General features: G+C 43.3%; 4 protein-coding genes across 8 annotated transcripts in view; 3 read left to right on the top strand and 1 right to left on the bottom strand.

Moving 5' to 3' along the window:
• Nucleotides 1-4,767, top strand: part of LOC115134164 (ras association domain-containing protein 7-like) — a 66,896-nt gene extending 62,129 nt beyond the window's left edge. For all 5 annotated transcript variants that reach the window (XM_029667864.2, XM_029667862.2, XM_065022471.1 and 2 more), the window contains 3 exons: nucleotides 2,589-2,763; nucleotides 2,838-2,945; nucleotides 4,427-4,767. In XM_029667864.2, the coding sequence (XP_029523724.1) occupies nucleotides 2,589-2,763; nucleotides 2,838-2,945; nucleotides 4,427-4,458 (315 nt within the window). In that variant the 3' untranslated portion in view covers nucleotides 4,459-4,767. The remainder of the gene's footprint in view (nucleotides 1-2,588; nucleotides 2,764-2,837; nucleotides 2,946-4,426) is intronic.
• Nucleotides 4,768-25,802: 21,035 nt separating this feature from the next.
• LOC115134163 (PHD and RING finger domain-containing protein 1) lies at nucleotides 25,803-43,728 on the top strand. The gene is given in 19 exon segments (XM_029667857.2): nucleotides 25,803-26,896; nucleotides 27,656-27,772; nucleotides 27,913-28,100; nucleotides 28,370-28,453; nucleotides 28,771-28,904; nucleotides 29,157-29,248; nucleotides 29,380-29,555; nucleotides 30,023-30,158; nucleotides 30,246-30,364; nucleotides 30,464-30,657; nucleotides 30,854-30,982; nucleotides 31,077-31,231; nucleotides 31,449-33,354; nucleotides 33,474-33,912; nucleotides 33,914-34,793; nucleotides 35,013-35,089; nucleotides 35,903-36,091; nucleotides 40,260-40,388; nucleotides 41,124-43,728. Coding segments are annotated over 19 exon segments (5,397 nt in total). The 5' UTR covers nucleotides 25,803-26,808; the 3' UTR covers nucleotides 41,289-43,728.
• A 4,287-nt stretch (nucleotides 43,729-48,015) lies between these two features.
• LOC115134162 (interferon regulatory factor 3) lies at nucleotides 48,016-52,917 on the bottom strand. Its single transcript, XM_029667856.2, has 10 exons — nucleotides 52,809-52,917; nucleotides 52,291-52,447; nucleotides 51,858-52,029; nucleotides 51,615-51,718; nucleotides 51,403-51,454; nucleotides 51,103-51,252; nucleotides 50,727-50,932; nucleotides 50,250-50,451; nucleotides 49,912-50,027; nucleotides 48,016-49,678 (listed from the first exon to the last, which is right to left on the bottom strand). The coding sequence occupies exons 1-10, from the start codon at nucleotides 52,844-52,846 to the stop codon at nucleotides 49,508-49,510; spliced, it is 1,368 nt and encodes a 455-aa protein (XP_029523716.1). The 5' UTR covers nucleotides 52,847-52,917; the 3' UTR covers nucleotides 48,016-49,507.
• Nucleotides 52,918-65,094: 12,177 nt separating this feature from the next.
• LOC115134727 (achaete-scute homolog 1b-like) lies at nucleotides 65,095-66,863 on the top strand. Its single transcript, XM_029668916.2, has one exon. The coding sequence runs from the start codon at nucleotides 65,348-65,350 to the stop codon at nucleotides 65,957-65,959; it is 612 nt and encodes a 203-aa protein (XP_029524776.1). The 5' UTR covers nucleotides 65,095-65,347; the 3' UTR covers nucleotides 65,960-66,863.
• Nucleotides 66,864-72,089: the final 5,226 nt, after the last annotated feature.

Genomic DNA, 72,089 nt, shown 5'->3' with positions numbered 1-72,089 from the left:
TCTCCTCTAGAGCAGTGATGTTTTGGGGCTGTTGCTGGGCAACACAGACTTTCAACTCCCTCCAAAGATTTTCTATGGGGTTGAGATCTGGAGACTGGCTAGGCCACTCCAGGACCTTGAAATACTTCTTACGAAGCCACTCCTTCGTTGCCCGGGCGGTGTGTTTGGGATCATTGTCATGCTGAAAGACCCAGCCACGTTTCATCTTCAATGCCTTTGCTGATGGAAGGGCACTCAAAATCTCACGATACATGGCCCCATTCATTCTTTCCTTTACACGGATCAGTCGTCCTGGTCCCTTTGCAGAAAAACAGCCCCAAAGCATGATGTTTCCACCCCCATGCTTCACAGTAGGTATGGTGTTCTTTGGATGCAACTCAGCATTCTTTGTCCTCCAAACACGACGAGTTGAGTTTTTACCAAAAAGTTATATTTTGGTTTCATCTGACCATATGACATTCTCTCAATCTTCTTCCGGATCATCCAAATGCTCTCTAGCAAACTTCAGACGGGCCTGGACATGTACTGGCTTAAGCAGGGGGACACGTCTGGCACTGCAGGATTTGAGTCCCTGGCGGCATAGTGTGTTACTGATGGTAGGCTTTGTTACTTTGGTCCCAGCTCTCTGCAGGTCATTCACTAGGTCCCCCCGTGTGGTTCTGGGATTTTTGCTCACCGTTCTTGTGATCATTTTGACCCCACGGGGTGAGATCTTGCGTGGAGCCCCAGATCGAGGGAGATTATCAGTGGTCTTGTATGTCTTCCATTTCCTAATAATTGCTCCCACAGTTGATTTCTTCAAACCAAGCTGCTTACCTATTGCAGATTCAGTCTTCCCAGCCTGGCCTGGTGCAGGTCTACAATTTTGTGTCTGGTGTCCTTTGACAGCTCTTTGGTCTTGGCCATAGTGGAGTTTGGAGTGTGACTGTTTGAGGTTGTGGACAGGTGTCTTTTATACTGATAACAAGTTCAAACAGATGCCATTAATACAGGTAACGAGTGGAGGACAGAGGAGCCTCTTAAAGAAGAAGTTACAGGTCTGTGAGAGCCAGAAATCTAGCTTGTCTGTAGGTGACCAAATACTTATTTTCCACTATAATTTGCAAATAAATTCATAAAAAATCCGACAATGTGATTTTCTGGATTTTTTCATTTTGTCTGTCATAGTTGAAGTGTACCTATGATGGAAATTACAGGCCTCTCGCATCTTTTTAAGTGGGAGAACTTGCACAATTGGTGGCTGACTAAATACTTTTTTGCACCACTGTAACAGCATGGGGATGAGGTAGTTGGATGGGCTGTTTACAGATGGGCTATGTACACGTGCAGTGATCTGTGAGCTGCTCTGACAGCTGGTGCTTGAAGTTAGTGAGGGAGATATCGGTCTCCAGCTTCAGTGATTTTTGCAGTTCTCTCCAGTCATTGCCAGCAGAGAACTGGAAGGAAAGGTGGTCAAAGGAGGAATTGGCTTTGGGGGTGACCAGTGAAATATACCTGCTGGAGCACGTGCTACAGGTGGGTGCTGCTATGGTGACCAGTGAGCTGAGATAAGGCAGGGGCTTTACCTAGCAAAGACTTATAGATGACCTGGAGCCAGTGGGTTTGGCGACGGATACGAAGCGAGGGCCAGCCAACGAGAGCATACAGGTTGCAGTGGTGGGTAGTATATGTGGCTTTGGTGACAAAACGGATGGCACTGTGATGGACTGCATCCAATTTGCTGAGTAGAGTGTTGAGGGTATTTTGTAAATGACATCGCCGAAGTCGAGGATAGTCAGTTTTACAAGGGTATGTTTGGCAGCATGAGTGAAGGAGGCTTTGTTGCGAAGCTGATTCTAGATTCAATTTTGTATTGGAGATGTTTAATGCGAGTCTGGATGGAGAGTTTACAGTCTAACCAGACACCTAGGTATTTGTAGTTGTCCACATATTCTAAGTCAGAAATTCAAACTGATGGGTGTCTATGGTCAAAACATACTTTACTGATCGTTACAAGCTTATGAATTGTATGGTCAGGATTGTTAGACTTTTGCAGCTAGCAGTGGCTTTCTAGATGTGTACAGTAGGTGGCTGGCTGGCTGTTCATTAATGATGATAAGCATCTGACCTCTGAGATGCATGCTGTGGATGTTGCTGTACTCTTGTGGCGGGAATATGAATTACAGCCTTTGAAATCCCAACATCAGCCAGTCTGTGTTTGTTCTAATGATTAAGTAACCTAAGTAACCTTGCAAATTACATTTCATGTCTTCCAGTTGGCTGTATATCTGTGGTTGTTTTATATTCCAGCTTGCATATTTGGGAGGTAGTCCTAGAAAACAAAGGAGGTGATTCATGCAATAGAAACATCTCACCATTTCTTTAATCATATGTATCTAAATCCAAATATTATTGAACCTGTCCGATGTACATTTCAGTGTCAAACACATATCTAATGGTGTATAATAATAATAGAATGAGATAAACGAAGAGAATGAGAAGAGATCTATTAATTGAAGCCCAAACCTAACTTTAGACCTATCCAACACCTATGCCTATAGAATCATCAACTGTGTCCCCCACCCCCCTCTCTCTGTGTTCCTCCCCAGGAGAAGCAGGAGGAGTTGGAGGAGCTGAACAAGGAGTTGAGGCAGTGTAACTTGCAGCAGTTCATCCAGCAGGCGGGAGTCCTGCCAACACACACACATTCACGCACAGACCTCAGCGACCAGCTGGACCAGCTAGAACTGGCTCATATGCTACAGGAAAGATACAGAAATGGAGGTACAGACACACACTCTCTCTCTCAATCTCGCACAGAAGATTGCTCCTCCTTAACCTCCGTCTCTCTCCACCAGGCCTGGGCCTGCTCCCCTCAGAGTCACCACCCCGGCCCACAGCCAAGCAGTTCCTGGGACACCCCCGCAACCTGCAGAACCCGCTGGTGTCCAGCCTCCACCCAGAGGGTGTGTATGTGTGACACTATCTGCCACTACCCCGCCCTGTCCCACTCCGGCCTTCCCATGCCTTAGCTTGACTTTTTGGGCCATGCCTGGCGACCACACCCATCTGTTCTGGTACTAAGGGTGGAGGTCCAAGCATGGATCCCCCATCCCCCTACCAGCCCCCCCAGGTTTCCCTTAACCTTTTGCTGTCCTCTGACTGCCCCTTACGCCGCTAATGTTATTTGGTTATCTGATCATTCTGGTTATCTGTTATATTGGTCCATCTACAATCATTCTCTCTTCTCTCTCTGTTTCTTTCCACCCGCTCCCCTTTTCCCTTACTTTCCGATTCTCTCTCTCAACCCCACTCTTTCTCTTTCGGTCAGTCTCTCTCCCTCCGTTTCTGTCATTATCTTTCTCTGTTTCTGTCAGTCTCTCTCTGTTTCTGCCAGTCGTTCTCTGTTTCTCTGTGTTGTGGACTAACAGTAGCTCTGCCTCCTACTGCTCCCTCTACTCCAGCTGGACTGTAACACTCAGGCGGGTGGTGCAGCTGTGAGTTATTCCTGACCCCCCCCCCCCCAGTATGTCCCCACCTCCCCTCTCTCCCCCCCAGTCAGTCCAGTGACGCAGGGTGTCTGTCCACCCGCAGAACAACAGGCCTGTTCTCCACACACAACAGAAACACACTATTACACTGTAACCACTCTATTTCTGTTTAAAAGAGTGGGCCTCATTTAAATGCAGACGTTTTATTGGAAAAAAATCCAATTTGTGCTGCTTACAATCGATAAATGTGGCTCAATGACTGACCACTCTGACTGTAGTGTAAAATACAATTGTGTTTGGTTGTACCAGAGAGCCTTTTTCTGTCTCTGTTTGGGGGATTACTTCCCTATTGCCTTGTATGTTGGTGACCTTTGACTTCCAAAGAGAAAGAGAGAGCCTGACCTTAGTGCTGTAAGATGTATTGCACAGTCCCTTCTCTCTTCTGTGTGAGGTCATGGGCCCTGTTTGAATACTTAAAACATGCATCCTTCACATTAGTTCTGATATTTCATATTAGTCATTTCTTCTAAGGACAGAGAATGGAACAATGCATTTCAGAAGTATTGAAACATGGCCATGGCCTAGTATGTGTGATGTTGGGTTTATTTGTGTGTGTGTGTGTGTGTGTGTGTGTGCTCGTGCTCCCTCCTGGTTGCTGGGGTATTTTGGCGGTTTCTCTGGCTTTAGTGGGGAAATAGAGGTAGCATGCTTGAGGTAGAAGTTGCCTCACCACAGATCCTTGATCAGATGCCCCTAATCCAATCCATTAGGTGGTTAAATAAGAACTGACCCTGAATCAGTGGTTAGGGCCAACTTCTGCCCACTCCCAGGGAATGATTTACAATTATCTACCAAGCTCTCCCTCCACCTTAACAAGAAAATTGTTTTCAAGAAAAGTGTTTTCGAAACCAAATGAAAGGAGACATCATCCCAACTTATTTTTGTGTGTCTTGCAGTCGTGACATCCAGAGAGTCGTCATGGAGATAAAACAAGGAACGGCAGGGCCAAGGAGTTGTTCACTGTTTACTTAATGTCACCAACACATTCTATTTAACCCCTGTCTGTCTTTATACCTACTGTCTGTTATTATTATTATCATCCAGATTACCACATATACTATATACATACTGTGTATATACTAGCACATAAATATATTTATAGCATTTTGCTACTGTACACTGCAAAGTACCTATGTATGAAATGTAAAATGATTTAGGAAAACCTTTACCTGGAGAATTATTACTTTGTTTGTGTATTTAAATATAATAAAATATTGTGCACTGTGTGTTAGATAAACTTCCTGTTGTTTTGATTGAATGAAACCGTTAAATCCTCCCCAAGACCACATCATAGTTGCATAATATATACTTGCATCTACAGGCCTGGTTAAGTGATGCAATAAGATATGGCAAGGATGGGCCACTGTTGGGAATGTCCAACTCTGAATATTTCACATGCTAGTGCATAACGCTGACTCAAAACTCCAGTCACCCTTTCTATGAGGCACTGTTTAATGATGTAGAACGCGCATGCCCCGCCCACTTGAGGATCTCTTTCAGCCATCGATTTCCTGTGATTGAGGGGTGCAAAAATCTACTTGTCACTTAAATCTCGCTGGATTGATTACTTTCATTTGACTCCTGCGGCTCTTTCATACTTTTGCTTGTGCCTCTCGTTTTCCCCCGTTAACGTTACAAGCGTTTGTAATGACCTGTCAAACACACTAATGGCTGAAATGCGCTCAATGGAATATATTGTATTTCCGTTGAATCTATAAGAACTCTAAAGCTTCGTTGGGGATTTAATGAACCCTCTCGACACTTAAATCACAAGAAAGAGAAGGAAGGAAAATGTATTTTGATGGGTTTTTAATTCCACAAAAAATAAACAAAGTAATAATTTAAAACAGTTGACATTTTTACAAATTAGATGCGCTAAAATGAAAACAACTTCCGAAAATGAATACTCGGATTATAGTGATATTATGTTTGATCTCGCAAACAATGTAAAGTACTGTATGTTTAGATATATGTAATCTAGAACCAAGCATGTAGATTTTTAATCCGAGGGTATCCTGCTATTGACACTAGTGGCTTCCTTACCAATTGAACATAGACACTGCCCTGGCCTTGTTTCGGAAGCATACAGTCCGTCCACATTCGAAGTTCGCAAACACATTCAATGAGGTCCAGGGTTATGGTGCAACAAAAATATTTATTCTTATTAAATCTAACATCAAAAAATGATTATCCTATCAATTTAAAGTCTAGATTACTTGACATGAAAAATACATAATATGGCCTGTTTGTATGCATGTATGGCCAAACGACTATACTGCTCCCGCGTCTAGCTAGGACACTCTCCACCAAAGTCCCAACTTCCTGCCTTTACTTTATCACTAACACATTTACCACAGTACAATGAGTGGACAAGAGGGGGAGACAAACAAAATTTCGCTAATAACAAAGGAATATATCTCAATCAGGTAAATATAAAAATCATAAAGGTTAATACCTAATATTTCATCATATACATTAATATTTAATATATTTACACACGTACATGGAGCTCTGTATGTTCTGTATACAAATATGTCGAAATTGTCTCTAACAGACACACTTGTTGAATTATGAAAGAGAACATGACAACAACAGTAATTAATGAGGCAGTTTAGACAGCCCAGGTGAGTGTTGGTAGGTTAGACGGAGCAGGTGAGTGCTGGTAGGATAGATAGAGTAGGTGTTTGGTGGTTGCAGCCCTGTTATGTTAATATTCATATATGCAAATACACATGTTGTATTTATGCAAATTATGCATATTTTAACACAAAATATAAACAAATAGCTGATGCAATATCAAAATGTATAAACTCGCCAGCCAGTTTATTATGTACACCACCCCGTTCCCGAATATGGATTGCTCCTACAGACAGTAAGTCACTTGGCAGGCAGACAGTCATTGAGGCATTCAGTTACTGTTCGATTGAACGTTAGAATGGGCGAAATGAGTTACCTAAGCGACTTTGAGCTTGGAATGATAGTCGTTGCCAGGCGTGACAGGTCCGGTATCTCAGAAATGGCCGGCCTCCTGGGCTTTTCACACCCCACAGTATCTAGGGTTAACCGAGAATGGTGCGACAAACAAAAAAACATCTAGTCTACAGCAGCCCTGTGGACAACAAAAACAGCTTGTTGATGAGAGGTCGAAGGAGAATGGCAAGAATCGTGCAAGCTAACAGGTGGGTCACAAACTGACAAATAACAGCGCTGTACAAAAGTGGTGTGCAGAACGGCATCTTGAACTGCACAACTCATCAATCCAATCACCAACACTGGACAATTGAGGAGCGGAGAAACATTGCCTGGAACATGACAGTGAGTTCAGTTTACTTGAGTGGCCTGCTGACCTCAACTGAATAGAGCATCTTTGGGCTGAGATGAAATAGGCTGTTCTCAGCATGAATGTACCGCCGTCCGATCTGCAGCAACTGTGTGATGCCATCGTGTCAGCATAGACCAACATCGCTGTGGAACGTTTCCGACACCTTATAGAAGTCCAAAAATAATTTGGGCTGTTGTGGAGGAAAAGGGGGGTCCGACCCAGTACTACACCGAACAAAAATATAAATGCATTTCTCTCAAAATGTTTGCACAAATTTGTTTATATCCCTGTTAGTGAGCATTTCTCCATTGCCAAGATAATCCATCCACCTGACAGGTGTGGCATATCAAGAAGCTGATTAAACAGCATGATCATTACACATGTGCCCCTTGTCCTGGGGACAATAATAAGCCACTTTAAAATGTGCAGTTTTGTCACACAACATAATGCCACAGATGTCTCAAGTTTTGAGGGAGCGTGCAATTGGCAGAGGATTTAATGTTAATTTCTCTACCATAAGCCGCCTGAAACGTGGTTTTAGAGAACTTGACAGTACTTCCAACCGGCCTCACAACTGCAGACCACGTGTATGGCGTCATGTGGGCGAGTTGTTTGCTGATGTCAACGTTGTGAACAGAGTGCCCCGTGGTGGTGGGGTTATGGTATGGGCAGGCATATGATACGGAAAACAAACACAATTGCATTTTATCGATGGCAATTTGAATGCACAGAAATACCTTGACGAAATCCTGAGGCCAATTTTTTTAAGGTGTCAGTGACCAGCAGATGTATGCTGTTTTCCCAATCATATGAAATCCATAGATTAGCACCTAATTTATTTATTTCAATTGACTGATTTCCTCATGAACTGTAACTCAGAAAAATATTTGAAATTGTTTCATTTATAATTTTGTTCAGTATGGATGGGTGTACCTAATAAACTGGCCACTGAGTGTAGATGAGTGCATAAAAAAGTGATATATGGCATTGAATTGAATACCTGTATTCCCACCAAAATCCAAGAACTCCATTCATTATTTGTCTGTGCCAGTTTTATTATATTTTTATTTCACCTTTATTTAACCAGGTAGGCTAGTTGAGAACACGTTCTCATTTGCAACTGCGACCTGGCCAAGATAAAGCAAAGCAGTTCGACACATACAACAACACAGAGTGGAATAAACAAACATACAGTCAATAATACGGTAGGAACATGTTATGTGCTATAAATCACTCAATATCTGATCAATTATAACAATTACAAAATGTTGGAGTATCTTCATCCATTGTCCAACTTGCATTTATTAGAGTTGTTTTTAAAAACGTTTAACAATTTGGATGACCATTGCTAGTTTAATGAATTTCACATTTATGATAGATATTCATACATTTTATAAAGGCTGCTATATAGAGCTGTTTTTAATGGTTATGGCAACACTTCCAATACACTGTGAGTGACAGAAAGCACATTAAATACATTATACACATAATGTTGCTCATACAATCTGTTACCAAAATGTCTCCCTTGGTGGGGAGAGAGGTAGAGAACACATACAGTACATGTGACCTAGCACCAGCTGCTATGAAGTCTACTATGCTATGCTGACGTGTCCTCTCACACGATAGCTGAACATGCACATTTAACGCACACTAACTCTCTACTCAAGTGCTTCTTCATGCCGTATACTCAACACTTCCCATACTCTAGTCCAGGCCCCTGCTCTTACCTCAAACCACAGTGACTTGCCGTGGTATTTGAACATGGAAAATAAAATGCAAACATGACAGAGTGCAGAACTAGGACCGTACAATCATTTTTAAAATTCAATTAGCAGACACTCTTATCCAGAGCGACTTAACAGGAGCAACTATGGTTAAGTGCCTTGCTCAAGGACACATCAACAGATTTTTCACCTAGTCGGCTCGGAGATTCAAACCAGCAACCTTTCGGGTACTGGCCCAACACTCTTAACCGTTAGGCTACCGACCGCCCTGATAGTGTATTTAGCTAAGTAGATAGTGATGAAAAGTCAAATGTCTATTCAGTTTGCCTTTCTGTAATGAAGCTTGTTAGTGATATCACTACTGCAGTAAGTGATATCATAAACAGTGAGCTGACCCCGACTCTGGACTCTATTCACGTTACACAGTCCTCCTCTCTGAACCCATGTCAGATGACCCAGTCCCACCCTTCTCCCTCTCTGTGTATATCTGTGAGAATCAACATGATGGCTGTCTGACGGAGTGAGTCCCATGAACCACCACAATGCTGAAACAAACTCTGCTTAGCTGCTCCACAGCCCTGTAAATATTTGTCCTTGCTGCCACATAAAGAGATTCCTCTTCCCTTTACATATTGTATCTGCACCTCTATATTTATCTACTTTTTCCACCCTTCAATAGTTGTCTAATGACTTTGCCTAAGTCGGCATTTCTCTACATTCCTGTTTTAACTCTCACCTCTATGGGTTGAGGGAGTAGCTGAGGTACATATGTTTGTCAGAGCTACTTGAAAAGACTAGACAGTTCTGATATTAAGATGAATTATGTGGAATTGGATTATGGTGACAAGATCAGGACACGTCTGGCTTGGCTGGAGATAGATAAGCCCCAGAATCCCTGCAGTTCCCATAGTCTGGAGAGACAGGGAGAGGGAGGGGAGAGAGAGAAGTGAGGGAAAGAAAGCAGAGAGGGGGGGACAGTTCTCTGACCTGGTATGACATGGGAAGCTCTCTCTCACACACACTGAGCTGTTGCAGGGTCACACTGATATGAGCATGCAGCAGAAGTGGAATACTAAATGCAGATGTCGTGTCATCAGTCTCATGGAAACTTCCATTTCCTATCAGGGATTATCACACTGGAAGGCTTTCTAGTTCAGGAGCAGTTCAATCACATCCAGTTAGTCTCTAATCTTTTGAAATGTCCCCCACTCACATACAGAACAGTCACACAGGCACTACCTCTCTTTCACGCACACACACAATCTCCCCCACTCAAAAGCTAAACTTAAGGACAGCTATCTCACAAACAGGAGAACATTAACAGATTATGATGGGTTTGCAGGGTGTCTATCTGATGAGGGCATTATGTTTGCTCGCAGATACCATACCACTCAATATGGATCCTCTCTCACTGAATCTGTTGAGACTGGTTCAGCAAGAGGTAAGGCAAACTTTTGCCTTTTGGATATGGAAACTGACCTTAACCAGACAGAACCATATGTATATCATATGTATCTACGCAGGACGTGGGTTGGAAGTCATGGCATTGAATAGCACCCTGTTCTTATCACTAAAAAGTGAGGGACCCCTGTCCAAAAACAACCCTAGCCCCTAACCATTTGTGTAGATCAGGAATAATTGGATAAGCAATATGCTGGTAGCTCCACTTTGCCATATGCTTACACCTACCCAATAATTTCAGATGTACAGAACACATGTGCCTGGGTCTAAAAGGAGGGGGGCCAGAGGCTGTTTATGGCCGGAGCCTGAATGCTATGGATATAGCCCTGCTGCCTGCCTGCCTGTTGATAGGATGGTGCCGTAAGTATCTGCACGTTCACAGTTAGACATACACCACTTACTTATCTATCTACTGGGTGTCACTCAGAGTAATCCATGAGGCAATAAACTAAACACTGAAACCACACAATGGAAAGAAATATACTTGATGCCACATGATTTCAATAGAAAGTTTACTTTTTTTCATAGGGTAACATTGTCAAGTCACATTGTCATTGGTTTGGAACAGAGTATATATACATTGATACAAGTTATGGACTATATTTGTGCTAATTAACGAAATACACACAGAAGTAAACTAAGGCAATGCCAGAGAAACACTCACCACCAGCAGCCTAGAGTCCCAGTAGATGGCATGCCAGGTCTATAGGACGGCAGCTCCAAAGTAGGTCTAATGTAAAGGCCTCTGACTGTATAGCCTGGAGATATTGTACTACATACAGTAGTACTCAGAAAGGCCACGGGGAGGGCAGTAATGCTGAAGCAAATAATTATTCCCACATAACAGGTGTCAGATAGCACGAGAGGTTGCATTTGTAAAGTGTGTCTGGACAGGGCCTTTCCCGCGGCGGCAGTAGAGAAGTCTCCCCAAAACCAGGTTAGCCGCTGTCACACGCACAGTGGTATTGGGATAGGCGCAATGTACGTTAGTCAGTGGCTAACCTGATTTCAGATTCATAAAATAAATCCTACCAAATGATAACTGAGGGGGGAAAAATATGGTATGTATTATACAGTAACAACACAATAATAGCATAAAAACAATAATAATCATCATCTTATTTGATATCAACATGGCATGCAAATATAGGATACAATTCATTGTGGCTACAGGAATGGTTTTACAGCGCAAGTTGCGTAAATAGTGTGCATTCAAATACTGAAAATAACTTTTGGATTCTAAACTATGTGCAATCTCAGTTGGTTTGGCAGGCTCCTCCTTGCCATATTCATCTACATTTTCGATACATTTCGGTTGTAAAATATTTAGCATGGTTCTCATTTATCCTATCAGTCAAATTACAATATGATCAACAACAAGGGAAGTAATTCTACAACATAGGCCTAACACATCATCAAATTCAACGTTGCATCGAGCTACTTCAAAAACATTTGGAAAATATTCTCAGGAAATTATTACATTTCACCAGATAAAGATACAGAAGTCTACTCACCAATCTCCCACATTTTCCTTTTGAATAGATAATGTGTAAGAGAAAATAACTCCAAATAGCTCTGAAGAGTGCCACGCGTTCATACATTCACTGTAACTGTTTTCTCAAAAATATGTCAAATATTTCATTAAAGTTAGGTGCATTTAAAGAATAGCAGTTTAGGCCACACTAACCCAGAAGTTCAGTTCAGTTCACTTGCGCTACCCCAAAACTACCCATTCCCCTGCATCTCTGCAACCTGACCTGCATATGCAAAGCATACATATATTGGCGTCTTGTAAAGCCTGTGGACACTATTCCTACTGTACAGCCCGCCCAATAAACACAACCATCGAATTACAGCGTCCAATTGGTGTACTTAACACCACCAATGGGTTTAGTGGATTTCCTTGAGTTATGGTTGGGGTGCGGCGCGTTCGTTTCTGCACGTCTCAGGCTATATTAGGAATAAACCATTTTCGCGTCATCAATTTCCTTCCATCGGCAATATTAATCAGAAAGGCGGTTACGACAAGATTCTCCCCGTCTAAATCGGGCAAACTGTAATGCAACATTGGTCGTCGGAGTCAAGGGGCGTGCATTTAACCCGTTTTGAGAAAAAGCGCTCTACCCGTACTACTGAAAGTGGTTGAACTCTGCTCGCTTGTGTACAGTGTTGCCATGAAGCGAGTGTGGTTGTGCACGTACTAAGGATGCTGCTTCATTACAGTAGTGGAAATCAGAGCGAGAGAGCGCGAATGCACAGACTGTATGACTAATGACGTAGTGCAATCATACAGTATTCAAGGCGCATTACCGATCATCTTGAATTATTTAGATGTCCTGCAAGATGCAAAATTCAATTTTGGATACAATTGCCTAACACTCAAGATCATTATTTTATACACGTTTAACACATTTTAAACAAATACAAAAACATTTTGCTGAGAAATTATCTATAATTAAACTGTCTTCGAGTGCGAACGTCGTCCTATTCCTATTGACAATTCTTCATAACCATTTCCCCCCCCAATTTGAGCTTGCATATTCCCACGTTTCCTCTAACTACTGAAAGGTGTTATGTTCAGGTTCAACAACATTTACCCTTTTTGAACCGGAACAGGTCGATCAACAGTTTGGCAAAGCAATAGAATCGTGTCTGGTCAGAAAATGCCAGACCATACCATTTATTTGATTGGATACAATCGGATACAGTGTGGACAAATTCTACCACGATACAAAACAACAATAAAGCATACATTTCTTACAATATATTATGTAACAGGTCCACCCAGGTACTGTATGTCATTTCAATATCAACCAGCAGAGAGCAAGAAAGCAACATAGTATGTAGGCCAATGCCTATTATCAGTGGAATGATCAGGGCAGGATTACAAATGGACAGGGCAAGTGCCCTAGGCTCCCATGGTATGCACAATTTTCTCTCAGCCTCATGGCAAAATGTGTAGAATAGCAGAAAATGTGCTATAAAACTGCACATTTTTCTCTGTCCCATGGCCAAATGTGTAGAATTGCAGGAAATTAGCTCACAGCCTCATGACAAAATGTGTAGAATAGCATTATAAAACTGCAAATTTGTCTCTCTGCCCTGTGGCAAAATGTTTTGAAATGCAGGAAGTTAGGGACAGATTGCAATTTATAGGGGGGAGGGGTGGTCCAATGTAGGGGAGGGTTGTGTGTTTTTTTGTTGGGCACAGGGGAGGGCAGTGCATTTCCCCCCCTGGTTTACATCTGCTAGTTGCATGTATTACTATGTAATTTATTTCAACCTAGCCAAATTTCCTCATCTGCTCACATGCGCCTCCCCTATATCAAGGTGTTTTGGTACTTCTCTTATGCACTATGCTTCTCCATTTGCTAACTTTTATTATAAACTGGGTGGTTCGATCCCTGAATGCTGAATGGCTGAAAGGTGTGGTATATGAGACCGTATACCACGGGTATGACAAAACATTTATTTCTTCTGCTCTAATCATGTTGGTAACCAGTTTATAATAGCAATAAGGCACCTCTGGGGTTTGTGGTATATTGCAAATATATCACAGCTAAGGGCTGTGTCTAGGCAATGAGTGTTTTGTCGTGCCTAAGAACAGACCTTAGCCGTGGTATATTGGCCATATACTGTACCACACCCCCTCGGGCCTTATTGCATTACTAGACCACAGGTCGGTATAATCTACCAGTCCAGTGGTCCATCCTGCCTTTTATCCACCATTCATATTGACAATAGTGCTAGGTGGATCTTTTGTCCATATTTGCAATAGGCTAACTAGCAATCATACCACACATAAAATCATTCAAAGCTGCATCAATTTTCAGTATGAATCGACAAGAACAAATAGGAATAGCTGATAGGCAATGGAGATGCCACGTTCATCATTGCACATGAAAGAACAGTGAAGACATGAAGCACAGCTCAAAAAGCTCCCCTATTGATCTAGTTTAAGAACAATAACATTATCCTACCTAGACTAGTCTACAACACCACAATGCAATTAATCATTTATTATTGTTTTCAATCAAGTGCTGTAGTGAAAATGTCATTTGAATAATGGTGCAAAAGCCCTGTGATTTGAATGTTTCATTCAAAAGTGTCTCTCTGGGGCTAGGCCTAAGCTTGTCTTCGTTTATATAGGCTATATCCATTTTTTAAAAATGTTAATATCATACCGTGGACACCTAAGCCTATAGGCCTATGCATGCAATGCCCTGATGCATTTAGTGCTCAGATGTTGAGGTGGACAATTATTGTTTAAGGAAAGTTGTCTAAAAACTGTATACAAAAATGGCTAAAAAGTTTTGCATATGCTACACATTTAAACCAAAGGAATAATGTTTTTGTAATTTGTTATAGGCAGTCTTTAAGGACAAGTTGTCACGGATGTCTTCTTCATCTGAAGAGGAGAGGCGAGAAGGATCGGAGGACCAAAATGCAGCGTGTTGTGTTCATGTTGAATGTTTAATAAAGAAAGAACTGAACACTGAAACACTATACAAAAACAGTAAACAAAATAACAACCGTGAAGCTAATGTGAGCTGCGCTGAAACAAGCCATCAACATAGACCATCACCCACAAACAAACAGTGCAATCCAGGCTACCTAAGTATGATTCTCAATCAGAGACAACTAATGACACCTGCCTCTGATTGAGAACCATACTAGGCCGAAACATAGAAATACCCCAAAACATAGAAAAACAAACATAGACTGCCCACCCAACTTACGCCCTGACCATACTAAATAAATACAAAACAAAGGAAATAAAGGTCAGAACGTGACACAAGTAAATGTCTTTAAGGACAAGTAAATGTGTCTCATTTGGCCAATATCCTTCCTTTATTGATGGTGCTCATTGCACCAAGTCGATCTTAAAGACATACACTTCTCAAATGTCTGGTAATTTAAAATCTTCATGGTCACGTTGTCTGGCACCACATTTTCTGAAAGGAAACTCTGAAATGTGCATATTGTTTTTATATAGATTTGATCATATTCACATGAAAATCAGTCACCAATTGGATGAAAACTGAGCTATAGACACCCTAAAGACTCTGGCAAGTGTGCTACTCTAGTGTCACGTTGATTATGCCTGCACATCATGGTTCACCAACAGCCTCAAACATCTAAAGAACAAGCTACAGACCAGTCAAACAAGCTTGAAAGATTTGTACTTCAACTCCCCCCCATACTCATCTGGAGGTTGAACATTTTCTTGTTTGTACAGTGCATTCGGAAAGTATTCAGACCCCTTGACTTTTTCCAAATGTTGTTACATAACAGCCTTATTCGGGCTCTGGCAGGGCCCCTCAAGGACATTCAGAGACTTCTCCCAAAGCCACTCCTGCATTGTCTTGGCTGTGTGCTTAGGGTCATTATCCTGTTGGAAGGTGAACCGTCCCACCAGTCTGAGGTCCTGAGCGCTTTGGAGCAGGTTTTCATCTCTCTGTACTTTGCTCAGTTCATCTTTCCCTCGATCCTGACTAGCCGCTAAAAAAACTCCCCACAGCATGACGCTTCCACCACCATGCTTCACAATAGGGATGGTGCTAGGTTTCCTCCATACGTGACGCTTGGCATTCAGGCCGAAGAGTTCAATATTGGTTTCATCAGACCAGAGAATCTTGTTTCTCATGGTCTGAGAGTTCTTTAGGTGACAAACTACAAAGGGCCTTTTACTGAGGAGTGGCTTCCGTCTGGCCACTCTACCATAAAGCCGTGATTGGTGGAGTGCTGCTGAGATGTTTGTCTTTCTGGAAGGTTCTCCCATCTCCTAGAGAAACTCTAGTTCTAGTTTTGCTAGAGTGACCATTGGGTTCTTGGTCACCTCCCTGACCGGGGCCCTTTTCCCTTGATTGCTCAGTTTGGCCGGGCGGCCAGCTCTAGGAAGAGTATTGATGGTTCCAAACTTCTTCCACTTAAGAATGATGGAGGCCACTGTGTTCTTGGCAACCTTCAATGCTGCAGAAATGTTTTGGTGCCCTTCCCCAGATCTGTGCCCTGACACAATCCTGTCTCGGAGCACTACGGACAATTCCTTCGACCTCATGGCTTGGTTTTTGCGCTGACATGCACTGTCAACTGTGGGACCTTAGATAGACAGGTGTGTGCCTTTCCAAATCATGTCCAATCAATTGAATTTACCACAGGTGGACTCCAGTCAAGTTATAGGAACATCTCCAGGATGATCAATGGAAACGGGATGCACCTGAGCTCAATTTCAAGTCTCATAGCCAAGGGTCTGAATACTTATGTAAATAAGGTATTTCTGTTTTTTATTTGTAATAAATACTTGTTTTTGTTTTGTCATTATGGGGTATCGTGTGTAGATTGATGAGGAAAATTTTTATTAAATCCATTTTAGAATAAGGCTGTAACGTATCAAAATGTGGAAAAGGCCAAGTGGTCTGAATACTTTCTGAATGCACTGTATATCATTTAATTAACAATACATTTATTTTTTAGTTCAATGCAACTTCAAATGGCATTAATATCATAAATAAATTAGTGTTATAGAAAATATATAGGCCAATATACAGTACCATTAAAACGTTTGGGGTCACCTAGAAATGTCCTTGTTTTTTAAAAGAAAAGCACATGTTTTGTTCATTAAAATAACATCAAATTGATCAGGAATACAGTGTAGACATTGTTAATGTTGTAAATAACTATTGTAGCTGAAAAGGGCTGATTTTTTATGGAATATCTACATCGGCGTACAGAGGCCTATTATCAGCAACGATCACTCTTGTGTTCCAATGGCACGTTGTGTTAGCTAATCCAAGTTTATAATTTTAAAAGGCTAATTGATTATTAGAAAACCCTTTTGCAATTATGTTAGCACAGGTGAAAACTGTTGTTCTGATTAAAGAAGCAATAAAACTGGCATCCTTTAGACTAGTTGAGTATCTGGAGCATAAGCATTTGTGGGTTCGATTACAGGCTCAAAATGGCCAGAAACAAAGACCTTTCTTCAGAATCTTGTCCGTCTATTCTTGTTCTGAGAAATGATGGATATTCTGTGCGAGAAATTGCCAAGAAACTGAAGAACTCGTAGAATGCTGTGTACTAATCCCTTCACAGAACAGCGCAAACTGGCTCTAACCAGAATAGAAAGAGGAGTGGGAGGCCCCGGTGCACAACTGAGCAAGAGGTACATTACAAGAAGAAGTACATTAGAGTGTCTAATTTGAGAAACAGACGCCTCACAAGTCCTCAACTAGAAGCTTCATTAAATAGTACCCGCAAACATCTGTCTTAATGTCAACATTGAAGAAGGCGACTCCAGGATGCTAGCGTTCAAGGCATAGTTGCAAAGAAAAAGCCATATCTCAGACTGGCCAATAAGAAGAAATGATTAAGATGGGCAAAAGAACACAGATACAGAACAGAGGAGCTCTGCCAATCACAACATTTCTGAATTCTCAAAATATCACTACTAATAACAGTACTACACTTTTCTTTTACACGATATAGTACTACAAGAACGAGAGCCCTGCCTAACCTAAGTACAGGGGGCCCCTAATGTAAACTGGATCTCTTTCCTCCATTGGAAAAGCCTAGACTGTCCCACTTTAGCTTCTACATGCTGTCCTACTTTAGCTAGCTAGGGCTGGTAAAGTGGGACAACAACAAAAATGACTAAATTACAAAGTTCAAACATAATATTGGCAACTTTTTTTTGATGCACCAGTACATAGTATGCACATTTACTCCACAATTTGGCACAATGCATTATGAAAGTTGTATAACCTTAACATAAAATAAATAGCTATGTGACTGATCATACCGTGTGCTTCTCAGCTTCCTGTTTGAAGCTTGCTCTGCCACCCTCTATAACACCGATCATTAACTAGATTCAGCCGCGGGACGATTTTTCTTTGAGCGGATGGTCTGGGGGACGGAAGGTGAGACTACAAATTGACCTCTATTATGCATGGGAATACATGGGAACAGATTTCTTCAATTAAAATCACTTGGAGCTTATTTCCTGGTGTTTTTACAGTCTATTATACATTTACATTTAAGTCATTTAGCAGACGCTCTTATCCAGAGCGACTTACAAATTGGTGCTTTCACCTTATGACATCCAGTGGAACAGCCACTTTACAATAGTGCATATTATGTCCAGCATTGAAAAAAATAAATATATATTTGTATTTATTTTTTGCTCAGAAAACTTGAGGGGCCAAATTCGGCCCACGGGCCGCCAGTTGGTGAACCCTGCTCTATAATGTCACACAAATGAAGTGATCACACATCATGTGGTTTCTCTGCAAGGGCTTAGTAACAATATTTTAGATTTTCTCTTGTCAGACCAAGAAATAGACGTGTCAGGATTAAGCTGTCCCAGTTTATGACTTCCCACGCTTTCTGAATTCACCCTATGCCTATTTAAGGATCTGTTTGAAATATCAAAACTGGTGGAGAAAGCAATGGGATAAGTTAAATCTATGAAAATCAAGAGAAGTGGACTTTTGTTGATCAGAAGAAACGTGTGTTGGATCTCAAGACAACTGATGGATATGATGTGTCATGCTTTGATCTACTGTTTGAAGCAGGGCACCTGTTAAAGCAAACAGCCTGGTCTCATAGACTAGATGTAACATAGTAAATGTAAACAAAAAGAGGATGGTTGGTCGGGGTTGACGGGAGTCATTTCTGGAGTAGCGTAAGAATTCAACAATGCTCTACTGAAGAAGATTCATGGAGTGGTCGATGCACGTAGAATGAATCGCATGGTCAATTAATCAATCATTCAAATGTATTTATCAAGCCCTTTTTACATCAGCTGATGTAAGGAAAAACACCCTAGAAAGGCAGGAACCTAGGAAGAAACCTAGAGAGGAACCAGGCTCTGAGGGGTGGCCAGTCCTCTTCTGGCTGTGCCGGGTTGAGATTATAACAGTACATGGCCAAGATGTTGAAATGTTCATAGATGACCAGCAGGGTCAAATAACAATAATAATCACAGTGGTTGTAGAGGGTGCAACAAGTCAGCACCTCAGGAGTAAATGTCAGTTGGCTTTTCATAGCCGATCATTCAGAGCTGGAGACATCAGGTACGGTAGAGGAAGAGAGTCCAAAACAGCAGGGTAGCACATCCAATGGTAAATGGCAGGAAGGAGAAGTTTGTCTGTTCTTGTGTTTTTTGATGAGCTTCTCCCTTTCCGAGTGCAGCTGGGATATGTGAACTACTCTGTCAGAGTGTTTATTCCCAGACCTTGCAATGTACCCACTATTAAATGTTGGGACATGTACCAAGTGTATGCAGACGGGAGAAGCCAAGATGTGGGATATTTGGGTAAGATCATTACGAAAGAGATTGTTTGCAAAAGAGAATGGACAAAGAGCAAAATGTTGTGTGTCTAGCTGTCGTGTAGATCCTGAAGCGAAATCCGTTGAATGCCCCAGGACGGTGATTGGGGAGAACGGGCTCTTGGTAATGGCTGGAGCTGAATGAGTGGAATGGTGTCAAATACATCAAACACATTTGTATTTATTAGGGATCCCCATTAGCTGCTGCCAAGGCGGCAGCTACTCTTCCTGGGGTCCAAACACATTAAGGCACTTATATTACATATAAAACCAAATATAAAACAGTACATCATATAACATTACTACACCACTACATATCTACAATACAAAATGTGTAACGACCACCATACAACAATATTACAATGTATGTGTGTGTAGAGTGCGTGAGCTAACGGTTTTGTGTATATGCGTGTGTCTGTACCTTTGTGTGTGTCTCTTCAGTGTCCCCTCTGTTCCATAAGGTGTATTTTTACCTGTTTTTTACATTTAATTTTACTACTTGCATCAGTTACCTGATGTGGAATAGAGTTCCATGTAGTCATGGCTCTATGTAGTACTGTGCACCTCACATAGTCTGTTCTGGACTTGGGGATTGTGAAGAGACCTCTCGTGGCATGTCTTGTGGGGTATGCATGGGTGACTGAGCTCTGTGTTGTAGTTTAAACAGACAGCTCAGTACATTCAGCTTGTCAATACTTCTTACAAAAACAAGTAGTGATGAAATCAATCTCTCTTCCACTTTGAGCCATGAGAGATTACCATGCATGTCATTAATGTTAGCTCCCTGTGTACTTTTAAGGGCCAGCTGTTCTGCCCTGTTCTGAGCCAATTTTCCTAAGTCCTTCTTTGTGGCACCTGACCACATTACTGAACAGTAGTCCCAGTGCGACAAAACTAGGGCCTGTAGAACCTGCCCTGTTGATATTGTTGTTAAGAAGGCAGAGCAGCGCTTTATTATAGACATACTTCTCCCCATCTTAGCTACTGTTGTATCAATATGTTTTGACCATGACCGTTTACAATCCAGGGTTACTCCAAGCAGTTTAGTCACGTACACTTGTTCAATTTCCACATTATTCATTGCACGATTTAGTTGAGGTTTAGGGTTTTAGTGAATGATTTGTCCCAAATACAATGCTTTTAGTTTTTGAAATCCTGAAATATCCACCTATTCTGAAACTAACTGTAGCTGTTTGTTAAGTGTTGCAGTCATTTCAGTCGCTGTAGTAGCTGACGTGTATAGTGTTCAGTCATCTGCATACAGAGACACACTTGCTTTACTCAAAGCCATTGACATGTTGTTAGTAAAGATTGAAAAAAGTAAGCAGCCTAAACAGCTGCCCTGGGGAATTTCTGATTCTTCCTGGGGGGGGGGGGGGCAATGCAAGTAGTCTGGGTAGCCATTTGATTAGCTGTTCAGGAGTCTTATGGTTTGGGGGTAGAAGCTGTTAAGAACTCTTTTGGACCTAGTCTTGGTGCTCCGGTACCACTTGCCGTATGGTAGCAGAGAGAACAGTCTATGAATATGGTGTTGAATGCTGAGCTGTAGTCAATGAATAGCATTCTCACGTAGGTGTTTATTTTTTCCAGGTGGGAAAGGGCAGTGTGGTGTGCAATAGAGATGGCATTTTCTGTGGATTTTTATTTTATTTTATTTAACCTTTATTTAAGTAGCAAGTCAGTTAAGAACAAAATCTTATTTACAATGATGGCCTCCCCCGGCCAAACCCTAACCCGACGACGCTGGGCCAATTGTGGGGCGCCCTATGGGACTCCCAATCACTGCAAATTGTGATACAGCCTGGAATAGAACCAGGGTCTGTAGTGACGCCTCTAACACTGAGATGCAGTGCCTTAGACCGCTGCGCCACTCGGGAGCACTCGGGCGGTATGCAAATTGGAGTGGGTCTAGGGTTTCTGGGATAATGGTGTTGAAGTGAGCCATGACCAACCTTTCAAAGCCCTTTATGGCTATAGACGAGTGCTACGGGTCAGTAGTCATTTAGGCAGGTTACCTTAGTGTTCTTGGGCACAGGGACTTTGGTGGTCCGCTTGAAACATGTTGGTATTACAGACTCAGTCAGGGACAGGTTGAAAATGTCAGTGAAAACACATGCCAGTTGGTCAGCGCATACTCGGAGTACACGTCCTGGTAATCCGTCTGGCCCTGCGGCCTTGTGAATGTTGACCTGTTATAAGGTCTTTCTCACATCGGCTATGGAGAGGGTGATCACACAGTCGTCCGGAACAGCTGATGTTCTCATGCATACTTCAGTGTTGCTTGCCCCGACACGGGCATAGAAGTAATTTAGCTCGTTTGGTAGGCTCATGTCACTGGGCGGCTCGTGACTGTGCTTAACTTTGTAGTCTGTAATAGTTTACAAGCCCTGCCACATACAACGAGTGTCAGAGCAGTACAATTCAGTCTTACCCCTGTATTGACGCTTTTCCTGTTTGATGGTTTGTCTGAGTGCATTGCGGGATTTCTTATAAGTGTCCAGTTTAGAGTCCCACTCCTTGAAAGCGGCAGCTGAAAGCGGCAGCTTTTAGCTCAGTGCGTATCCAGTAAAGGGGGATTTACTATTCTTTGGAAGCAGAATAACTTTCGCTTCCCTCCAGGCCTGAGGGCACAGACTTTCTAGTAGGCTTAAATTGAAGATATGGCAAATAGGAGTGGCAATATCGTCCGCTATGAACATCAGTATTTTTCCATCCAGGTTGTCAGACCCCGGTGGCTTGTCATTGTTGATATTTACATTACATTTAAGTCATTTAGCAGACGCTCTTATCCAGAGCGACTTACAAATTGGTGCGTTCACCTTAAGACATCCAGTGGAACAGCCACTTTACAATAGTGCATCTAAATCTTTTAAGGGGGGGGTGAGAAGGATTACTTTATCCTATCCTAGGTATTCCTGAAAGAGGTGGGGTTTCAGGTGTCTCCGGAAGGTGGTGATTGACTCCGCTGTCCTGGCGTCGTGAGGGAGTTTGTTCCACCATTGGGGGGCCAGAGCAGCGAACAGTTTTGACTGGGCTGCGCGGGAACTGTACTTCCTCAGTGGTAGGGAGGCGAGCAGGCCAGAGGTGGATGAACGCAGTGCCCTTGTTTGGGTGTAGGGCCTGATCAGAGCCTGGAGGTACTGAGGTGCCGTTCCCCTCATAGCTCCGTAGGCAAGCACCATGGTCTTGTAGCGGATGCAAGCTTCAACTGGAAGCCAGTGGAGAGAGCGGAGGAGCGGGGTGACGTGAGAGAACTTGGGAAGGTTGAACACCAGATGGGCTGCGGCGTTCTGGATGAGTTGTAGGGGTTTAATGGCACAGGCAGGGAGCCCAGCCAACAGCGAGTTGCAGTAATCCAGACGGGAGATGACAAGTGCCTGGATTAGGACCTGCGCTGCTTCCTGTGTGAGGCAGGGTCGTACTCTGCAGATGTTGTAGAGCATGAACCTACAAGAACGGGCCACCGCCTTGATGTTAGTTGAGAACGACAGGGTGTTGTCCAGGATCACGCCAAGGTTCTTAGCGCTCTGGGAGGAGGACACAATGGAGTTGTCAACCGTGATGGCGAGATCATGGAACGGGCAGTCCTTCCCGGGAGGAAGAGCAGCTCCGTCTTGCCGAGGTTCAGCTTGAGGTGGTGATCCGTCATCCACACTGATATGTCTGCCAGACATGCAGAGATGCGATTCGCCACCTGGTCATCAGAAGGGGGAAAGGAGAAGATTAATTGTGTGTCGTCTGCATAGCAATGATAGGAGAGACCATGTGAGGTTATGACAGAGCCAAGTGACTTGGTGTATACACACTCTTGAACGTGCCGTCCTTGGCCAGCTCTCCCGCTATCTCTCTCAGAATGACCTTCTTGATCCAAATCAGTCAGGTTTCAAGACTAGTCATTCAACTGAGACTGCTCTTCTCTGTATCACGGAGGCGCTCCGCACTGCTAAAGCTAACTCTCTCTCCTCTGCTCTCATCCTTCTAGACCTATCGGCTGCCTTCGATACTGTGAACCATCAGATCCTCCTCTCCACCCTCTCCGGAGTTGGGCATCTCCAGGCGATCCACGCTTGGATTGCGTCCTACCTGACAGGTCGCTCCTACCAGGTGGCGTGGCGAGAATCCGTCTCCACACCACGTGCTCTCACCACTGGTGTCCCCCAGGGCTCTGTTCTAGGCCCTCTCCTATTCTCGCTATACACCAAGTCACTTGGCTCTGTCATAACCTCACATGGTCTCTCCTATCATTGCTATGCAGACGACACACAATTAATCTTCTCCTTTCCCCCTTCTGATGACCAGGTGGCGAATCGCATCTCTGCATGTCTGGCAGACATATCCGTGTGGATGACGGATCACCACCTCAAGCTGAACCTCGGCAAGACGGGCTGCTCTTCCTCCCGGGAAGGACTGCCCGTTCCATGATCTCGCCATGGTTGACAACTCCATTGTGTCCTCCTCCCAGAGCGCTAAGAACCTTGGCGTGATCCTGGACAACACCCTGTCGTTCTCAGGATCAAGGCGGTGGCCCGCCTGTAGGTTCATGCTCTACAACATCCGCAGAGAGAAGCGTCCCTAATCCAGGCACTTGTCATCTCCGTCTGGATTACTGCAACTCGCTGTTGGCTGGGCTCCTGCCTGTGCCATTAAACCCCTACAACTCATCCAGAACGCCGCAGCCCGTCTGGTGTTCAACCTTCCCAAGTTCTCTCACGTCACCCCGCTCCTCCGCTCCCTCCACTGGCTTCCAGTTGAAGGCATCCGCTACAAGACCATGGTGCTTGCCTACGGAGCTGTGAGGGGAACGGCACCTCAGTACCTCCAGGCTCTGATCAGGCCCTACACCCAAACAAGGGCACTGCGTTCATCCACCTCTGGCCTGCTCGCCTCCCTACCACTGAGGAAGTACAGTTCCCGCTCAGCCCAGTCAAAACTGTTCGCTGCTCTGGCCCCCAATGGTGGAACAAACTCCCTCACGACGCCAGGACAGCGGAGTCAATCACCACCTTCCGGAGACACCTGAAACCCCACCTCTTTAAGGAATACCTAGGATAGATAAAGTAATCCCTCTCACCCCCTCCCCTGAAAAGATTTAGATGCACTACTGTTCCACTGGAGGTCATAAGGTGAATGCACCAATTTGTAAGTCGCTCTGGATAAGAGCGTCTGCTAAATGACTTAAATGTAAATGTATGTATAGCGAGAATAGGAGAGGGCCTAGAACAGAGCCCTGGGGGACGCCAGTGGTGAGAGCGCGTGGTGAGGAGACAGATTCTTACCACGCCACCTGGTAGGAGCGACCTGTCAGGTAGGACGCAATCCAAGCGTGGGCCGCGCCGGAGATGCCCAACTCGGAGAGGGTGGAGAGGAGGATCTGATGGTTCACAGTATCGAAGGCAGCCGATAGGTCTAGAAGGATGAGAGCAGAGGAGAGAGAGTTAGCTTTAGCAGTGCGGAGGGCCTCCGTGATACAGAGAAGAGCAGTCTCAGTTGAATGACTAGTCTTGAAACCTGACTGATTTGGATCAAGAAGGTCATTCTGAGAGATATAGCGGGAGAGCTGGCCAAGGACGGCACGTTCGAGAGTTTTGGAGAGAAAAGAAAGAAGGGATACTGGTCTGTAGTTGTTGACATCGGAGGGATCGAGTGTAGGTTTTTTCAGAAGGGGTGCAACTCTCGCTCTCTTGAAGACAGAAGGGACGTAGCCAGCGGTCAGGGATGAGTTGATGAGCGAGGTGAGGTAAGGGAGAAGGTCTCCGGAAATGGTCTGGAGAAGAGAGGAGGGAATAGGGTCAAGCGGGCAGGTTGTTGGGCGGCCGGCCGTCACAAGACGCGAGATTTCATCTGGAGAGAGAGGGGAGAAAGAGGTCAGAGCACAGGGTAGGGCAGTGTGAGCAGAACCAGCGGTGTCGTTTGACTTAGCAAACGAGGATCGGATGTCGTCGACCTTCTTTTCAAAATGGTTGACGAAGTCATCTGCAGAGAGGGAGGAGGGGGGGGGGAGGAGGATTCAGGAGGGAGGAGAAGGTGGCAAAGATAGACAGCAATAATAGTTTCACCTCTTCTACACTCCCTTTAGGGAATTTCCATATATTTGATGCAATTCCATTTGTTCCGTTCCAGCCATTATTATGAGCCGTTCACTCAGCAGCCTCCTGTGGTTCCCATCACCAGCAGTTCTGTCTCATGGCAGGCTCTATAGCCTGTGTAGGGAGTTATGGAGTTTTTGAATGACTGAAGGAGAGGGATGTTTTTTTATTACTTTTTTGTGTAATACCTTTGGATTCATATTTTTTTTCCTTCTTTGTAATTGAAATGACATTATTTTGCTTTTTTTTTACCACCCCCGTCCAGTTGGTGGCAGCAATACAATAATAGTTGTAAAAGACACAGAGAAGAAGAAGAGAAGCGTACGTTTGGCCATTTCCGTCATTCCAGCCTGCGGTGTCACTCAACAAAAATTGTGGACTAAGCAGTTACTCCAAACATGTCATTCACAACCGTGTAGGGTAGGTGTAAACACCCTGGCTTTGCACGTTCGAAGTATACAATAACGTACGCCTGGATAATGATAACTTTTAAACTGACAACATATGAATGTCACATGCACCGAACATAACGAGCGTGCAAGTGAAGTTATATTTAGGCTCAAGCTAATGCTAGCAGTAGCATGCTAGCATCTAGCAGGCTATTATCCATAACAATGCAGGTACTGGTAGCTAGCTAAGAATATTCCATAACTTGCACGTTTTCTTTGCAATAAGGTAGGTAACGAAAGCTTATTTACAACGGTTTATTTAGGTAGCTCTTTTAGCGAGCATACATTTACAGTGCAACACCAAAGTCGCTCAATGTTTTTGTTGTTGAGGAAACAGAAGGCAGTGGAGCAGCATCAGTTGTTAGCTACCTAGCTACTTAATTACTCGTTAAGGTTAACAGCTACTACTAGCTAGGTAGCTAACACATCTACGAAGAAGATAACTTGATATAAATGTCTTTCATTTGTCCGTCTGGATTGTGCTTGTAATTTATGCCTGGAAAACTATGTAGTCATAGTTATCTACAGTAGGTAACGTTAGCTAACGTTGACGCAAATGTTCAGGTCTGCAAACGTTATCTAGCTAACGTAGCTAACTCACGTCTCACAATGGCTAACTAGCTGTCCACTTGTGACATGCTATAATTGACTTACAAAGCTCCCTCACATACCGCTATCTCATGCAGTAGCTAAATCCGTATTAACAGTGTGAAAATGCGTTATTGTTGCATGTGCCAATACTGACTACACAGGAAATCGTTGTTGTGCATGGACCAGGTGAATAGTTGTGGCACTAATTTTAATTTCATGTGTTTTCCAGCTACTGAAAAGTCATATGTCTCATTTGAAGCATAGCCTTTGATATTTAGCTAGATATTGGTGCAGGAAGCTCTCTGATGTTCAGCCATGGATGAAGAAGACAACCAGGATGAGCTGATCAACCGGAATGCCTCACACAGAAAAGATAAAAGGCCTGCAGTATTGGCAATCTCAGGTATGAAATCATATTTCTACATTTTATGAATACCCTAAGGAGTGAATCTGGTTTGGAGTGTTTTTTTCAAACTCTTGTGCATTTACCCCCTTAGTTCGGTTTGTTTGGACTGGTGTGAATACTATCTGCACTCAGGAGCGCAGTAAACCACAAATAGTGGTTTGCTCAGAAAGGGTCTGATTCAATTCGTACTGTGGTGAGGTTTGCTGCAAAACACAGGAAAATAACCAGAGTCGTGCAGTATTATTGGTTATTTGACTGCGAGCATTTGATGAAATGCATGCTGCATCATAACTTAATATCCTTTAAACTTTCTGAGTATAGCAGCACATTTCTGAGCGCATCGGATGCAGATTAGGGGAGACGGGGCCTATACCGGGGATACAGGCTACTGTATAGCCCTTTCACGTCACAGTTAGAGCGGCTATTGCGCTGTTTCCTCCCGCATGTTGTTGGAAGACCTAAGCTAAAGTCATATGAAGATTTAGACACAGTGACGCTTCATGATAATCATAGATTAATTTAACGTGATAATTTTTGTCCAATAAACAAATTACTTGCATGGACACATGGTTTTGTTTGTTTTTCATTTGACACTGTGGGACCAACAAAAAACGATGTAATAAATAATCAAATTCTGATTCGAACTACAGCTCAAAACTATGTTTGAAAGCGCCCTTAGTGAAATGGCCCTCATCACTACTGGTATTGAAAATAATTGGATTACTTACTCATCTACTTTTATTTGTCAACTTACAGATGAAGACAGCGATGAAGGTGGGGAGGAATCTGAGGGAGCTTCTGACAGTGGTGAGGAGGAGGAAGACCTCCTCGATGGAGAGGAGGAGGAGGAAGAAGAGGAGGATGACAGTGATGGTGAGAGACTATGGAAATGTAGGATTCTGTACTCATGGAAAATAATCAGTAATGGTCCATGGTACGCTTTTAGTATCCAAGGTATAGATCTACCACTTGAGTTTCATAACTTCTGATCATACGACATACTTGTTCCTCAGATGGAGAAGAGGACGATGTGGTAGAGGGTGCGGTGGGGGGAGCGTCTACTGACTTGGCAGGTCTGAGCTCAGACGAGGACACTGAGAAATGCCCCATCTGCCTAAACTCCTTCCACAGCCAGCCCGTGGCCACGCCAGAGAGCTGCGAACACTACTTCTGCCTCGACTGCATCCTGGAGTGGTCCAAGGTGGGTGGGTGACATTAGAGGGTGCAAAATGAGAGGTCAATGGGTTAAAGCTTTTTATTCACTTAAGTGTTAGTGCAGACACAAAATGTCAATATTGTCGGAAGAACCCGTCAAATTCATGAGCGTCACTGGAACCTTGGTCCAAAGGCGCCACACCTCAGCTTTCACTTTCAGTCCTATAAACAAAGGTTTTGTTAAGACAGATAGTAATTATATGTTAAAGTGTGTCCAAATGTTGTGCCTCCAATCGTGGTTTGTTCCTCCCTCAGAATGCAAACTCCTGTCCTGTGGACAGAATAGTCTTCAATAACATCTACCTGAGAAAATGTTATGGTGGGAAAGTGCAGAAAATGGTGAGTTAAAAAATCGGACTTTCTCTTGGTGAATGTCTTTTAATTGCCTTCTTTGGTCTTGATTTAATGTTGTGCATGGTGTTTCTGAATGTATTGTTGGAGGGGGTGTTCTGAGAGGTAGAGAAGTAGCTACTACACATGGCATGTGTATTCCTCATGAAGGGTGTTTAATTTATTTTGTGGCAAAGACCATTATGGTTGAAACATTGTATATACAAATATGGGTCATGCATGGGAACTCCAGACAGTCATTGCCAGACAGCCATTACAGACAGTCATTCTTGTCATTGCTCTATGTGCATGATGATTGAGTGCAGATCACAGTGCAGAAACCAGTGAAGGAGGGCCAGGAGGAGGTGATCGACCTGGAGCTGGAACAGACCAGCTGCGAGGTGTGTGGAGGGAGTGACCGTGAAGACCGCCTGCTGCTCTGTGATGGCTGTGATGCTGGGTGAGACAATTAACACACGCCACCTAGCGTTCTGGGATTGTTCCTGATTAATCATACAATCAGGAATAAATGTATCTATCTGATCATTCCAATTAACCCTTTGAATATTCCCTGGTTTTTATTTTCTGATCATATCCATGTTATCTCATTCTTAACCTGGTAGGTACTTTGAAACACTTTATGAATGTGGGACTTGATCATATCCATGTTAATACCTACTTTCTACCACTCCATGTCTGTGCTCCATGGAAGGTACCACATGGAGTGCCTGACCCCCCCGCTGGATGCTGTCCCTGTGGAGGAATGGTTCTGCCCAGAGTGTCAAGCCAACAACCGCCGTTCAAGTAATCATACTCAGTACTGACTCATTACGTCTTCCTCTGAGGAATACGTTGACAATACTCTTTGTATAAAGCAATATAAAAAAGTCCTTTTTACCAAGATCCCAGAGTTCATCAATGTTATTGCTCCTCAGGGGGTTTAGTGGAAGAGCAGAGCAACACGGAGAGTCTGAGCAGCGCCCATCCCACAACCAGCCGCTCCCGCCTCCCTGCGGCAGGCCCCACCCGGGCCATTGCCCGCACCCAGCAGAGTGAGAGGGTCCGCGCCAGTGTCAACCACCACCGCATCACCCAGGCACGCATTGCACAGGTTTGGCATGAGGCGTGTTGCTTCCTATTGGCTTCTCTGTTCTGCCTCACTACACTCCGCTCCTAGCCACTAGTGTCAACAGCCCTTACTCTGTAGCATTGATATGAATTCTGTAATCAAAAGATTATTTCGTGAGCAGCATGATAATGTACTTATGAAAAATGATGTTACCCATGTTTTCTCTCCTGGGTTGAAACGTGTATGATGTTTTTTTTGTGTAGAATGGTATTACATAACACTTGATTAATGATGACACTGTTATTTTGTCATGTTTGAATGCGCTACTTGCACCAAGTAACATTTGACCTGCAGGTCTAGAATAGAGAGCCAGAGGGTGGTGGTGATGCTGCAGGCTGAGTGATGCTGCAGCCTGCCTCATTAGACGGCTGTGAAGTTCATGTTAAGTAAAGCATGTCCAAATAGACAGCAGAGAATAGTGGAGTGATGCAGTGTACCTCTGGTCTCAGATCTCCCCCAGCTTTCTGATGCCACAGACCACCTGGCTGGATGAGACTATTAATGCAGTGGTGGCTGGACTCAACACAGCTGTGTACATACGGAACCTCACACCCCGCGTTCCATCCAGTCGACGACGCAGGACAGGTGATAAAAATACACGCACGCACCCATGCACGCACGCACGCACGCAAGCCCTACCTGGGTTTTTAAAAGAGATGCATTTGCCCACAGTAAAGCGCAGGAAAGGCCAGAGTAAGAGGTCTGCCACGGGCGGTAAGGGCAAAGCTGCAGGTACCGGGGTGAGGAGGAGGAAACGGCGAGTGAGGAGGACCAAGTCCAGAAGGAAACTGGTGAGACTTCAAATTTAACAATTATAACATGAAAAATATAGTGCCTATAACAAAATGACAGAATCAGTGCTCATGTTTAATCTGACTGTGTGTTCCTAGGTGGTGAAAAAGGAAGCTACGTCACGTGGTCGTATAGCCCGTAGCCTAGGGATAGGGAAGCCCAAACGGGGCTCGTCCCTTCCCTCTGTGTACCAACCTTCAGAAACCACTCTGGGCAGTATGAGGGCTGACATAGGAGCTGCTTCGCTCTCTGTCTATGGAGACCCCTACGATCTGGACCCCTTCACTAGCAGGTCTGTCTCAGGCACAACTCACAACTATAAGATAACAGTACTTTATTAATCTAGAGAATAGAGATCTCCATCTAAAGCTGACAACAATAATTTCAAACAAAACCATGAAGTGGAAAACTCATAGAAAATAACAGACAATTGTGGAATGGACCTCAACATGGTTCTGAATGTTGATTGGCTGTTGATCCCACCCCAGGGATGATGATGAGGTGGAGCAAGCCTCGGCCACGTCATCACTGCTGGAGGCCAAGAGGCGTGGCTTATCTCGCTCCGCACTCCTCTCACACCAGCCTGTGGCTCGACCAATCACTGCTGGCCTCTCTAGGTACCCCTTCTCATCTCCCAAATGTTATTTTGTTTTGTAGCTCACATCCTTCAATATGATACATGTCTGACCTGTGATTGCCATGGGGTTGTAGGTGGGGCTCGAGCCTTCCCCAGTTGGAGGAGGTCGCAGAGGTGGCCCCAGTGCCTGACCTGCTTGGCAGCATCCTATCAGGGCAGAGCATGCTTCTGATGGACAGCTCAGACGTAGTCATTAACAGAGATGGATCCCTCAAGGCTATCAAACCAGGTGAGCAGGCTGCTAGGGTTTCTTACTTTCTTTAGTTCAATCTCTTGTCTTTTTTTTTTTTTCAGTATTTTGCTGGTACTGTATCTATTACCTGACTATTTAAGAACTAGTCAATGTTTTATTGCTTGTTAACCATTGATTTTGACGTCTGTTGGATTCTGTGTGTTACACACCAACATCATGTTGAGTCAGTTATTGTGTTGTGTTTGTGTTATAGTGGGTTTGTCGTCATCCATGCCCAGCAGCAGTAGGAGCAGCAGCTCTGGTGAATCAGTAGCCCAGCTCCACTCAGAGATGTCCCCTACCACAGCAGCCAGCTCCCTTTGTCTCCCCATTAATGGAGACCTGGTAGCAGGACCCTGCCTGTCCCCTTTCACCCCTTCATCCCCCCACTCGGCCACTTATCCAACTCCCATCCTGAGTCACCCACACGTCCCTGCCCCCTGTAGACCTAGTCCTGGACACAGCCACTGGGAGGACACCAGTGTACTACCCCCCCATGGGACCCAGAGGGCTGCCACCTCCACTCCTACCCCAGACTCTCACTCCAGAGGTAGGGAAAATGTGCCACCACAGCCCCAGGCTAAGAAGGCCGCTGCTAAACCAGTATGGGAAGCACCAGTATTGGTGCTTCCCAGGATACCAAGTATAAAACGGGAGAGCGGTGGCCTGACGAATGGCAATGCCAGCAGAGGGGGTAGTAGTAGTAGTAGTGGTAGTAGTAGCAGTGCTAATGGTAGTGGTAGTAATAGCTTCCCTGATGCCTGTGTGAACAGCCTGGGTGGGAACAGGGGCAGGCAGCAAAGTGTGGACCAGCAGCAGGGCAGGACAGAGGGACAGAGACCAGACAGAGCAGGCCCTTCCTCAGCCTTCTCCAGCTCCTTCTCCTCTTCGTTCTCCTCTTCTGATTCTCCATCTAACCCTGCCCGTACCTCTTCATCAGCATCATCCACGGTGTGCTTCCGGATCAACGCCAGCTCTGTCTGGCACGCCAGAAAGCTTAGCAACGCTTCTGCAATTGTTGCAGCTGGAAACTGTCTAGAACCAGCGTCTCCGGAGGAAGAGAAGGCGAAGAGGAAAAGAGAGGAGCGCAGGAAGAAACAGAATCTACTGACATCCTCACACACACCGGTCAAAGAGGAGAAGGAAGAGGGGGATATATACGATCCCTTCCATCCAACCGGCTCAGACAGTGAAGCAGAGAGCCATGCTGGGGGGAAACCAACCATGGTGCACAAGGAAGGTCCCAGCCAGCAGGTGAAGGAAGGTCCCAGCCAGCAGGTGAAGGAAGGTCCCAGCCAGCAGGTGAAGGAAGGTCCCAGCCAGCAGGTGAAGGAAGGTCCCAGCCAGCAGGTGAAGGAAGGTCCCAGCCAGCAGGTGAAGGAAGGTCCCAGCCAGCAGGTGAAGGAAGGTGCCAGCCAGCAGGTGAAGGAAGGTGCCAGCCAGCAGGTGAAAGCCCTGTCACTGGAGAGGGATGAGGGCTCAGGAGAAGGTCTGGAGGTGAAGAGGGAGCCAGAGAACACTGCAAAGCCTGGTCACAGCCCTCACAACCCACCCAGGTCTGTGATGACTGGCACCAGCACACCTCTGTCCCAGAGCCAGGTCCATCTGAAGAGGGAGAGGAATGAGCCAGGGGGTGAGAAAGGGCAGCACAGCCAGACTGGCAACAGTAGAGAGCCCCAGAACCAGCAGACTACTCCTTCCTTATCCAGCTTAGCCTCCAGCCACCACAGAAACAGGATGGTGAAGACTGAGATAAAGTCAGAGCCCCAGGACAGCCCCCCCAGGTCCCCATCCAGGTCTAAATCACACTCCAGGCCCCCAGGCCAGGGGAGGAAAACATCCAAAGGCAGGGGGTCTTCCATGGAGCGGCGGTCTGCCTCAAACAGTCCAGAGGCAGGCAGGAGGAGGGGAGACAAGGCCCCGGACCAGGCAGGGAGGAAGAGACGTTATGAGCGGGGTAGGAGAGGAGACAAGGGGCGAGAGAGTTCTAGGCGTTCGGGATCGAGGGAGAGGAGAAGGACTCGGTCCCCGTCAGACAGCTCTATTTCTGATATCTCTGAGAGGTCTCGCAGGAAGAAGAGACGGTCACGTTCTCCCTCCAAAGACAGGAGGCGCTCCAGGTACTAATGTCATTGTTTGATCATGTTAATTCTGTACACAGTGATTTGGTGGTGTTTAATTATATATGTATTCTCGTATATTTCCTATTATGATAACTATTTCTAATATTTTGATTAAGGTCATGGTCAGGCTCCAGCAGTAGAGAGCGGTCCAAGAGGAAAAAGCAGAGGAGGGGGAGCAGGGAGAGGAACGAGGGCAGAGGGAGTGAAAGAGAGAAGGGTCGCCCGTCAAAGGACAAGAAGCGTGATTGCTCGCAGTCTCGCTCGCGTTCCCGTTCCAGGTCCAGGGAGAGGAGGAAAGACCACTTCCGATCACAACCATCATCCTCCAGATCAAAGGACAGGGTTGAGGTGAGGTCGAAAGACCGGAAGAGGCCGAAGTCCAGGTCGCGATCCAGAGAGAGGAGGAAAGAAGAGGGGTCACAGAGACCACTAGGGTCTTCTTCAACCACCACCTTCAATAAGCTAGAAGAACAGAAAGAGAAGAAAAAGGTACAAGTTCTCCCCCGCGTCCCTCTGAAAGAGGAGAGCGAGACTAAAGAAGAGAGAAAAGAGGCGAGAGATCAAACAGCAGATGCTTTCCTCAGGACTCAAATCTCTCTCTGTCCTCTCTGCCTCAGAGGTGAAAAAGGAGAGTGACAGCAATGACATTAGAACAGAGAGACTTGCCTCTCTCTCAACAAAACTACTCAATGAGTCTATGCTGCTAAAAGAGATTAAAAAAGAGAAACCTGCCTTTGATATGTTGGAAGAATCACTGGATAGTAAACCAATCAAAAAAGAACAACCTCTGTCAACATTCAGCACAGTCAAGGACTTGCAACAGCACAAGGAGATCGAAAAAGAACACCCTTCCGCCCTCATAAAGGAGGCGTGCGCAGTCTCCACATCAGACATAGCAGATCAAAAAGGTCAGGCATTAAAGGAAACCATCATGACTGAGACCATCTGGCCTGAGCTGCCTCAACACCTAACCTCCAACATCCCTTTTCCCCCCACCCAAACTGGCCAATCCAGCCCAAGCTTCTCAACACTCAGCACACACCTGGTCCTTACTCCTCCTCAGGCTGCTGAGAGTATAGCCAGCCAGCAGGGGACCCCATCCCTGATTCCTCCAGTACCAGAGGCCCTCACAGAGACTCCTCCACTAGTCCAACCCATCTCAGTGAACCCAGAGAAGCACGAGGTAGAGGAGCCTTCAGACGATGACATGGACGTGGACATGATGCTGGACAGCCTGGACTATGTGAAGACGGAGCCAGGAGGAGAGAGTGGCGAGGCTGGGGTCAAACAGGAGAAGGAAGGAGAGGGGGAGAAGGGGAAGACTGGGGGAGAACTGGTGCCAGTCACGGCAGGTGCCAAGGCCAAACCCTCGGTGAAGAGGGTCACCTGGAACCTGCAGGAGCCAGAGGGGCCACAGCCAGAGAAGACTGGCACTAGTGAGTTTTTTTTTTATTGTACCCTTTTAAAACAGCATACCATAACCTAGATTGGCACAATTAGAGCCCTTACATGTTAAATTACATCAATCAACAATTTGTAGTCAACTCTTTGACTCTGGTTCAGAAACAACCTCTAATTCACTTAACACAGACAGGGTCATAGCTCTTGAATTAGGAACAGCTAATTAAGATGTGTTGTTTTTGCCTTCGTCTCAGAGCTGTCCCTCTACAAACTGAAGCTGAAACAGGAGGGAGCTCGCAGACCTGCCTCTTCCGCCCAGGCATCCAGTCAGGTACGGCTCATTACGTTGACCTTGCCTACTTACCTAGATAGCTGATTTGTTCTGTGTGGTGTGAGCTTCAGGCCTCTACCGCTGTATGCTGTCTTTCTTTCCTGCTAATGTGTAGTTATGATCAATCAGTAAACTGGCAGTTCATTAAGAAACGGCACCTAGTCACGGCATCATACTGGCGGCCGGTCATGTCAATATCAAGTAGATGTTCTGTTGATCTTTACAGATATCTGTGATTTAGTGCTCAAAACCTTCAGTACAAACTATTCCTGTAATAAACATGCACCTCTCCTAAAAGGCCACAAGGTGGTAGGCTGTCCGTTTTGACTCGGAGTGCAGTTGTGGCGTGTCAGCGGATAGCCAGTGCAGATCAAATAGGGCCCAAGAGAGATCATGTGACTGAAACTTGAACTGATAGAGGGTTTTATGGTGAAATGAAAGTAGAAACCTTGCAAGGGAAATCAAAACTGGAGCAAAGTTGCGTCACAAAGGCTATGTGCTGATAATACCTTAACACAATAACATATTTTCTGATAGGGCATGTTGAGGCAAGAGATGGTTGAGATTTATGCCCTGGTTAGGTCATATTTCTGTTGTGAATATGGACATGACATGAAATTAAAATGTTATTGTGCTGTAATTTAGCAACACATCAACTTGTGTTGCTTAATTTATTTTTTATAATTCACCCTCAACATAAATACACAGTTTAAGTTAATGTTAAACTTGCCCACACATCTCAAATTGGGATTTGTCCAATAATCAAAAGGCTTACATGTGAAGATTGCCTCATCTAAATATTTCCACCTATAGGAGGCTCCCTTGGGGGCTACGTCACTCACTGACCCCAAGGTCCAGAGCACCAAGAGGGGCAGTGTGTCCATAACGCTCCCTAGTGCCATTTCCAGCTCCAGCAGCTTAACCAACGTAGCACTGTCTAAACCTGGGCAGGAGGAACCCAACGAAGACCTGGGAGAGGATGATGTTTCTAGGAACGATAAGGTGAGTCTGAGAGGAGGAAGGAAAATGATGGTCTTCAAAAGGATCGATGCACATTTGGGTGATATCAGTAGCAGCTGTCTAGGTCCCTTACTTTTTTCAATCTTTACTAACAAAATGATTTGAGTAAAGCCAGTGTGTCTATGTATGCGGATGACTCAACACTATACACGTCAGCTTCTACAGCAACTGAAATGACTGCAACACTTAAGAGCTGCAGTTAATTTCAGAATGGGTGGCAAGGAATAAGTTAAATATTTCAAAAAGGAAAAGCATTGTATTGGAACAAATCCTTCACTAAACCCTAAACCTCAACTAAATTGTGTAATGAATAATGTGGAATTGAGCAAGTTGAGGTGACTAAACTGCTGGAGTAACCCTCTATTGCAAACTGTCATGGCCCAAAAATATTGATACAACAGTAGCTAAGATGGGGAGAAGTCTGTCCAAAAGAAAACACTGTTCTGCCTTAACAGCACTATCAACAAGGCAGTTTCTATAGACTAGAGGTCGACCGATTAATCGGAATGGCTGATTAATTAGGGCCGATTTCAAGTTTTCATAACAATCGGTAATCTGCATTTTTGGACACCGATCATGACCGATTACATTGCACTCCATCCACGAGGAGACTTTGTGGCAGGCTGACTACCTGTTATGCGAGTGCAGCAAGGAGCCAAGGTAAGGTGCTAGTTAGCATTAAACGTATCTTATAAAAAACAATCTTAACATAATCACTAGTTAACTACACATGGTTGATGATATTACTAGTTTATCTAGCTTGTCCTGCATTGCATATAATCGATGCGGTGCCTGTTAATTTATCATTGAATCACAGCCTACTTCACCAAACGGGTGATTTAACAAGCGCATTCTCAAAAAAAGCACTGTCATTGCACCAATGTGTACCTAACCATAAACATTAACGGCGTTCTTAAAATCAATACGCAAGTATATATTTTTAAAACCTGCATATTTAGTTAATATTGCCTGCTAACATGAATTTATTTTAACTAGGGAAAATGTGTCACTTCTCTTGCGTTCTGTGCAAGCAGAGTCAGGGTATATGCAGCAGTTTGGGCCGCCTGGCTCGTTGCAACTGTGTGAAGACCATTTCTTCCTAACAAAGACAGACAACTTCACCAAACGGGGGATGATTTAACAAAAGCGCATTTGCGAAAAAAGCACAATCGTTGCACGAATGTACCTAACCATGAACATCAATGCCTTTCTTAAAATCAATACGCAGAAGTATATATTTTTTATTTTTTATATTTTTTAAACCTGCATATTTAGTTAAAATAAATTGATGTTAGCAGGCAATATTAAACTAGGGAAATTGTGTCACTTCTCTTGCGTTCATTGCACGCAGAATCAGGGTATATGCAATAGTTTGGGCTGCCTGGCTCGTTGCGAACTAATTTGCCAGAATTTAACGTTATTATGGCATAACATTGAAGGTTGTGCAATGTAACAGCAATATTTAGACTTATCGATGCCACCCGTTAGATATATCATTTTCGAAATGATAGTTTCCGGATTTGACCATATTAATGACCTATTTCTGTGTGTTATTATATTATAATTAAGTCTATGATTTGATAGAGCAGTCTAACTGAGCGGTGGTAGGCAGCAGCAGGCTCGTAAGCAATCATTCAAAACGCACTTTACTGCGTTTGCCAGCAGCATTGCGCTGTTTATGACTTCAAGCCTATCAACTCCCGAGATTAGGCTGGCAATACTAAAGTACCTATTAGAACATCCAATAGTCAAAGGTATATGAAATACAAATGGTATAGAGAGAAATAGTCCTTTTATAACTACAACCTAAAACTTCTTACCTGGGAATATTGAAGACTCATGTTAAAAGGAACCACCAGCTTTCATATGTTCTCATGTTCTGAGCAAGGAACATAAACATTAGCTTTTATTACATGGCACATATTGCATTTTCACTTTCTTCTCCAACACTTTGTTGTAATTGTCATTATTACAAATATATATATATACAAAAATCGGCCGATTAATCAGCATCGATTTTTTTTGGGCCCTCCAATAATCGGTATCGGCGTTGAAAAATCATAATCGGTCAACCTCTACCACAGACCCTAGTTTTGTCGCCCCTGGACTACTGTGCAGTTTTGTGGTCAAGTGCCACAAAGAGGGACTTGCAATTGGATCAGAACTGGGCAGCATGGCTGGCCTTAGATTTACACAGAGAGCTAACATTAATCATATGCATGTCAATCTCTCCTGGCTCAAAGTAGATTGACTTCATCACTACTTGTATTTGTGAGAGGTATTGACATGTTGAATGCACCGAGCTGTCTGTTTGAACTACTAGCACACAGCTCAGACACCCATGCATACCCCACAAGACATATGCCACCAGAGGTCTCGTCATAGTCCACAACAGCCTATGGCAGGCGCACATTACTACATACAGAGTCTTGCGAAAGTATTCACCCCTCTTTGCATTTTTCGTATTTTGTTGCCTTACAATCTGAAATTAAAATGGGTTTTTGGGGGGTTTGTATCATTTGATTTACACAACATGCCTACCACTTTGAAGATGTAAAATATTTTTTATTTGGAAACAAACAAGAAATAAGACAAAAAAACAACTTGAGCATGCATAACTATTTACCCCCCCCAAGTCAATACTTTGTAGAGCCTCCTTTTGGGTGGGTTCTGCTGGTGTACAGCAATCTTTAAGTTATACCATATATTCTCAATTAGATTGAAGTCTGGGCTTTGACTATGCCATTCCAATATGTTTCCCCTTAAACCACTAAAGTGTTGCTTTAGCAGTATGCTTAGGGTCATTGTCCTGCTGGAAGTTGAACCTCCGTCCCAGTCTCAAATCTCTGGAAGACTGAAAAAGGTTTCCCTCAAGAATTACCCTGTCTTTAGCACCATCCATCATTCCTTCAATTCTGACCAGTTTCCCAGTCCCTGCCGATGAAAAACATCCCCACAGTGAAACATGGTGGTGGCAGCATCATGCTGTGGGGATGTTTTTCTCTGGGTGGATGGTATTCTCTGGGTGATGAGAGGTGTTGGGTTTGCGCCAGACATAATTTTCCTTGATGGCCAAAAAGCTACATTTTAGTCTAATTTGACCAGATTACCTTCTTCTATATGTTTGGGGTGTCTCCCACATGCCTTTTGGCGAACACCAAATGTGTTTGCTTATTTTTTTCCCTAATCAATGGCTTTTTTCTGGCCACTCTTCCGTAAAGCCCAGCTCTGTGAAGTGTGCGGCTTAAAGTGGTCCTATGGACAGATGCTCCACAGCGGAGATTGGAGTTTTGCAGCTCCTTCAGGGTTATCTTTGGTCTCTTTGTTGTCTCTGATTAATGCCCTCCTTGCCTGGTCTGAGATTTGGTGGGCTGCCCTCTGACAGGTTTGTTGTGGTGCCATAGTCTTTCCATTTTTTTTTATAATGGATTTAATGGTGCTCTGTAGGATGTTCAAAGGTTCAGATATTTTTTTTTTATAAAAACCTTGATCTGTACTTCTCCACAACTTTGTCCCTGACCTGTTTGGAGATCTCCTTGGTCTTCATTGCTTGGTGGTGCCCCTTGTGGTGTTGCAGACTCTGGGGCCTTTCAGAACAGGTGTGTGTATATATATATACTGAGATCATGTGACACTTAGATTGCACGCAGGTGGACTTTATTTAATTAATTATGTGACTTCTGAAGTAAATTGGTTGCACCCGATCTTATTTAGGGGCTTCATAGCAAAGGGGGTGAATACATACTCTATGCACACACTACTTTTACTTGTACTTTTTTTTGTAATTTGAACTATTTTGTATATGTCCATTACATGAAATCCAAATAAAAATCTATTAAATTACAGGTTGTAATGCAACAAAATGTGAATACTTTTGTAAAGCACTGTAGAGCCATGACTAAACTCTATTCCACATCAAGAATATGGGCCTGAGGGAACACACTTGATGTGTTGTGAAATCTGTTGTGAATGTATTGTAAGAATATAAGTGCCTAAATTTTGCAGGACCCCAGGAGGAGTAGCTGCTGCATTGGCAACAGCCAATACTTGTTGCAAGTGAATTACCAGTCCCCTGGTAATATGTAAATACATGGCTCTGGGCCCCTTTTATAGTTGTGTGTGTTGACCAATCCCTGGTTTCTGTCCACAGTACATAAAGAAGCTCCATATGCAGGAGAGAGCCATAGAGGAGGTGAAGCTGGCTATCAAGCCGTTCTACCAGAAGAGAGACATCACTAAGGACGAATACAAGGATATCGTACGCAAGGCTGTCCAGAAGGTACACCTGATCATTGGCTAAAAATGTGTCATGTGGTTTGCAATTATAAATTAAAATGAGTTTTTATGGAAACTGGAGAACATGCACATAATAATGTAACCAAAGATGTGAATCTTTGAATTGGTTGATGGTAGGCAGGGTTTGGGCAACTGGCGGCCATGCAGCCCCCTTTTTGAAGGCCTCTCGGACCAATTGGTTGTGCATCTAAACTAAACTTGTTATCATGATCAAATTACCAGCCGAGGGGCCCCCGCCTTGTGATTTTGTTAGTCACTCTCAGTTAGATATCATATTCAAAACTGCAAACATTTCTCTCCACCCTATGGCAAAATGTGTAGAATTGCAGGAAATTAACTCTAAAATGTAAAATGTTTCTCTGCTGTCAAGATGGGGGCCACTAAAATGTCAAATGTTTTGCTCGCAATGGGAGGGGGGGGGGGGGGCTATGAATGTGGGTACTGATGTGGGTAAAGAGACACGCGAGCAACCTCAGCCCTTCATGAGTTCAGATTGTGGCCCCCACCCCCATAAAAGTTGCCCATCCCTGATATAAGGGCTTTCCCCGACATGTGCAATATGAGAGTTTAGATTTACAGGAATCAACTGAGTCTTACTCTAATTCTTGCAGAAAGACAGCCATTGTGTTTCACTGTGGATTTAAATCAAGTAATTTGACTGTGCTTGTACATTGCTTCACTAACATGCATGTGATTTTGTTTTCCATTGCATTTCCAGGTCTGCCATAGTAAGAGCGGGGCGATCAACCCAGTAAAAGTGGCCAACCTGGTCAAAGCCTACGTGGACAAATACAAACACTCCAGGAAATACAGGAAAGTAGAGGATGGAGGGAAGACACAGGAGGCAGAAATGGATAGAACAAATGACCCAGAGACCCCATGAGGACCCCACATTCATCCACACGCCCTGGAGACTCAGCTATTTTCACACTAATTTGATTATTTCTGTTATCAAATTGTCACAGGTTGTTGTTTTTGGGGATTATAAAGTTGTTACATTATGTTCATAGTAATTCAACATCTCACAAAATAATGGAAGAGCCTTTTCGTTGAAAGATGTGGAAATAACTTAGTGGACCCAATGTGGTCTTGCACTTTGATTACCACCGACTGACAAGCATTTGTTTTTGAATTGGATTTGTTTCAAGATTCACACAAGGCCAGACCATCTCCATGCACTTTGTTTTCATGGTCTAGCATGGTCTACTCTTGGAGAGGTTCCCACAGAGATTCTGTCTTAAACGGACAGCTCTGTCAAATAGCCTTTCCATCAAGAGAGGTTGAGGAATAATGTGAATGAGCTTTTTCTACAGGCAAAATGTCTGACAAGAAGCAGTGCTGACTTTTCTTTTTTAAATGGTGTCTTTTGTATGGGAGAGGGGTGTTTATCTGTGGCATGAGTCCTAATTCTGTGGTGTCAAAGTTTAATGCTGTCATTGACATATTAGAAGAAGAAAATAATGCCACAGTGCAGAAAAATACATGTATGCAAATTTGTAGAGTAGGAAAGTTATTTCTGATTTTAGATTTGGTGTAAATCTAGATTTTGGATTCACTATGTATGCCCTTCCAGTTCTGTTAGCTTCCTACTGAGTATTCACAAATGTATACTGTGAATGTTTCTGGATGAAGTTTGTTGTTTTTGTGAATGTCTCTGTGCTATGGGATGTGGGTCCGATGGAGTGCTGGTTGGCAAACGGTACAGTTGGGCTCTTAAGTTGACCAGTTTCTCACAGCAGGAAAATAGTCTTGTAGCAACAGGAAATTTGAATTATAACTAAATACCATTTTTGTAGGGGTTGATACATTTTTAGTTGGGGCAAATCAAGCCTGAAATTTTAAAGTGGAAATATCAAACTTTAGAAGCCTTTTTAAACCACGAATACTCTGCATGTTTGCATTTCCTGCTGTGCCTTGAAATGTCCTGCAACAACAGGGTGATCAAGTTAAGATCCTACATCTGTATGTGGCTACACATAGTGGCTGTCTTGAGTGGTGTTCAGATTGAGTCTCCTCTGGTGTCTCTTGGCAGAATACCCGAGATAACACAACTCAGACTTCCCATAAAACATGGTTGTTGATAAAGTTTCTGTTATGTGTGCATTTTCTCAAATTCAGACTAGGCCCAAAGTGTCTACTGGTTTTAATTATAATTTTACTTCAGCTATTGACTAAGACATAGGAAACTAGGTGAGACTTTAATTAATCAATTGACAAGTAATTTGCCAAGGAGGAATGAAAACCTGCAGCCCTGGGGGACAGGAGTTTAATAAGTTTTGAAGCTGAGTGAATTCTGCACCTTCACCATTCTTTTCTGTTATTTTACAGTTATTTCAGAGTCAAGTGGCTAGTCCTGTTGTGTATTGGTATCATAAGCGATAGCATAAGACAAAGCAGACAATGCCAGTCTTGCAGCTTAATGTTGTTTGCAGTTATTCACACTTGTTTATGAACTCAACTAGTTGCTCACATTTCCTTTGAAAGATTGTCTGATTCAAAAAGAAAATGTTCCAATTTGAATAACATTGGCAAAAAACAAACTGATTTTGTTTCGTTACTTACAAATATCATTATACTAGTCGTGGGGAGTGTGTGCATGGTTAAATAGCTAACAGTCCGTAGTCAGGGCCAGGATGTTTTTGATGACTACATGACCTGACTATTAAAAAAAAAGAACAAAGGCCCAACGTTTTTCCTAGTCAGGTGGCGTGGGTGGGAGAAACTGGCCCTAGTCATACTGTATGCAATTCATGTCATCCTTAACACTGTTTCTCATTGGAGGAGGTGGTTGGCTTCCTTCCTGCTAATGAATACTGCTGTCCACTGTGCCTCAGAACAGTTGGCCTTCTCAATTTATTTTCAGATTCCTCTTAATCTATTCTAAAATGTTCTATATAGAAACATGCTTGACACTGTCACCCTATCTTTTCCTTTTTTGTAATTGACGTGTCCATACTGTGTGTGTTCAGTAGAACGGGTGTGTGTGGACCTGCCTCTTTGACTAAGCTTGTCTTGTCCTGCACCTTGGACTTTACGATAAAAATGTCAAATCAATCCTGGAATATTATCCTCTTGGCACTTCGGTAAACCTGAAAGGACTGGATAGGTATATCAGAGGGCAACATGGAGCTCTTATTGAATTGTGTATGCTGTACCTATCTGATCCTTTCAGATGTACTTGAAGTGTCCAGGGGTTGATTGGATTTGAGCATGTACTGTACCTTTTTTCTTCCCTCATTTACTTGACACTTAGGACAAGTGCTTCAAAAGGGGAACACAAAATTACAACTAAGTGAAATAAAAGTAAGATTTGTCCCAATTTACATTTTGCTCTGATGTTCATGTTTTACTAACATGCTACATGTAAGGGATAACTTTTGTGACCGTATGGGCAACATTTTTGGAAAGGAACCCACAATTATAATACCATAATATTTTACGTGAGGGTATTACACATTTTTTACAATTTCCTCTCAAACTGTGATGAAATGATGAGAGGGGTATTTCACCAGGATTGGGGTTATATTCATTCCAGTTCAATTCCTGTCAACTTTTAAAGCAGCCATGACATTTCTCCATAGGAATGCATTTCAATGCCTGAATTGGCTGGAATGAAGGTGGAAACCCCAATCCTGCCTGATTTCTACTATTCTGATGTAGGTTTCTCTGAGCAATGGTTTGTTGCTCTATACTGAGCCAGTGGAGAGGTTTTTTCTTTCCGTCCCTGGCAGGTCTGTATTATCCTTACTGCTGCCTTGACTATAGCTCACTGGGCCTGGGCCAGACTACTCGAGGTCTCACTGGGCCTGGGCCAGACTCCTCAAGGTCTCACTGGGCCTGGGCCAGACTACTGGATGTGTCACTGGGCCTGGGCCAGACTACTGGACCTCTCACTGGGCCAGACGACTGGAGGTCCCATTGGGCCTGGGCCAGACTACTGGAGGCCCACTCAAATGTTTGTACATATTTTTCTGGGACAATGTAATTAATAATAAAAAATACAATTATCTCTATAAAGTTATTTCTTACTTCATTTATCAAAAGAAGACCTATTATAAGATAAGTGGCCCTCTGTAGCTCAATTGGTAAAGTATGGTGCTTGCAATGCCAGGATAGTGAGTTAGATTCCTAGGACCCACCCATATGTAAAAACATGTATACACTCATGACTAAGTTGGTTGGATAAAAGTGTCTGCTAAATGGCATATACTTTATTATAATTTCCAGGGTATTATTTTGGTGCCTCAATGTTTTTATCTAAAGTAAATATAGAATATCTTTAAATGCTCGCTTCTCAGTGTTCATACAAGGTTACAACAAACTAAACCCTACCAAACAAGTGTCTGTCCAAACAGCTTTCACTTACCCTAGAATGTGTTATTTAAGTTAAACATTATCACTTTTACCTAGCTACTGTGCTATGACAAGACAGCATTACTTCAAAAAAAGTGCAGTAGACTAAAACAGGCCAGTGACTGACTAGTGACTAGTACTAGCAGTGGAAATCTCTGCCTGCAAAGTGATGGCATTCCTAGATGAAACCAGTGTTCAATACAGTTGGTCCATTTTCAGCATATTCAGTGAATATTCAGTCAAGGAAATCAGTCAATTGAAATAAATAAATTAGGCCCTGTATGGATTTCACATGACTGGGCAGGGGTGTAGCTACTGGGGAGCAAGGCCCAGCCAATCAGAATGAGTTTTTCCCCACAGAAGCACTTTATTACAGACAGAAATACTCTTCAGCACCCCGCCTCTCCCTTCAGACGATCCCGCAGGTGAAGAAGCCAGATGTGGAGGTCCTGGGCTGGTATGGTTACACATGGTCTGCGGTTGTGAGGCTGGTTGGACGCACTGCCAAATTCTCTAAAACAAGATTGGAGGCAGGTTATGGTATAGAAATTAACATTACATTCTCTGGCAACAGCTCTGGTGGACATTCCTGCAGTCAGCATGCCAATTGCGTGTTCCCTCAAAACTTGAGACATCTGTGGCGTTGTGTTGTGTGACAAAACTGCACATTTTAAAGTGGCCTTTTATTGTCCCCATCACAAGGTTCACTTGTGTAATGATCATGCTGTTTAATCAGATTCTTGATATGCCATAACTGTCAGGTGGATCGATTATATTGGCAAAGGAGAAATGCTCACTAACAGGGATGTAACGAAATTTGTGCACAAAATATGAAAGAAATATGTTTTTTTGTGCGTATGGAACATTTCTGAGATTTTTTATTTCAGCTCATGAAACATGGGACCAAGACTATACAGTGAGGGAAAAAAGTATTTGATCCCCTGCTAATTTTGTACATTTGCCCACTGACAAAGAAATGATCAGTCTATAATTTTAATGGTAGGTTTATTTGAACAGTGAGAGACAGAATAACGCATGTCACAAATGTTAGAAATTGATTTGCATTTTAATGAGGGAAATAAGTATTTGACCCCCTCTCAATCAGAAAGATTTCTGGCTCCCAGGTGTCTTATACAGGTAACGAGCTGAGATTAGGAGCACACTCTTAAAGGGAGTGCTCCTAATCTCAGTTTGTTACCTGTATAAAAGACACCTGTCCACAGAAGCAATCAATCAATCAGATTCCAAACTCTCCACCATGGCCAAGACCAAAGAGCTCTCCAAGGATGTCAGGGACAAGATCGTAGACCTACACAAGGCTGAAATGGGCTACAAGACCATCGCCAAGAAGCTTGGTGAGAAGGTGACAACAGTTGGTGCGATTATTCGCAAATGGAAGAAACACAAAATAACTGTTAATCTCCCTCTGCCTGGGGCTCCATGCAAGATCTCATCTCGTGGAGTTGCAATGATCATGAGAACGGTGAGGAATCAGCCCAGAACTACACAGGAGGATCTTGTCAATGATCTCAAGGCAGCTGGGACCATAGTCACCAAGAAAGCAATTGGTAACACACTACGACGTGAAGGACTGAAATCCTGCAGTGCCCTCAAGGTCCCCCTGCTCAAGAAAGCACATATACATGCCCGTCTGAAGTTTGCCAATGAACATCTGAATGATTCAGAGAAAAACTGGGTGAAAGTGTTGTGGTCAGATGAGACCAAAATGGAGCTCTTTGGCATCAACTCGCCGTGTTTGGAGGAGGAATGCTGCCTATGACCCCAAGAACACCATCCCTACCGTCACACATGGAGGTGGAAACTTTATGCTTTGGGGGTTGTTTTTCTGCTAAGGGGACAGAACAACTTCACCGCATCAAAGGGACGATGGACGGGGCCATGTACCGTCAAATCTTGGGTGAGAACCTCCTTCCCTCAGCCAGGGCATTGGAAATGGGTCGTGGATGGGTATTCCAGCATGACAATGACCCAAAACACACAACCAAGGCAACAAAGGAGTGGCTCAAGAAGAAGCACATTAAGGTCCTGGAGAGGCCTAGCCAGTCTTCAGACCTTAATCCCATAGAAAATCTGTGGAGGGAGCTGAAGGTTCGAGCTGCCAAACGTCAGCCTCGAAACCTTAACGACTTGGAGAAGATCTGCAAAGAGGAGTGGGACAAAATCCCTGTGTGTGCAAACCTGGTGGCCAACTACAAGAAACGTCTGACCTCTGGGATTGCCAACAAGAGTTTTGCTACCAAGTACTAAGTCATGTTTTGCAGAGGGGTCAAATACTTATTTCCCTCATTAAAATGCAAATAAATTTCTAACATTTTTGGCTTGCGTTTTTCTGGATTTTGTTGTTGTTATTCTGTCTCTCACTGTTCAAATAAACCTACCATTAAACTTATAGACTGATCATTTCTTTGTCAGTGGGCAAACGTACAAAATCAGCAGGTGATCAAATACTTTTCCCCCTCACTGTACATTCATATTGTAACGATCCTGGGTTTATAAGCGCGGATTCAGTGTATAATATACAATGGGGGTTGGCAACTATGTTTGGCCTCCAGCCAATTTGTTTCTGAGTTTGTAGCTAGTTGGCGAGCCAGAACATAATTAACCTATTAGCAAATAGCCTACTAGCTGTCCAATTCATAGCCCTACACTACATATTTAACACATGCTAGTTAGTGGGCTAATGTATTACATGAATGGTGACCACAGCCCTGTCGAAAATACATTTAAATCGTTTAATATGTGATTCTTTCCACTCTGCTTCATGTATTCAATATATTCCATTTCAAATGTAGTTTCTAGTGCGGCTTTACTTCCGGCTATTATGACACATCTGGCAGTTCCTTATCTGTATGTACCTAGACACTAGTTAGGGGGTACGATGACGTACAGTACTAAAGTAAGCATTAAACAGTAAACATCCATAAATAACTGTTGTAGAGATTGCATTGAGACAGAAGCATTTGTCATGTCGTGTAAATGTAAAACAACGTTGGGGTTCCCGAGTGGCGCAGCAGTTTAAGGCACTGCCTCTCAGTGCTAGAGGGAGGCATTACTACAGATCCTGGTTTGATTCCATGCTGTATCACAACTGGCTATGATTGGGAAGCATAGAGTGGCCTACCAGCGCAGTCCGGGTTAGGGTTTGGCAGGGGTAGGCCGTCATTGTAAATAAGAATTTGTTCTTAACTGACTTGCCGAGTTAAATAAAGGTAAAATGAAACAAGGGATGGACCAGGTTGACCTAATAAAGAGTTTATTGGTCCTATTTTGCATACTATACAATGTGCTGTTCAATGACAATAAAATAGTTGTTTGCTCAGTTTCAATACAATAAAATACATTTTTTCAAGACAAAATAATAATAGAGAACACAGACTGAAGGATTGAGCGACCAAGACAGGTTTAAAGTGTGACCCATAGGGACAGAAGCTGGGAATTCTTCAGTAGAAGAGAACAGACCACTAAATGAGACACTCAATACAGACAGGCTGAGACGGTGATTTGATTTTCACTTATAAAATACCTATCCCACAAACAATTGTAAAACAGTAATAAAACAGTTACAATGCCATATTCTCTGTTAACCTAACAAGAGAAGGATGGCCTCACCTAGTGCATTACACACTGATAGCAATATGATACATAGATTCATCATCAGAATAATGTAACACTATCAACATTTGTCTGACTTTTAAAGAGGGTTAAACCAAGGCCTTATACCTTTAAAAGGGTTAATAAATGATGTTATGATAAACTGTAAGGTCTCCTCTTCAGGAGACCTCTGTGTGTCTGTTAAAACCTGTTTTGAGTGTTGTGAGCTTCAGACACTATCAGAAGGCGTCTACATTCAGACTCCTCCTGTCTGGATCCCACCATGGTTATCTGGTTTTCTGAGAACACAAGGCTGCCACAGACCTGATGAAACCAACCCCCTGTCAGAAGATGCTTGCACTCGTTCACCTTGTCATGACCTATACTTGTGATGAAAGGTCAAGTTTCGGTCAAACCCACTTCTGAGTTTTTACTTGCTGATAAGATGGTTCCTGCTGTCAGGGGGAGGTTAGATTTCTTAAAATGTTGTTGCTAGGGAAAGTTATGTCAGGGTGATTGGGGAGGCTATATGAGTTACAGGATGTCTTAGACATTTTGCAGAACTTGGGTGAGAAACTATCATATACTGTTATTACTGTAGTCCGTACCAACTTCTGCCTACAAATTGTATTACTAAAGGAGTATTTTTTTAATACTTAAACAAAGAGTCTGTTTTTCCGTTCCATTACTAATGTATGTTTGATAATTATATAGACCTGATCAATTGTTGAAGAAATTGACACTTTCAAATATCTACACATTTGAATTGTACATTATATTGTACATATAATTACAGATCAGATAATTTACTTTTTGTAAAAATGTTTTTCCTGAGGGAATATTAAATTAGTGATATAGCTAATCAGTAGAGTAATAGACCAGTTAAATAAACAAGACCTAGCTGAGGTCTATTAGATACCATTCCTGGTCTAGAAGTACAGTAAAGTAACACAACCAGGGTTAGGGACACAACCATAGGACCAATTTGGGATAGACCCAAAGTGCGTGATTGGGACAGACCCAGAGGTCTATTTAGTACTAGTCCTAGATAGGCTGGGTGGGTTGGTGGGTGGGGATGTGGTACCAATCCTAGATAGGTGCTAAGTGGCTGGGTGGGGTTGTGGTACGATTGGTGGTCTAGAAGTATTGCCCCATGGTGTGCTCTGGGCCGTCGGGCCAGGTGGCACTGATAAGCTCCATCAGGCTGTTGTGGTGGGAGATCTGCAGGCTGATGTTGTCGTTCTGGAGGGAAGATGCCCCCTCCCCCTGGGCCATCTCGTGGAAGTGACGACAGATCAAGGGAACCACCTGGGAAGCGAAGGGGAAACGGAGAGAAGGTGGGACAAGAGGAAAATAGAGGAGAGTGGAGGGATAGGGAGAGGAAAATATTTTGAGAGAGAAGAGATTAATTAAAAAAAGACATATGCAGTAATTGCATTAGATTACACCCAATACATATTAGTTCATAACCAATTTGTTTTACGTTACTCTAAGCTGGCTGTTGCCTTGATGGTTAAAGCTCATGAGAGAGAGATTTTTACCTTGACAATGATGAGTTTCTTCTCCAGGGGTTTTCCGTCTGGGAACTTCTCGCCAAAGCACATGTGGATGGTATAGTCAGGAGAGCCTCCTCTGTTCTCCTTAAATGCTATCAGCTCTAAATGGGTTCATGGATGTCAAAACATTGACATTAGACAAGTGGACAGAGGTTAGCATTATACTGATTTGTGTCTGTCTCGGAGAGATATGTGTGTGTGTGTGTGTGTGTGTGTGTGTGTGTGTGTGTGTGTGTGTGTGTGTGTGTGTGTGTGTGTGTGTGTGAGCTGATTCTTCATAGCTGTCTACATGGTCTTTGTGTAATCCGGTGAGCCAAACTTACCAGTCATGTACTTGTCGAAGCTCAACAGTTGTACCATTTCATTTTGGGGCATCTTCCTGGGTTCAGGGTGTGCCTCTCTGGGGTCACTAGTACTAGAGAACACATGGCATTTGTCCTGCCGGTAACCATAGATACCCGTGTTTCGTACCTCCAGGATAAGACCCCTTTGGACACTCCCTAGGATGCAGTTGGTGTATTCAATCTGGTGGAAATGAAGGCAGAGGAAGAAAGAGGTACAGATAAGTTAGTCTGGGATTTAAAAAATAGTTTTTGCTTGTCATGTTGCTAAGACTTGTTTACATTTACATTAGATTACACCCAATACACTTGTTGTTAGTGTTTCTTAATGCTATGTGCATTGCTAGTGAATAACCAGTCAGTTTCACGTGTATACAACAAAGACACACATTGGAAAACCACAGGTATGTACACAGAACGCCAGATAGTAGTGCAGGTGAATAGTAGCAGCACCCTTACCTGTTTGTGGTCTAGCAGGCCGTCAGTGCTAGGGAAGCAGAGGGTCTGGGCGTTGGGCTCAGGGACATCACACTGGTAGTGGAGCTGAACCATGGGGCCTGACACCTGGGTCTTCAGCATCTCTCTCCTCCTGTAGGAGATGGTGATCTCCAGGTCACAGAGAGACGGCTGGGCAGCAGGCAGGTTGAGCAGGGCATCCTGGTTCACTGTGGGGAGATGGGAGAGGTCATCAAACAGGTCACATTTTACTACATGACTGAAATGCACTTTATTTTACGGTACAGAAATGACTAGACCTACATGGTAAAACGGTATTTACACAATAACAACAACAACGTGTATGTATGTATTTGTCCTTTTTTATTGACTTGTATACCGTGGACGTATGGCTGCTGTACTGGTACTGGGACTGGTGGTGGTGAGTGGTTCTGGGAGACTGGCTGGGGCTCTGTTAGAGGCTGGAAGGGGTAGCAGTCTTCTGGTACCACTGGGTGGTGTGTGTGTATATAGGTCTCTGCCCACTCCTCTGTGGGGAAGAACAAAAGGGAGATTTGAGAAAACTGGCCTCTTATCTCATTAGAAAGCTTTCTCAAGAAAAATATATAATTTTTGTGTGTGAGTAATAAACAACCCATTGTAAGGGGTTGACTTTCTACATGTGGGAGGTGTGCTGTACCAGTATGTTTGTTCAGGTCTATGGTGTTCACAAGCTTGAGTAGATTATCATGCTGTTTGGAGAAAAAATACATTCACAGATTTGATAATGAATTTGTCCTCAAAAAATACTGAACAAGTGAGAATAGAACAGAATAAATATAATAGTGCTTTCTAGGAGTGCAGAATTGGACAACCAGCTCCTAGTTCAATATAGATGTAATATTACTGTACCTCCATGCCTGGGGGGGTGTAGCCTGTAGAGGTGAGAGAGCTGTGGATGTCAATGTCATAGTCCTCCACAGCAATTTCCTCTATGTGTGGGCTCCCATAGTTAGCTGTAACAAGGAGACATAATCAAAGTAAAGTTGAGGCAAGAGGAGACTTGCATTGGTTACCTGAGCTAGGCTTTAGCTCAGTGGGCTAACACAGTCTTGTGACACTTTAGATACATTACAAAAGCCTTATTGGTCATACACTCATTGTTGATAATCAGGTAGACTTTATGGGGATCGTCTGAGTCCTTGGAGTGGTCTTCCACCATCATGAAACGCTTGGTCAGGTTGTTCAGTACACAGCGGAAGTTAGTCTTCCACTTTGCCTTGTCATTGGGATGCGTGTTGATTTTACCACTGACCACTGCCCATGCCTGTAACCACCAAAGAATTTGGAAGTTTAATTTCTGAAATATCCTGTAGCTAGGAGGCAAAATAATGCCATGCCAACTGACCAAACCTGTCAACATAACAATGATGAAAGGCGAATTGAAGTATCATAACAAGTTAATAATATAATTGTAAAACATTAAAATACCGTGACTCAAGATTTGCAGTTTGCAATAAAACCATAGCCCCTATTTCCTTGAATCTCTTCAAAGCACTACCTTCCACGATGTAAGCCTATTCCTTACCCTGAATATTTTACTGTCGTCCTCGCAGCAGTCCTTCCTAGAGATGTGTTTCCACGGGACTCTGAACTTGTTGTTGTCCACAAAACACAACCCGGCGTATTGCCCGGTCCACACCTGTTCTATCAGCCAGTCCGCAAACTGAGGTTTGGGGTTGCGACTGGAACATACAGAGAGGAAGCAGATACATACTTCAGAAAAGAGAGACAGTGGCTGAAACATTGGTGAGCGAATTGTCAATGGAAGAGCACTTGCTAATTTCACAGAGAGGGTGAAAGGAGAGAGGGAGAGAGACTGTATCATTCCACTATACGTTCAACAATCAATTCAATCGGTAGGGTACCAAGGTTTTTACAGTAGAAGCACACTACAATCACTGGTAAGCATAGCCGAGCTCATTGGAATATCCATTCCTAACTCTATTTTACGGTAACCGTTATCAGTAACTATAACTAGCCTTCTAGTCTGCATATTGCGAGAACATATCTGTTTACCTCACGTGCAAATATAACAAATATTACCTTTGCATCTTTAATGCTGAGCCACGTACTTCTGTCATACAATGGAAGTGTACTACTACGCGTTCTTCTAATTGTTTCCATGTACATTGGCACAATATTTTTATAGGCGTCGTGATGTCAGATAGAGGGAGTTCCCCTGGACAGAGAGGAGGAGGAGGAGATTAATTTAATATGGTATTTCCGATGGTACTTTAATATTAAAATACATGTATGTGTATCCAACTCATTGGTTTGGTATAATAGTGGGTGTTACGCGAAGACAAACGCCAGTCTGAAAGTGAAAGTTAGTCTGCGAAATAATCTTGTCACCAACTGATGATGAAACAAACAAAGTAGGCCATTTTTTTCTCACACTGAAGTTAGCAATCAAACTGTGTCAGGGTCAAGACATAAGATGTGTGACAAACATGTATTAAATCAATCTGACTCTTATACAGAGAGATCAGCATCGATTCCTATTTTGACAACAGGCTGAAAGCGCGTAGATAGAACGCCTCACTGAAGTTGAAATGTCATCCACCTTGTTCTGGAGTTTTGTTTTGGATATCTATACCTAGATATGAATTGATTTGGGACTGGGTTTGGGAAAGCATGTCGGTTAATTATAATGTATCAAAAATAATCAGTAAGATTACATTGCGGGGGAATGAATGACCCATCATTTACTTACTTCAATACACCTGTAGCATTCCATTTAGCTGGTTTCTTTAGAATTTAACTCAGATTTGCGTCTTATGTAAATGAATATCCATGAGTGGAAATTCCTCTATGGAAAACTAGCCAGACTACTTTGTTGCTTTGTTAGCATTGTAACCAGTGTCAACTGTAGTCACTATTCTGTTGGTCCTTTCATTGCATTGATATTGCACAATACATCCATAAACCAGGGAACTTTAGGGGATTACAGGCATGGCCTACAAGACCACTCCCTGTATCAGTGATCTACAGTGCATTTGGAAAATAATAAGACCCCTTTGCTTTGTCCACATTTTGTTACATTACAGCCTTATTCTAAAATTGATTAAATTACTTTTCCCCTCATAACTCTACACACAATACCCCATAACGACAAAGCAAAAACAGCTTTTTAAAGACATTTTTGAAAAAGTATTCAAAATAAAAAACAAATACATGATTTACATAAGTATTCAGACCCTTTGCCATGAGACTCGAAATTGAGCTCAGGTGCATCCTGTTTCCATTGATCATCCTTGAGATGTTTATACAACTTGATTAGAGTCCACTTGTGGTAAATTGAATTGGTTGAACATAATATGGAAACAGACTATAGTTTTGGCAAGTCGGTGAGGACATCTACTTTGTGCATGACACAAGTAATTTTTCCAACAATTGTTTACAGACAGATTATTTCACTTATAATTCACTGTATCACAATTCCAGTGGGTCAGAAGTTTACATACACTAAGTTGACTGTGCCTTTAAACAGCTTGGAAAATTCTGATGATGATAATGATGTCATGGCTTTAGAAGCTTCTGATAGGCTAATTGACATCATTTGAGTCAATTGGAGGTGTACCTGTGGATGTATTTCAAGGCCTACCTTCAAACTCAGCGCCTCTTTGTTTGACATCATGGGAAAATGAAAAGAAATCAGCCAAGACCCCAGAAAATAAATGTAGACCTCCACAAGTCTGGTTCATCCTTGGGAGCAATTTCCAAACGTCTGAAGGTACTATGTTCATCTGTACAAACAAAAGTACGCAAGTATAATCACCATGGGACTACGCAGCCATCATACCGCTCAGGAAGGAGACGCGTTCTGTCTCCTAGAGATGAACGTACTTTGGTGCGAAAAGTGCAAAACAATCCCAGAACAACAGCAAAGGACCTTGTGAAGATGATGGAGGAAACAGGTACAAAAGTATCTATATCCACAGTAAAACAAGTCCTATATCGACATAACCTGATAGGCCGCTCAGCAAAGCCACTGCTCCAAAACCACCATAAAAAAGCCAGACTACGGTTTGCAACTGCACATGGGGACAAAGATCGTACTTTTTCAGTCCTCTGGTCTGATGAAACAAAAATAGAACTGTTTGGCCTTAATGACCATCGTTATGTTTGGAGGAAAAAGGGGGAGGCTTGCAAGCTGAAGAACACCATCCCAACTGTGAAGCACGGGGATGGCAGCATCATGTTGTGGGGGTGCTTTGCTTCAGGAGGGACTGGTGCACTTCACAAAATAGATGGCATCATGAGGAAAGAAAATTACGTGGATATATTGAAGCAACATCTTAAGACATCAGTCAGGAAGTTAAAGCTTGGTCGCAAATGGGTCTTCCAAATGGACAATGACCCCAAGCATACTTCCAAAGTTGTGGCAAAATGGCTTAAGGACAACAAAGTCAAGGTATTGGAGCTCATCTCATAGAGAATTTGTGGGCAGAACTGAAAAAGTGTGTGTGAGCAAGGAGGCCTACAAACCTGACTCAGTTACACCAGCTCTGTCAGGAGGAATGTGTCACGCCATGACCTTAGAGAGGCTTTTTATTTTTCTATTTGGTTAGGTCAGGGTGTGATTTGGGTGGGCATTCTAGTTTGTCTATTTCTTTGTTGGCCGGGTATGGTTTCCATTCAGAGGCAGCTGTCTATCGTTGTCTCTGATTGGGAATCATACTTAGGCAGCCCTTTTTCCCACCTTCAGTTGTGGGATCTTGTTTGTGTAGTTGCTTTCTGCACTGCATATAGCTTTACGTTTGTTTTGCATTTTGTTGTTTTTTGGTGTCATTTAAAATAATTGTACACTGCTCAAAAAAATAAAGGGAACACTTAAACAACACAATGTAACTCCAAGTCAATCACACTTCTGTGAAATCAAACTGTCCTCTTAGGAAGCAACACTGATTGACAATACATTTCACATGCTGTGCACATGCTGTACATTTCACATTCCTATGCTTCCTGGCTGATGTTTTGGTCACTTTTGAATGCTGGCGGTGCTTTCACTCTAGTGGTAGCATGAGACGGAGTCTACAACCCACACAAGTGGCTCAGGTAGTGCAGAATCATCCAGGATGGAACATCAATGCGAGCTGTGGCAAGAAGGTTTGCTGTGTCTGTAAGCGTAGTGTCCAGAGCATGGAGGCGCTACCAGGAGACAGGCCAGTACATCAGGAGACGTGGAGGAGGCCGTAGGAGGGCAACAACCCAGCAGCAGGACCGCTACCTCCGCCTTTGTGCAAGGAGGAGCAGGAGGAGCACTGCCAGAGCCTTGCAAAATGACCTCCAGCAGGCCACAAATGTGCATGTGTCTGCTCAAACGGTCAGAAACAGAAACAGACTCCATGAGGGTGGTATGAGGGCCCGACGTCCACAGGTGGGGGTTGTGCTTACAGCCCGACACCGTGCAGGACGTTTGGCATTTGCCAGAGAACACCAAGATTGGCAAATTCGCCACTGGCGCCCTGTGCTCTTCACAGATGAAAGCAGGTTCACACTGAGCACATGTGACAGAGTCTGGAGACGCCGTGGAGAACGTTCTGCTGCCTGCAACATCCTCCAGCATGACCGGTTTGGCGGTGGGTCAGTCATGGTGTGGGGTGGCATTTCTTTGGGGGGCCGCACAGCCCTCCATGTGCTCGCCAGAGGTAGCCTGACTGCCATTAGGTACTGAGATGAGATCCTCAGACCCCTTGTGAGACCATATGCTGGTGCGGTTGGCCCTGGGTTCCTCCTAATTCAAGACAATGCTAGACCTCATGTGGCTGGAGTGTGTCAGCAGTTCCTGCAAGAGGAAGGCATTGATGCTATGGACTGGCCCGCCCGTTCCCCAGACCTGAATCCAATTGAGCACATCTGGGACATCATGTCTCGCTCCATCCACCAACAGACTGTCCAGGAGTTGGCGGATGCTTTAATCCAGGTCTGGGAGGAGATCCCTCAGGATCGCCACCTCATCAGGGGCAGGCGTTGCAGGGAGGTCATACAGGCACGTGGAGGCCACACACACTACTGAGCCTCATTTTGACTTGTTTTAAGGACATTACATCAAAGTTGGATCAGCCCGTAGTGTGGTTTTCCACTTTAATTTTGAGTGTGACTCCAAATCCAGACCTCCATGGGTTGATAAATTTGATTTCCATTGTGTGATTTTGTTGTCAGCACATTCAACTATGTAAAGAAAAAAAGTATTTAATAAGAATATTTCATTCATTCAGATCTAGGATGTGTTATTTTAGTGTTCCCTTTATTTTTTTGAGCAGTGTATAATGTACGCCTACCACGCTGCACCTTGATCTCCTTCTAACAACGGATGTAACAGAATCGGCCAAAATTCACCCAACTGATTGTGGGAAGCTTGTGTTTGGCTACCCGAAACGTTTGACTCAAGTTGAACAATTTAAAGGCCATGTTACCAAGTACTAATTGAGTGTATGTAAACTTCTGACCCACTGGGAATGTGATGAAATAAATAAAAGTTTAAATAAATCAGTCTCTTTACTATTATTCTGACATTTCACATTCTTAAAATAAAGTGGTTATTCTAAATTTCCTAAAACAGGGATTCTTTACTAGGATTAAATGTCAGAAATTGTGAAAAATTGAGTTTAAATGTATTTGGCTGTAAACTTGTAAACTTCCGACTTCAACTGTATGTTAACGTGATATTTCAGTTTTTTGTTTGTCATACATTTGTGTGTAGATTGATGAGGGGGAAAAATACAATTTCTATATATATATATTTTTTTACTTTTACCCCCCAATTTTGTTGTATCCAATTGGTAGTTACAGTCTTGTCTCACTGCTGCAACTCCCTGTACAGACTCAGGAGAGGCGAAGGTTGAGAGCCGTGCGTCCTCCGAAACACGACCCAACCAAGCCGCACTGCTTCTTGACACAATACCCACTTAACCCGAAAGCCAGCCACACCAATGTGGCGTGCACTGCGCCCGGCCTGCCACAGGAGTCGCTAGTGCGCGATGGAACAAGGACATCCCTGACGGCCAAACCCTCCCCTAACCCGGACAACACTGGGCCAATTGTACGGCGCCCCATTGGTCTCCCGGTCGCGACCGGCTGCGACAGAGCCTGGACTCGAACCCAGAATCTCTAGTGGTGAAAAAATTCAATTGAATACATTTTAGAATAAGGCTGTTAATATAACAAAATGTGGAAAAGTCAAGGGGTCTGAATACTTTCCGAATGCACATTGTTGTAGTGACTTTAAATTATATCATTTTTAAAAAATATATCAAAGGTGATACAATGCAGTTATATTTGGTTATAAGAAGTATGTGCATGAAAATAACAGTAAATTCCACTGCAGCCCTTTGAATTTATTTCAAGCATTGTCTAATATATGAATTCCTTTTACAAGCCACCCTCCTGCTTCAGGAAGGTGGCCACTTGACTGGATAGTAGTAGTGGATTGGGTTGCAGTCTGAGAGCAATCATTCATTTAGGGTTTGTTTGCTAACTATGTTTTTATTTTAATTTAACCTTTACTTAACTAGGCAAGTCAGTTAAGAACAATTCTTATTTACAATGACAGCCTAGGAACAGTGGGTTAACTGCCTTGTTCCGGGGCAGAACAACATATTTTTACCTTATCAGCTCAGGGATTCGATCTTGCAAAATTTCAGTTACTAGTCCAACAGTCTAACCACTAGGCTACCTGCCGCCCATAACAGCTGCTGAGAGTGACGTGTTATTGGTTGTGAGAATCCAGGGTGGCTCACCACAGATAGTCACTTATGAAACTTCACTGTAAATACAAGATTAGGTTTTGTTCCTACTAAAATAACAACACATCTCTAGATAGACTGATGCTATCTATATATGCCCATTCATACATTCTCACCAGGCATCTGCAGATCTCCTGTTACATGTGTCCAATTCTGTAACTAAACAGTGCCTTTGATTCAAGTTACCATGCAGCCAGTCAGACAGACATAATACTCTGTATTTTTGATGGTCATTAATTTATCCAAGAGTTACTGAATGTTTTCACCTTCAGTTTGCTCCACTGTTCACCTTGGTTTGAAAGTAAGCTATAGACAACAGTTGACAACTTGTTCTCAACTAGCCTACCTGGTTAAATAAAGGTGAAATAAAAAATAAAAAATAAGTTATTTTCCTGTGCATTTCCTGTACATTGAATAGGAGCAGGTCAAGCTGAACATCACTGTCCTGACGTGAGGTATAAGAAATGGGACTGAGAGTTTCAAAGTGAAAAATCTGCAGGTGTGTTGTTATATAATGTGCTTATGGTGAGACATGGTCAAAATAAGTCAGACAGTGAGGAGAGTGAGAGGGAGTGGGGATGCCCTCTTCTTGATGAGAGAACCTTTAATGTTGTCTCTCAGCTGGGCCTAGAATAACACTTCCTCTTTCCAGCCCTCCTCTTTCAATACAACCACACTGACATGCAACAGGGGGAAACACCAGGATATACAGTGCATTCTGAAAGTATTCAGACCACTTTACTTTTTCCACATTATGTTACTTTACCATATTATAAAATTGATGAAATCGTTTTTTCCCCCTCAATCTACACATAATACCCCATAATGACAAAGCAAAAACAGTTTTTTAGGATTTTTCTACAATGTACAATAAAAAATATTATCACATTTACATAATTATTCAGACCCTTTACTCAGTACTTTGTTGAAGTTCCTTAGACAGCGATTACAGCCTAGACTCCTCCTGGGTATGACGCTACAAACTCAGCTCTTCTATGCAGATCCTCTCAAGCTCTGTCAGGCTGGATGGGGACCGTTGCTGCACAGCTATTTTCAGATGTCTCCAGATGTTTGATTGGGTTTAAATCCGGGCTCTGGCTGGGCCACTCAAGGACATTCAGAGACTTGTCCCGAAGCCACTCCTGTGTTGTCTTGGCTGTGTGCTTATGGTTGTTGTCCTGTTGGAAGGTGAACCTTCGCCCCAGTCTGAGGTCCTGAGTGCTCTGAAGCAGGTTTTCATCAAGGATCTCTCTGTACTTGGCTCTGTTCATCATTCCCTCGATCCTGACTAGTCTCATAGTTCCTGCCTCTGAAAAACATCCCCAAGGAATGATGCTGCCACGACCGCAATTCACCATAGGGATGGTTCCAGGTTTTCTTCAGACGTGATGCTTGGCATTCAGGCCAAATAGTTCAATTTTGGTTTCATCAGAACAGAGCATCGTGTTTCTCATGGTCTGAGAGTCCTCCAAGCAGACAGTCATGTGCCTTTTACTGAGGAATGGCTTCCATCTGGCCACTCTACCATAAAGGCCTGATTGGTGGAGTGCTACAGAGATGGTTGTCCTTCTGGAAAGATCTCCCATCTCCACAGAGGAACTCTAGAGCTCTGTCAGAGTGACCATCGTGTTCTTGGTCACCTCCCTGACCAAGGCCCTTCTCCCCCGATTGCTCAGTTTGGCTGAGCGGCCAGCTCTAGCAAGAGTCTTGGTGATTCCAAACTTCTTCCATTTAAGAATGATGGAGGCCACTGTGTTCTTGGAGACCTTCAATGCTGCAGACATCTTTTGGTACCCTTCCCCAGACCTGTGCCTCGACATAATCCTGTCTCGGAGCTCTACAGACAATTCCTTCGACTTCATGACTTGGTTTTTGCTCTGACATGTACTGTCAACTGTGGGACCTTATATAGACAGGTGTGTGCCTTTCCAAATCATGTCCAATCAATTGAATTTACCACAGGCGGACTCCAATCAAGTTGTTGAAACATCTCAAGGATGATCAATTGAAACAGGATGCACCTGAGCTCAACTTTGAGTCTCATAGCAAAAGGGTCTGAATACTTATGTAAATAAGATATTTCTGTTTTTATTTGTAATAAATTAGCAAAACATTCAAAAACGTGTTTTCGCTTCATCATTGTAGGGTATTGTGTGAAGCTTGATGAGGAAACATTTTTAGTTAATCAATTTTAGAATAAGGCTGTAACGTACCAAAATGTAGCATCAGGGAAGGGTTCTGAAAACTTTCTGAATGCACTGTATAATCATATTTCCTCCTTTTTCTAGATTCATCTGACCTCTCACCCACAGGTCATGAGTAGGAAGCGTTGGTACCACACAAGTGTGAAAAACCGAAAGTCATATCACTGTCTATTACTATTTTAGTCTCTATCAATACAAGCACTGCGGCAGTCTAGTACTCTCTCATCGCAAGGGAGCTTCTGTTTTGCATATTCTGACCTATTCTAATTCCACCATCACCTTAAAGCTATTTTCACTGCCTCAGTGAGCCTAACCAAGTCATCACACTCTGGTTTACCTGTGTTTTGTTAAAACTAAATTTAGTCTTAAACCTACATTATTGTCGGGAGTTTACATCCACTTAGGTTGTTGTCATTAAAACTTGTTTTTCTTTTTCAACCACTCCACAAATGTCTTGTTAACAAACTATAGTTTTGGCAAGTCGGTGAGGACATCTACTTTGTGCATGACATAAGTCATTTTTCCAACAATTGTTTACAGACAGATTATTTCACTTATAATTCACTGTATCACAATTCCAGCAAAGGACATTGTGAAGATGCTGGAGGAAACAGGTACAAAAGTATCTATATCCACAGTAAAACAAGTCCTATATCGACATAACCTGAAAGGCCGCTCAGCAAGGAAGAAGCCACTGCTCCAAAACCGCCATAAAAAAGCCACTACTGTTTGCAACTGCAAATGGGACATTTTTTGTAGAAATGTCCTCTGGTCTGTTGAAACAAAAATAGAACTGTTTGGCCATAATGACCATTGCTATGTTTGGAGGAAAAAGGGGGACTCTTGCAAGCTGAAGAACACCTTCCCAACTGTGAAGCACAGGGGTGGCAGCATCATGTTGTGGGGGGGGTGTGTTTTGCTGCAGGAGGGACTGGTGCACTTCACAAAATAGATGGCATCACGAGGAAAGAAAATTATGTGGATATATTGAAAAAACATCTCAAGACATCAGTCAGCAAGTTAAAGCTTGGTCGCAAATGGGTCTTCCAAATGGACAATGACCCCAAGCATACTTCCAAAGTTGTGTCAAAATGGCCTCAGGACAACAAAGTCAAGGTATTGGAGTGGCCGTCACAAAGCCCTGACTTCAATCCTATAGAACATTTGTGGGTAGAACTGAAAAAGCGTGTGTGAGCAAGGAGGCCTACAAACCTGACTCAGTTACACCAGCTATGTCAGGAGGAATGGGCCAAAATTCACCCAACTGATTGTGGGAAGCTTGTGGAAGGCTACCCAAAATGTTTGACCCAAGTTAAACAATTTAAAGGCAATGCTACCAAGTACTAATATAGTTTATGTAAACTTCTGACCCACTGGGAATGTGATGAAATAAATACAAGCTGAAATAAATAATTCTCTCTATTATTATTCTGACATTTCACATTCTTAAAATAAAGTGGTGATCCTAACTGACCTAAGACAGGGCATTTTTACTCGGATTAAATGTCAGGAATTGTGAAAAACGGAGTTTAAATGTATTTGGCTAAGGTTTATGTAAACGTCCGACTTCAACTGTGTACAGTATGCTCCACCATGCCAGTCTCAGGAATGGGGAAGCAATACTCACTCTAGCTGAACACTTCCCTCTTCCTGCTCATTGGAAATGTTGTTTTGCCCTGGTCCGTGATGTGTCTCTTTGTAGGATGGCCCTTGTGGCTCTGTGGTCGTGTGAAGGCCTCTGGATTGACACTGGGGAAGGATGTAGCTCCCTCATCCAGACGGCATAGTGCAGTTTTCACATCCCTATTCACACACACACACGCACGCTCACACGCACCCACATGCATGCACGCACGCACACACGCACGCACACACACACACGCACAAACCCACACGGATGTCAAGGGGCTATAATGAAGGGGACCTGTTTCTGTGTTACACAGGCCTTTGGTGGAGAATGGACTAGATTGGATAGAGGTTTACTCAAGTGTGTGTTAGGGTTAAAGGATTATTTCAGAAATGTTTAGGAAAATCTCTTAGTTGAAATTGTCTTCTCGCTTTAGCTTGTGATTAGCATTTGTCATACCAGGAAGTCAGTCTATTTCCACAAAGAAATGTATGAAAAATGCATGAATACCAGTAAGACAGTTTGGGCACTGGATTGGGGCCAATCTTTCAGTTTACCAGTTCCAGTATATATAATTGATTCAGCATTTTGCAGCACTGAGAGGAGTATTGTTGAGCAGACAATTAAGAGAGAAAGTCTGTACCCCCAAGGCTCCTGTATTATAGGGAGCTTTGAGGGGGAAATCCACACTGCATCTCCTGGGAGACTGAGAACTTCAGAAACAACCACCTCTCTCTATTTTTCTCTCTCTGTTTCCCTATTTACCCTTCTGCCATTCTATATATCTGTATACCTTTCTCTCTGTCTATGTCGGTCTATCTGTGTCTCTGATTCTCTGTCTCTGTCCCTCTCACTCTCCCTGTCTTCCTCTTCTATCTAAATCGACTGGTAAGAATCAGTATCTACTGTAACTCTGTAAAGTACCCCAGAGTATAGACTGAGGCTGTATAGGCTGTTTTCATTACTATGAGCACTGAGGATCATGAGGATCATAAACAGATGTACTGTACAGACCCACACTGTTTGGAGGTGGGTTTTGCATCACTAGTTGAAACTAGTTTCACCACCAGGTACAGGTTTGACCAGTTCTGACCTGCCAATAATAATAGACCAACACAACTAACTGTCGGTTATAGTTTCTGATATTTTTTTTATATAGGCCTACTGCACATTGGGAAACAACTATGAAGCACAGCTGATGTAAACACCTCATCCATATTCCCTATCATCACTTAATACATCGATCCCATACTAGCCTATTGTGTTCTTGTGGGTGCATTATTTTAACTCAGAGACATATAATAATCAAAAGCGTAACAGGCAAGTGGCCTATACAAGTAAGTTTTTTTGAGAAACCATAGCCCCAATCTTGAACGTTATCCGCTGCTGCTCTCTACTGGCCGAGTCTTGGGAAAGATAATAGGATTGTACAGCGTGATTATTTATTTCCACCGCCAGAGGTCACTACGTGTTCATTTGGATTCATTCCCGAAAGCAACTTGACAAGATATTCGACGAGATGTCTCGTTGAAAGTACTTTGAGATAACAGCACATGACACAGAGAAACGGAGAGGGCTATAGATTTAAATATTAGACTATTTGTTGAAAAAAGCTCACTGAATAAACTTGTTTTGTAAAGAGCGGGAAATGTTTCTAGTTATCCGAGCGCTAAAGTACAAAATGTTGAACATATGAAAGAATGAGAAATAATTCTGTATATTGTCCTATTTAAACATTCTATGGAGGATTAGTGTTGTGCAGCCGTTTGACCATAAATAACATAAGGACTGTTACTGGAACGTGCTGTCCAATCGAATGTGGTGCTGAAAAAGACAATCCATCAACCACATTGAAACTCGCCTAAAACGAAAACACAAACTTCAGTGTGGTACCTGAAGTTGTATATTTATTAATACTTCAATGTGCGTAATAACTGAATAATTAAATAGGCTTATTTAGGCTATAACATATTATCCTAAACACCCAAATCCATGTATGGAATACACTTTTTACGCATGACATTTGGGGCTTACATTTAAGAGTTGGAATGGCACAGAATCCAACAGAAAATCAGCTGTCAATATATCCAAGCAGTAGATGCTTGTATATCTACGCAGACAATGTGCACCTATAGAGCACTAGTTTTGGGGGTCATTACGCACGGCAGCGATATGCCATTTGCAGACATACCCACACGTCATAAACATTATGTTTACCTTAAATTAATCGTGTTTCTATGCTACTTCTATAATGGACAATTATTCTATACAGAGACACGCTTGCCATTTATTTTCCTCTATAAGGCTGTAACCTGGATACCGGAGAGAGCGTCTTTGGTATTTGGGATTTTAAAGAGTGAGAGGAGAGGGGTGGAGTGGGGGAAGACTGATAATTTGAAGACTTGCCAGGGGTATATTGTCAAATTCAAAAGGCATTTCAAAGAACCAAACCATTCCCCTTTCTTCATTCTCTCCTTTTTTCTAATTATTTCTCTCTATTTCTTTATTTTCTCCGGGTTGCAGTCCGTTTGAATCCACCAATGGGCTTTCAAGTTGGAGACATTGGAATGTAAATGAGCCCAGCGCGTGCTCCTGGCGCAGTGAAAGCTCTGGATTGTTTACTGAGCTCCCGGAGCCACGCGCCTGGCTCGCGGAGTCCGCTAGCAGATGAATCACACAGCAGCGGGCGGGGCCTCGCGGGGAAGCGTGCGTCTCCAACGGGTGGGGTGTGTGGGGCGCGTGTTGAAAAAGAGGAGTGCTGCCAAAGTTTGGGTCAGATCGGCTCTTGAAGTAAGCAAGCGCAGTCAAGAAAGACTTGGACACCAAATAGTCACAGCGCGCTCCAGCTATAGCCACACGGCTCCCACGCGAAGGACACGAGAGCAGTGCTCTGTAAACCTCTGTCTATTTAAAAAAAAAAAATTCTTCCACGGAGTGTCTTTCTGTGAGGCTTCGCTGTTGCAACCCACATCTGTCAGTAGCCCTGTCTCACCACCAACCAACATGGAGACTACCACCATCACCACCACGCAAATGGCGCAGAACGCATACACATTTGGACTGATGGAGAGGCGCACCACCATTACTTTGCACGCCCCAGCCCAGGAGTGCGCTCTCCCCAATGACACCATTGCAGCCGGTTACCAAAGCAAGACCACGGTGCTGAAAAGACAGCGCTCCAGCTCTCCGGAGCTCCTGCGCTGCAAGCGGCGGCTCAGCTTTAACGGACTCGGCTACTCCATCCCCCAGCAGCTGCCCGTAGCCGTGGCCCGGCGGAACGAGCGCGAGAGGAACCGGGTCAAACAAGTCAACATGGGCTTCCAGACGCTGCGTCAGCACGTGCCCAACGGGGCAGCCAACAAGAAGATGAGCAAAGTGGAGACACTGCGGTCCGCGGTGGAATATATCCGAGCCCTGCAGCAGCTACTAGACGAGCATGATGCAGTGTCTGCCGCCTTCCAGTGCGGGGTGCCTTCCCCTACCATCTCCAACAGCTACTCGGCCGAGCCGGAGTCACCCCACTCCACCTGTTCCTCCGATGAGGGGAGCTATGAGCCCCTGAGCTCCGAGGAGCAGGAGCTGCTGGACTTTACCACCTGGTTCGACAGATACTGAGACACACCCAGGTCGCCTAATTGTCGTTACCAGCCAACAGCACCAGTGTATAAACAGGAGCGTATTCAATCAAAAGGGACTCAAAGTTGAAAAGAATGACACGTTATTTGATTCACTCTGCAGGCGAGACACCCGTGGACACACTCTTGGCACCGACTTTCTCTCTCTCTCCCATCGCCAGGCAGCGTCTGCAGGTACAAGGCAATGAGATGGGAAAGTAACTCAGAGTTACGGTTGCTATGCTACAAGAGACAAGAGAGTCGAACTGCGCTTGGGTTCCCTTCGGAATAACAGGGTAGAGAGACTGTTCGCGCACTCATGGACAAAGCGTCGAAGGACGAAAGACTGCAGTTCGGTGCGGTGACGCGTGGAATTACGTCTTTATCGATGACTTTGAATACGAGCAATTAGTGAATGAAACAGCAGCTGTGGAGACTGCACAGTATTTCAGCGGAAGTGCATGGTTGTGGCTCCCAAGTACTTTGCTGTCATTGGCAGTTTCACATGAGAGCAAACCGGCCTATTTTAACTGCCTGCATCTGCTGGGAAGATTGTATAGAAGATGTACTTTGGTGCCCATTGTCCGAAATTGAAATTCTTATTTGTTCAATAGCCTATAAATACTTATTTTTGTTAATTGAGATAAACTAAACAAAGTTCTGCAATAATGAAGACTGCCACTTTGCTGACCGTGAGTGCGCATGAGATAGCCATGACTGGACCAGTGGACAGTTAAATTGGCAAGTATGTCTGTGTCAAGCCATTGGTCAGCAATAGACCTCTACAGCTTCCCGTGAAAGATTGAAGGGTTTTATGTGGGATGGAGACCTTTATCAATGTATGCACTTGCTCTCCGTTTCTCGTAGACTCATATGACTCAGATTTTAACAGATATATTTTGTGTAAACATTTTTTTATGAATAAAGATAACTATATTTATATAACATTGTGTGGTGTTGTTGCATTATTGTGTGGACACGGTTATTTTTCATCAGCTTTCTCAAATAGTAGGTAGTTTAGGCCTGACAGGCATGCTCACAAATAATAGGCTACCTGATTTGATTATTATGTAGGCACACCTGACATATAGGCTATTTCAAATCAAATCGTATTTGTCACATGCTTCGTAAACAACAGGTTTAGACTAACAGTGAAATTCTTACTTACGGCCCTTTTCCAACAATGCAGAGTTAAAGTTAAGATTAAAAAATATTAAAATGAAAATAGAAAGTGACATGAGGAATAAGTACACAGTGAATAAGGAATAACAATAATGAGTAAAACACAACATGGCTAGGCCTATATACAGGGAGTACCAGTACCAAGTCGATGTGCATGGAGTGTGGCACAAGGTAATTGAGGTAGCTATGTACATATAGGTGGGGGGTAAAATGACTAGTATATATAATAGACTCAAATATATCAAATACAGATAGATATATCTGAGGTTCTGCACTGAGCAAACAGACACTTCTTCTGTGGTTCTATTCAAAGGGTTAGTCTGACCTTTTATAGAGTTGTTTCGGCACACAAGGGAAAACTGCGCAGCTGTGTGAGTGCTCAATAACCATTTAAAGACGTGCATATATACCTTGCGCTTTGTCTGCATAGAGAACAGGGAGATTAATATTACGTTTCATGCACCGCATTGTTTCTTTTTCATGCTCTCTCTCTTTGCCCAACCCAGAGGGCCTGGAGCAGATCGGGTGGGAGAGTGGGAGAGAGAGAGAGAGGGGGGGGGGGGGGGTATAGCCTACTATTCACTTTCCTCAAAGGGGTAGGCCTATAATCACTTTGAAATATGGCTCAGGGAACGTCAGGAAGACAATGCAGCGGGTCAAACATTCTTATAGGTCGATTGAGATCAATCAAAAAAAATTAACTGGGGTTGTAGACTACTTGTATATTTGACTGTGTTTTTCAGGGCACATAGAACCCAATCAAAACTGCAATCTCCCGAGAAATGGGGAGCACACCCCATTGTGCACAACATTGAGTGCGCTTTTGCGCCTCATTATCCTTACACTCTTAGAAAAAATGGTTATTTGAGGCACTATATAGAACCTTTTGGTTCTTTGGACGAGATTAAAGAACCTTTTACTAAAAAAAGGTTACATATACACATTAAGCTATATAGCCTACCCAGTGAAGCCAAAGAACCTTGAGGTTTCTATCCCTAGGCTACCCCAGAGTGTAGCCTAATGGGGATTTTTTTTAATCAACAGCTAACAAAAGCTAACCCAGTCACATCAAACTGTGAAATGACAGCTAACATTCCTTTTTAATTTGTTATAGCTGCTTTCCGTTGACATTGATATCCATTGTAAAAAATGGCCAGCTCATCTCCTTTCCAAGACCCTAACTTTCTTTTGGTTTTCTTATTGAAATAAGGTCACGCCAATGATCCTAATTTTATTAGCCAATCAGCAGCCTTTTCCCCTTACTTATGGTAATACCGACCAGGCAGGCCCTCAGGCAGTCTGTAGTTTCCATTTTTCTCTCCTGTTTATTCTACTTTCTCAGAAAAATTGCTTTTCTTTCTGATGTTTTATTGTGCGTGCAGCTAAATGTAAGTGACAAAATCCTGATGTCTTGTTGTTTGGAGCTAAATAGTGTCTGTTGTAAATATGTACCATTTGTATTAAACCTTCTAGCTAGCTTGCGTACTCCCGCTAGCATTAGCATTATCATTGTCATCTGTAATGCATTACAATTTAGCATGCGTATTTACGATGAGCATTTGTGTAACGGTTTTCTTCTGGTGAAAGAGAGGCGGACCAAAATGCAGCGTGGTGGTTATTCATGTTTTTAATGAAGATGACTATACATGAACAGACTAAACAAAACAAGAAAAGTGAAAACCTAAACAGTCCTATCTGGTGCAAACACAGAGACAGGAACAATCACCCACAAAACCCAACACAAAACAGGCTACCTAAATATGGTTCCCAATCAGAGACAATGACTAACACCTGCCTCTGATTGAGAACCATATCAGGCCAAACATAGAAATAGACAAACCAGACACACAACATAGAATGCCCACCCAGCTCACGTTCTGACCAACACTAAAACAAGGAAAACACATACGAACGATGGACAGAACGTGACAATTTGTTAGCATTTGTCTGTGGTGCTAGGCTATTTTCAGTTATAGATCGCTCATTCTTATTAGGTTTTATAATGTGTAGATATTTCTTATTTTATTTTTTTTACCTCTTTTTCTCCCCAATTGGTAGTTACAGTCTTGTCTCATCGCTGCAACTCCCGTACGGACTCAGGAGAGGCGAAGGTCAAGAGTCATGTGTCCTCTGAAACACAACCCAACCAAGCCGCACTGCTTCTTGACAAACGCTTAACCAATGTGTCGGAAGAAACACCGTACACCTGGCGACATGTCAGAGTGCATGCGCGCGGCCCGCAACAGGAGTCGCTAGAGCACAATTGGACAAGGACATCCGTGCCAGCCAAACCCTCCCCTAACCCGGATGACGCTGGGCCAATTGTGCACCGCCCCATGGGTCTCGGCCAGCTGCAACAGAGCCTGGATTCAAACCAGGATCTCTACTGTTACAGCTAGCACTGCGATACAGTGCCTTAGACCACCGCGCCACTCGGGAGGCCCTGTAGATATTTCTACGTTGCTCTACTGTTTCTTTGGGGTGGGTATCATTTGTGGAACGTTCCAACAGGAATCTGTTCCAAAAACGTTGTAAAGTACAAGGTTGCAAACAAACAACACATACAAAGTAGCACGGTCGATTCCCCTAGCAAACTAGCTGCCGAATAGGCATCAACTCGCCATGTAGCTTATTCTTAATGTTTGTCCATAGGCTACCAGAGTGAGGAGAGACATTTTTCAGAATAAACTTGTTGAGTGAAAAACGAACTGAAATAGCCCACTCCCTACGCGGTATCTAATTCTGCTGCTATACAACTTTGTATGCATTGTTTGTTGGCAACCTTGTTATTTACAATGTTTTTGGAACAGATTCCTGTCGGAATGTTCCACAAATTATACCCACCTGTTTCTTTTTGCATCTAGCATGTGTTTGAGTCCACATAGCCTGTTTAGTTTGTTGACACGCAAATAGGCATATTTCTCCCATACTATGCTATAGCCTAAGTTCTCATCTTCTTTACATAATCACAATTAGTATTAGAAAGAGTGGTGTTGTGTGTGTGGATGTTCATTCAACTCTTAAACTGGAACTACTGCTTCCCGTGTTCTGAATGGACACCCTGTGGTGGTTCTACCCGGCCTAAAATCCAGCACCTACGTTTTTTTATCCCTTTGTATTGGTCCATCGAATTCATAAACATCCCATATTCTTCATCCATATTAGGCTAATGATGCTGCTGTATGATTTCGCCTGGTCCAAAAAATTCCAATCTGACGTCAGACAGGTTAGCTTTCATTAAGGTGAAGATGGAATTCATATTTTGCAACATTGTTTCTGAGGTCTGAGTGGCAAACAGCAAGGTGTATACAAGCATGTGCTGTTGGAATCTAAACCCTACCTACAGTTGAAGTCAGAAGTTTACATAGACCTTAGCCAAATACATGAAACTCAGTTTTTCACAATTCCTGACATTTAATCTTAGTAAAAATGCCCCGTTTTAGGTCAGTTAGGATTAACACTTTATTTTAAGAATGTGAAATGTCAGAATAATAGTAGAGAGAATAATTTATTTCAGCTTTTATTTCTTTCATCACATTCCTAGTGGGTCAGAAGTTTACATACACTCAATTAGTATTTGGTAGCATTGCCTTTAAATTGTTTAACTTGGGTCAAACGTTCTGGGTAGCCTTCCACAAGCTTCCCAGAATCATTTGGGTGAATTTTGGCCCATTCCACCTGACATAGCTAGTGTAAGTGAGTCAGGTTTGTAGGCCTCCTTGCTCGCACACACTTTTTCAGTTCTGCCCACAAAATGTCTATGGGATTGAGGTCAGGGCTTTGTGATGGCCACTCCAATACCTACATTGTTGTACTTAAGCCATTTTGCCACAACTTTGGAAGTATGCTTGGGGTCATTATCCATTTGGAAGACCCATTTGCGACCAAGCTTTAACTTGCTAACTGATGTCTTGAGATGTTGCTTCAATATATCCACATCATTTTCTTCCCTCATGATGCCATCTATTTTGTGAAGTGCACCAGTCCCTCCTGCAGCAAAGCACTCCCACAACATGATGCTGCCACCCCCCTGCTTCACAGTTGGGATGGTATTCTTCGGCTTGCAAGCGTCCCCATTTTTCCTACAAACATAACGATGGTCATTATGGCCAAACAGTTCAATTTTTTTTTCATCAAACCAGAGGACATTTCTCCAAAAAGTACGCTCTTTGTCCCCATGTGCAGTTGCAAACCGTAGTCTGCCTTTTTGATGGTGGTTTTGGAGCAGTGGCTTCTTCCTTGCTGAGCAGCCTTTCAGGTTATGTCGATATAGGACTTTTTTTACTGTGGATATAGATACTTTTGTAGCTTTTTCCTCCATCATCTTCACATGGGGCGGCAGCGTAGCCTAGTGGTTAGAGCGTTGGACTAGTAACCGGAAGGTTGCGAGTTCAAACCCCCGAGCTGACAAGGTACAAATCTCTCGTTCTGCCCCTGAACAGGCAGTTAACCCACTGTTCCCAGGCCGTCATTGAAAATAAGAATGTGTTCTTAACTGACTTGCCTGGTTAAATAAAGGTAAAATTTAAAAAAAAATGTTTAAATGGTCCTTTGCTGTTGTTCTAGGATTGATTTACACTTTTCGCACCAAAGTACATTCATCTCTAGGAGACAGAACGCGTTTCCATCCTGAGCGGTATGACGGCTGCGTGGCCCATGGTGTTTATACTAAGTTTATACTAAGCATACTATTGTTTGTACAGATGACCGTGGTACCTTCAGGCATTTGGAAATTGCTCCCAAGGATGAACCAGACTTGTGGAAGTAAAAAAAAAAAAATTCTGAGGTCTTGGCTGATTTCTTTTCATTTTCCCATGATGTCAAGCAAAGAGGGACTGAGTTTGAAGGTAGGCCTTGAAATACATCCACAGGCACATCTCCAATTTATTCAAATGATGTCAATTAGCCTATCAGAAGCTTCTAAAGCCATGACAAACTTTTCTGGAATT

The sequence above is a fragment of the Oncorhynchus nerka genome, linkage group LG9a, assembly GCF_034236695.1.
Source record: "Oncorhynchus nerka isolate Pitt River linkage group LG9a, Oner_Uvic_2.0, whole genome shotgun sequence".
NCBI lineage: Eukaryota > Metazoa > Chordata > Actinopteri > Salmoniformes > Salmonidae > Oncorhynchus > Oncorhynchus nerka.
This window is presented reverse-complemented; position numbering and strand designations above follow the sequence as displayed.

Coding starts and splice junctions, on each gene's coding strand:
- LOC115134727 (XM_029668916.2), top strand. CDS start 65,348: ATGGAGACTACCACCATCACCACCACGCAAATGGCGCAGAACGCATAC.
- LOC115134162 (XM_029667856.2), bottom strand. CDS start 52,846: ATGACAGAAGTACGTGGCTCAGCATTAAAGATGCAAAG. Junction 51,455..51,614: donor ACACCCCCCCAGGCATGGAG/GTACAGTAATAT, acceptor TTCTCCAAACAG/CATGATAATCTACTCAAGCT. Junction 51,253..51,402: donor AGACCTGAACAAACATACTG/GTACAGCACACC, acceptor TCTTCCCCACAG/AGGAGTGGGCAGAGACCTAT.